The 72,089-nt window shown below is 28.2% G+C and overlaps 3 protein-coding genes across 6 annotated transcripts in view; 1 reads left to right on the forward strand and 2 right to left on the reverse strand.

Annotated features, from left to right (window-relative positions):
* Positions 1-439: 439 nt before the first annotated feature.
* Positions 440-33,819, reverse strand: LOC135963236 (protein anoxia up-regulated-like). Of its 4 annotated transcripts, XM_065515006.1 has the most exons (8): positions 33,529-33,813; positions 24,806-24,832; positions 13,801-14,301; positions 13,537-13,649; positions 13,347-13,471; positions 5,260-5,461; positions 1,896-2,099; positions 440-1,825 (listed from the first exon to the last, which is right to left on the reverse strand). In XM_065515006.1, exons 1-8 carry the CDS (start codon positions 33,601-33,603, stop codon positions 1,270-1,272), a joined length of 1,803 nt encoding a protein of 600 aa, XP_065371078.1. In that variant the 5' UTR covers positions 33,604-33,813; the 3' UTR covers positions 440-1,269. The 4 variants fall into 4 exon arrangements, with proteins under 4 accessions (XP_065371078.1, XP_065371079.1, XP_065371081.1 ...); XM_065515007.1 differs by lacking the exons at positions 440-1,825; positions 1,896-2,099; positions 5,260-5,461 and adding exons at positions 8,502-9,370; positions 12,907-13,083 and having other exon boundaries at positions 33,529-33,811; XM_065515009.1 differs by lacking the exons at positions 440-1,825; positions 1,896-2,099; positions 5,260-5,461; ... (2 more) ...; positions 13,801-14,301; positions 24,806-24,832 and adding an exon at positions 25,031-26,010 and having other exon boundaries at positions 33,529-33,790.
* Positions 33,820-45,132: 11,313 nt separating this feature from the next.
* On the reverse strand, positions 45,133-47,209 carry LOC135949519 (uncharacterized). Its single transcript, XM_065499108.1, has 5 exons — positions 47,054-47,209; positions 46,769-46,995; positions 46,572-46,688; positions 45,401-46,514; positions 45,133-45,329 (listed from the first exon to the last, which is right to left on the reverse strand). The coding sequence occupies exons 1-5, from the start codon at positions 47,098-47,100 to the stop codon at positions 45,206-45,208; spliced, it is 1,629 nt and encodes a 542-aa protein (XP_065355180.1). The 5' UTR covers positions 47,101-47,209; the 3' UTR covers positions 45,133-45,205.
* A 20,784-nt stretch (positions 47,210-67,993) lies between these two features.
* Positions 67,994-72,089, forward strand: part of Desi (Desiccate) — a 12,586-nt gene continuing 8,490 nt past the window's right edge. The window contains exon 1 of the mRNA XM_065499109.1: positions 67,994-68,140. Coding sequence (XP_065355181.1) covers positions 68,040-68,140 — 101 coding nt within the window. The 5' untranslated portion in view covers positions 67,994-68,039. The remainder of the gene's footprint in view (positions 68,141-72,089) is intronic.

Consider the following 72,089-nt stretch of genomic DNA (forward strand, 5'->3'; position numbering starts at 1 on the left):
TTAAAATATAATTTATTAAACATATCGCTACTCCATAGAACTTGAAGCTGGTATTAATAAGTACAAACATTTTTTTAGTTTATTTTTACAAGAATCAAATCAGAATATTCGGATACAGACTTATATTAGAAATGTAACATTATCGGAATTTTCATCAGACTTTTGTTCGATATCAATCAGACATGTCTAAAATTCCTTTAAAACTTCTCTAGGAATTTACCTCGGAACTCATACAGAATTCTGTCCGACAAGTCTTGAAACATTTTTGAATTTCCATAGACAAAGAGTTACGATTTCTTGTCAACCACTCATACAAATCGTAAGAAATCGGCAACTTGTACAGACTGTCGGTACGAATTCAGCAAAAATGCTCAGAGGTGACAAATTCCTTTTCTATGTGTATCAAAAAAGGTTGAAATAAGAAAAATACAGATACATATTTGTTTAATTGTTGATTTTATTGTGTCTAATTAAAATATGTTGTATGTATGTAGTAGATAGTTAATAAATAAATTCGTTAACTTAACAAAAATATAAAAACAAATTGTAATGTTTTTATGGTTAAAAGCATTCATTAAAGGTTGAGGAAAGAAAATGCGGTTGGATTAAAATTTTGAAAGCAAATATCAGCTCATATACATTATATACTCGTACATACATATGTAAATATGTATGTAGTATGTATATTGCTACAATAGACAAAATATAGGAGAGATTTGCTAGTTTGCCACAATTTGAATTATTTGCAAATAAAAATATTTTAAATCTTCTTCTCTGCACGGAAAAACTTAAATTTTTTATACCGATTAACTACTATAAATAGATTGTTACTAAATGTCTTTAAATTGTTTAAGTTTCCTGGTGGAGAGAGTATGTAAATATATGTAAGTTAGGAACAAATAAATAAACAAACAAACAAAAAAAATGTAATTAATAAATTTCGAATAAATGTATTTTGGTTTTTAAGATTAAACGAAAATTGTCAAATATGTATACATACATACATAGATGATTGTAAATGTAGTATTATATGTATGTATGTATTTTTGTAAAGAAATTTGTGTAAAATATTCAGCAAATAAGTTAAATTGAACTCAATCGAATGGGTTCAATGGTTAAAGCTCGTTTTTGTATGATAAAATATGTAGTATGTCGATTTGGTTAATACATTTCTATGTATGGATGTGTTATTATGTAGTACATAGTAAAGTTTTTATGAAATAACTAGAAGCTAGAAGAGATAAGGACGAAATTATCGGATTCATTAAATTATTCCTCATCCGTTTCATCTTCAGTGGTGGTGGCATCGACAACATCAGCATCACCACCGCTTATGTTCAGATCAATGGTAGGCTCTTGTTGTTGTTCGGGAGTGGCAGGTTCTTCAACAATGGGTTCGTCGGCAGTTGTGGCAGTGGTTTCAGCTTGTTCAGATTGTTGAATGGTTTGTAGTTCTTGAGAGGCGATTTCAGCTTCTTGTCGTGCAATTTCCGCTAATTCAGCTGCTTGCCGGGCTAATTCACCTTCGCTTTCTTCTGCGGCTTGTTTTTCGATTTCAGCCAATCTGTTAATTTCTTCCTCACGAATGCGCTGTTCTTCGGCGAGACGAGCAACTTCTTGAGCCTTAAGAGCAGCCTCTTCTGCTTGTTTAGCCTCCTCAGCTAGTTTGGCTTCTTCGGCTAACCTAGCTTCTTCAGCTAGTCTGGCCTCTTCGGCCAATTTAACCTCTTCGGCTAGCCTGGCCTCTTCAGCCAATTTAGCCTCTTCTTCTAGACGTTTTTTCTCTTCTTCAGCAGCCTTGCGTTGTTGTTCCTCTTCGACAGCCCTAAATAAGTAGAAAATAAATAACTAATATGAAAAGTTGACTTTAAAAATAATTATAAAGAGTTACATACTTTTGTTCAGCTTCTTTGGCTGCTTTGAGAGCTTCCTCAGCTTGTTTCTCGATCTCAGCCAAACGGTTCATTTCCTCTTCCTCTTCTTTGCGTTTGCGTTCTTCTTCTAAACGTGCAGCCTCTTCTGCCTTGCGGTTAGCCTCTTCTTTAGCTTTACGTTCAGCAGCTTCTTCGGCTTTACGTTTAACTTCCTCTTCTAATGCTCTGAAATGAATAAATTGAATATTTCATTATTTTTGTTAATAAACGCGAGAAAAAAACTTATTGTTTGATCACCTACGCCACTCATTTATGAATGTACCGTCATGACTTGAAACTTGCTTTTTTAAAAAAAACTTGCTTTTTAAAAATGATATACAGTGACTCAAACGCAAAATCGGACAAGAGATTATCTGATATAAATGTGATCTAAACATAAAAGGATGTACCTATATATCTAAAATTTGCATAATTAAAACTGTAAACTTTTGCATAAAAACCAAAATAACTCAATTTCTTGCGCCAAACACAAAATCGAACACAGTAAAATAGATATTCAAAAGTGGGCGATAAATATTTAGTTGCATATCCTTTGTTGACTCGAATGACCTGTACCAAGTTTTGGCATACTTCCGTCTCTATTGAGGTCTAGTAAGGACTCTTTTATCTGAACTGACATTTTAAATCTTATTTGATGCACTCTCCTAGCCAATTCCTCCCAAAGATGCTCAATTGCATTATAGTATGGGATCTGTGCAGGAGTTTCTATAAATTTGGGACAGTTATGGATCAACCAAAGATTTGCAACACCTGATGTGAGCATGGGATCGAAGAAAAAAATTAAAATTTATAAAAACAAACGCCATTAATTTGTATGATAAACATTTGTCAAGTAATATGGAAAAAGATATGTACCATTAACATTAAGTCCTCCGTCCTCACTTCATTCTAGTAAAGTAAATTTTTCAATCTTAAAATTCAGTTATTTCCATCTTAATTATTTTAGGTCAACTGACTTTCTGTCGTTGGAATCGAAGAAATCTTTGAATATAATCGAATCATTTGATTGGCAACGAATCAGTTTTTTCTGTCCAGAAATAATACTATAACTATAAGAAAAAATTTAAATTTCTACAATATTCATTTGCGACTCTATAAAGCCTCTCATATACATACACTCTGACGAATAACTATGTATAACTCTTTTTATAAAATTTTAAAAATAGTTATACTTAATTAATCTCTGACTTGTTGTCTAACAATACAACAAATATCAGTTAACTTGATTAACTCTCTTCGAAGTACTGCTGTAAAAATAGTTGAAGTACAATTTTTGCTGAAAGAACTATAGCACTTTTTCGTTTCGTTGATCCTGTGATCATCAAAATTTGCTTTACAATTTCTTTAAAATGTGTCATGCCACAATTGCATTTTTACTTTACACTAGCGGAGTTCAGTATTAAGTGCGAATGGTATTGCATCATTGCAAATGCAAAATTGTAAATGTTTTTGTGTGTATTTTGTTATTGCATTACGGTAAAATTTTGGATTTGCAATGATGCTAGACCATTCGCACTTAACAGTGAATACCGCTACTAACAAAATATACAGAAATACACCATTGCATAAATTTGCAATACAAATACACAAGATTTTAAATTGGGCTATTAAGTTTAAACTTTCCATTCGTACTCTTCTACAAACAATTTTGCTAGATCATAATACTTGTGGGAAAATGTAAACGGGACTTAACAATGAAAACTAAAATAAAAACTAATTACTCAGTGAAGACAGTAATGCGCACCTGGTATGGAACATACTTATTACATATTTGGGGTATTCACACGGTCTACTATTTGGTCATATTGTCATAATGTCCTAATATATTATGATAGTTCAATAAAATGTTTGTTGTGTTTCAAACAAAAAAGTTCTAAACTAATAAGACTATTTGAGCTATGTTTATTGTTTTGTCATAAAATAATACATTTTTTCTTGTTTAAAACACAACTATTATAATATATGACAATATGACTAATAGCAGACCGTGTGAATACCCCAATTATGTATTTAAAAGTTGTATACTTTTATGCTAGTAGTTTATAAGTTGTATTTATTTTAAAGGCTTTATTAAATAAACCGTATATGTACAAACATGTACATTAGGGACGTAACTAATTTTGATGAACTGTTTGGCCATATGGTGATTGTGGCCAATCTTGTATAAGTAATGAAAATAATTTTTTTAGGTCATTTGGAATCAAAAACATCACGCACCAACACCAATTTGTAAAAAATAACCAAATTGTGAGGGATACTTCCATTATTTAAAAAATTATATTTTGAAGTATGTTTACAGTTATTATAAAAATAAAATATATTTGGGGTATTCACACGGTCTGTTATTAGTCATATTGTCATAATGTCCTAATATGTTATAATAGTTGTTGTTGTGTTTGAAAAAAAAGTATTATTTTATGATAAAACAATAGACATAGTTCAAATAGTCTTATTAGTTTAGAACTTTTTTGTTTGAAGCACAACTAAAATTTGATTAAACTATCATAATATATTAGGACAGTATGACAATCCCAATAAGCACCAAAGCCCCAAAAATCCAAGTACTTGAACATTTTGTTGGAATTTGACTTGAAAGCAAATGTAATTATGTTTTAAACTTGAAAAATATTTGAAAAATTAAATATTTTTCAAACAAAAAACATATGGCTGGAATTTATGTTTCGTTTTTACTGGAGAATGCTATTGAAATAAAGTGTAATAGAACTGTAATTCAATTGCTTGACTGTAATTCATGGCTTGAATTACACTTGCTTTCAACTTGAATTTTAGTAAAAATGCTTATTGGGATACGACCAAATAGTATACCGTGTGAATACCTCAGTTGTATTTCAAAATAATTGAATAATATTTAATGAAAAACTTTATTGCGTTTGGTGCGTGAACTGCGAAAAACTAATACCTTGATTTTACATATTTTTTAATGCTCTATTCGACTATGCCAATTTGCATATGTGCAAAATAAGTCAATAGTTATATTCCTAATGTACATATTTTTAACATTATTACGAAATCGATTTTTGTGTTGTGTTTATATGTATGCAGTTCGATTTGAGGTATGTATTTATGTGTTTTTACAAAATAAAAATATAAAAAACTGTTGTGTTGTTTTTAATTTTTATTATTTATTTATTTGTTTCCAATATTTCGACCAACTTTGTTGGTCTTTTTCATGGAAAATTATGTTTAAAGCAGTGTTGTCCGTTGTTAATGCTTTTTAACAACCAAATAAGTTTTTTTCCGACAGTGTTGTGTGTTGTGTATAACAGACTTAATGGTAGAAAAAAATATTATCTCATCATCTTACTTCTGTTCGCGACGTTTAGCTTCGTCGGCACGTTGAGCCTTCTTCTTTTCCAATTCGACGACATCCAACTCTTCTTCGTTGACAGTCATGAGACGTTCCTGGCGCAAGCGTTGCTTTTCCTTGGTTTCATCATCAATGGGATCTTCTAATGGTCTGGGAGCAGAGAATTTCCTACTTGGGCGATGGGGATCCAATTCGGGGTCTTGAAATAAAAAAAATAAAAAAATCAAATCAAAATTAACATCTAACCATTCTATTCACAACACAATATCACTTTCTCAAATTTAATTAATAGCTAAATAATACAAAACAATCTAAAGTTGAAAAAAATACAATTAAAAAAGAAAACATGAACTATGAATCTGTACTTACTCTTCTCATAACTGAACTGTTATGAAAATGGTTTGAGGTCCACTGATCATGGCTTTTTGCAGATAAATACAAATCTTAACGACCGTCTTAAGCGTTGGATTTGCAAATGATTTAAAAGAATTGTTTATTAATATAAAAAAAGAACGTATCTACATTTTCATATATACAAATTGTCTAAAAATAAGGAATAATAAATAAGCAATTTAATAAATAAATACATAAGTCATTTAGTATCTTATAAGTAAAAGCTTAAAATATACATGTAGGTAGGTATTAATCATTAGAATAAAATACAAAATATTTCATAAATTAGTTTGGCTTATATTGTTTAGTTTGAAATACATACATATGTTACTTTTTACTACTTGTGTTCCGAAAAGATTTTTATATTTCAAAATACATACATAGTTGGAATTTAGGACCGAATAACGCTAATAGTTAAATCGAAACTTCGTGGTTACGTGTAGCTTGTATGTAGGATGTGAGAAACAATTCAATATTTAAAATATTCATGCAATCGCATTAACTGAAATTCAAATTTAATATAGACAAAAGCTTCTAATGTAAACATTTACAATTACTTGTTTTGTTATTTCTCATTGTGATTTAATTAATTTAAAATATACAAAATTTGCTCAGTTTTTGTTAAATAAAAACGCTAGAATTGTGTATTGCTAGAATATTAGTTAAATGTTCAGTAATAGTTTTGGTCCTGAGAATTGTCCATGTTTTTATAAAATTAACCAAATATGTATTTTGATTTCAAACACATTTTTTCCTTCATTTTAATTGAATTAATGGACTATTCTCCCAATGTTATTTTCATTAACTCTATATCTATATTTTTATATCTATATCTCCTCTATATGTTTGAAATTATTCGATATGAACATTGCTAATTTTTCACAAAAATTCCAGAGATGTCCAACTTTAGACGGTCGTAAAATATTAACATTATACGATACGGATCAAGTTTAAACGAATACATCATAAAATACGTAGAGTGATTTGAATTTTAACAAAATCCAAGAGGATTCAAAACTATATTTTTGGATCAATAAAGTTTGAAATTAATCGTATATAAAAATATGGTGCTAAACAAAATTAAACTTAATATTAGAAGAAGTTTAATTTATTTAGATACAAACATATGTTATTGTTACTAAATATTCGTTTATTGTTAATTTTGTAACATTATTAGTTTGAAATGTGTTGTGTTACAGTAATGGATGATAGATAGTGTTCCTTCATTAAATATTTATAGGATTTTGTTTGGTAAAAATTAGTAGTAGTAGTATTATGTATTTATAAATTTATTTATCATTTGACGTTACTTGAAATTATTGAAATTGAACATAGTTATTGTGATAGTATATAATTTTTAAGAATAACATGTTGGGAGTATGCTTTACGAATATTTGAACATGGAAAAGTTATGTCTTTTCGTAATCGTAAAAAAACATGCTTCAATTCGGGATTAATTACGGTTTCAATAACATTAATCAATTAAAACGTATCTGCCGTGCAAAACAAACATATACATAAAATAAATTATCAAATAATTTTCCAAAAATATGGGTAATGAAGATTTCAGAAAAATTAAACATTTTGGCAATGCTCAAAACTGAACAGCTGAAAGTCGGTTTATAGACGTCGTCGTAATATGACACTACGTTCGACTATTTTCTTTAGCCGACTGCACAGTTAAGCCAGTATTTTATATTATACATATTGTTTAATTAAAACATTTTTTATATATGTATTTGGTTGATAATTTTAAGTTTTTCGAATTCCGTGGAGTGCGGATCAGCTCAGTGTCACATATGATATAAAACAGTGTCGCTCTGAAGTTTAAAAAGGCGTTTACAAGAAGAACATTCATTTATATATCATCATTTTTTGAATACTAGTGAAAAAAATCCAGCTCTTTTTCTTGTAAACGCAGTTCCAAACATCAGATCCGCTGAAGCTCGGGTCAAGTGTCACAATAATTTCACCCGCACTCCTTGAAATTTTCCAAATTCACAAATGATTAAATTGGATTGTCATAATGATGTGATTTTTTGTCTCTAATTTATATTTATTTGTTTATATTATAATTACCAAAACAAATTTTGCAAAAAATATTGAAGATTTATTTTTCACTAAAGACTCGCATTGTAATATTTCAAATAATTTTTTTTGCTAAACATTGACGTCACATCCCGCACTACAACAACATTAATTTCGATTTAAAAGTATTTTATTGTTCTTGTTCCTCTTGAATCTTAATAGTTTGCAAAAACAAAAATACGTGAAAACATAATATATTAATTTATATTGTTTTTACGAAATATCAAGGCAGAATATGCCAAATTATTATGACCACACTTGTTTGTATCTCATCGAAATAAATGTCCGTTCTGTACCCCCTCATAACAGCCGTTTCATCATCACATGTGACAGAGATTAATATACAATTCATTGAAATCTTCCACATGTCCACAGCCGAGGGGTTTAATTAAATATCGTCAGTCATGTCCTCTTTGAAAATTGTATATATGCCAATGCCAGGGGGCATAGAAACGGGTGGTAAATATATGGGTCAAGGCCATTTAATCGTTATCTGTATCTGTATTCTATATAGTTATTGTTGTACTTTGATACTCGTGTCTACGATCAGTTTAAAATTCATTCATTCTCGCCCATTAACGACCAATGTCTATTTAAGACAATAAAAACTATTTTATGGTTGTTTGTATTCGGTTGGGTTTTTGTTTATACTGTCCATCATTATATGCCAGACATAAAACTAGAAAAATAATTTGAAAATCCCCACCCAACACCGCCAGAATACAAGAACTCAGTGATAATAAAAACACATTCGCACGTTTTCAATTTTCTTCAACATTTTATATTGTTTTTTGCATTTAATTTTTTTGTTTCTTTTATCATTCATTTATATTATGTGGTAGAACTAGTTTTTATAATAATAGTAATTATAATATGTATGTATGTAATAAAAATAAAAAATCATATAAAAATAAATTCTTTTCACAGATATTTTCTTTGGCATAAGTAGTATTTGTGTTTAGTTTCATATTCTTAGTTTTCTAAATACATATGTAGTAGATACGTAGATAAATTCATTATTAAGTAAATGTAATTTTTGTTAAATGAATTGTAATGAATCACTTCTATATAATATCAATATTGTAAATATTTATAAAAAAATCATACATTGGGGGAAAAAATATGACAATTTATATAAAAAACACAAAATCAACAAAAAAGAACAATAATTTCTTAAATATTTTGTTAATAGAAAAATTAATTTTAATTACAAAATAAACACGTCTGTTTTATAGACGTGATCGTGCGTATGGGAAAGTGTAAGTGCATGTGTAGAGGTGTGTTGCATGATCGAACGCCTGTTGCAATAGATTTTCGACTGTATTTTTCTTTATTCGTGTATGACCTGAATTGTATACTTCAGGTCAGAGAATATACATACATACAAACAAGTAAACAAACAATTATTAATTATTAACAAAATTTATTTCTGTTAAAATTTATACACAATTCAGTTCCGATTGTACATATACATATATTTTTGGGTATGATTAGCAATGAGTCTGTCTGTATTTGGATCTAATGCGTTAACATGTTATAGATTTTGTTCATTCGATTCGTTTTTTTCTAATTTAACATACACTTATTTCAAACTCATATATTTAGGCCTCAACCTCAGCAGCACATACTGCAAAGAATCATTGAATTATAGAAAGAAAAACACATAAATGTTAGCTAAATACAATTAAATGAAATCAACAAAACAAAAAAAATCATTAAAATGTTGTTCTATGCATGAAAGGATGAATTAACAAAAAATAAACAAAATGTTAGTCACAAATGTTAAAAATGTTGAATTTTATAGTTGATAGATTGAGTGAAATGAGTCGTTAAGGGGCCAACAAAAAACAAATCCTAAGTCCAACTTTTATTTCGATATACTCATAGATATTTGATTTTTGACATTTTCTTTGAAATTTCGAGTGTTTGAACAAAATTAAATAAATTAATTGCTGAAAAAAACTTCAATTAAAAATAGGTTTTGTTCATTTTTTTTATTGCATAGTAAGAGTCAGAAATTTTGTGAAATTCTACTTCCACAAAGTGGGTCAAAAGATCAATTGAAATATTACTTTTATTCCAGATGTCTACTAACACAAACATTTTAAACTCAAATATTTAGAAATGGAAAAAAAATTATACACTATTGTTTTATTAAGGGGACCGATTTTAAATTGGCGTATTATTGGCGAGAAAATTTGTTTTATTAAAATTTAAATTTAATTTCAGATTGATTCGTTGGGTTGCTTATTTTAGATTTCGTAATTTTATATTTATAGTACATTGTTAACCCTTGTATATCTGGGGTCAAAACTGACGAATAAAAATTATAGAACATATAAAATTTAGGAAATTTTTTTTTTGTTATGATCAAGAAAATTGGTATCATTTGCCAAAATATGGCCAACAAATTAGTTTTTCCCGAAAATCGCAAAATTTAAGTCGCAGGTACGGAAAAACTGTAGGAGGTATGGACATCTTTTTTTCATATTTTTATTCCCTGTTATATTCTCCAAAATCCCTATGTGATGATCAAAAAATTCTGAAATTTGTTTAACAAAATTTTTAAAAATTTGATACTGCCGTTAAAAAATTAAATTTGTTTGGTCATACCTGCAAGTAAATATGAATATATTTTAAGTAAAAATTAGCTTTTATTTTAATATTTCTCAAAATATGTCAATTTTTTTTATACATTTCTTGTTCCACTGGCCTGAGACACGTTAATGGCCTGGGGAATTTTTAATAACTTTAACATTTTGTAACTAATTTTTGTCTTTTATATCTCATTACAAGGACAATTTCGTACACATTTCGATTCTTTTATATTAAATGGCGAAAGTAATTATTTAATGGATACATTTTTACAAAAACTGAAAAAACTGCATTTTCTCCCATGCAAATGTTCTCACGAACTTTAACTGTCGCATAGTGGTTTAAAAACAAAAGAGGGAAATAAATCTGTAACTTCTAAACCCTTAATCCGATTTGAATGAAATTTCACATGCGCAAAGAGGAAGTGCTGCTGAGTTTAAGTTTTGAACTTGAACCTCATAACTCCACCAGGAGCTGGGCCAGGGGTCCCCAAAGTAGGACACCTCGGGTATGTTCAATTTTAAAAATGATCTCCTATTTCTTCGTTTGTGTTCCGATTTCAAAAAAATACACATATAGAATCTTCTTGCCGAGCACTACATAAAACCTCATCTATCAATTATCTCTTATAGCTTAGGAGATATTCGCATTTGAAAATTAAATTTTCAACATTTTTACCCACCCTACTCTAGTTTTTTGATGACCGCTGTTCCAAATAATTACCTAACATAGAAATTCATAAAAAAGTATGTTGCCTACATAACAACATTTTTATGAATGTAAATAACAGTGCTAGGTTAATTCTCAGCGAGTTGTTAAGTTGTCGTTTTTTTCATTTAAAATATTTGATGTAAAGATAGCTTTTCGTAGAAATCAAAAAACTAGAGTAGGGTGGGTAAAAATTTTGAAAATTTAATTTTCAAATGCGAATATCTCCTAAGCTATAACAGATAATTGATAGGTTTTATGTAGTGCTCGGCAAGAAGATTCTATATGTGTAATTTTTTTGAAATCGGAACACAAACGAAGAAATAGGATCATTTTTAAAATTGAACATACCCGAGGTGTCCTACTTTGGGGACCCCTGGCCCAGCTTTTATAGTTGTGACACTCAGTGTATTAGGCAATGTTGTATTTTTAATAGAATCATGCAATTTAATTAACATTATGGTCCAAAGAGCAGTTCTGAAATGTTCGAGTAGTTAAATTTTTAATTGAGTATCCAAAAAATGTTTATAAATACTTGATATCACTTAATCTATTCTTTATGCCTACACTTACATACATATATGATTGTTAGTCTTCAAATCTTCTTTATAATAGCTTTCTATAGTTGAAAAAATTATAGAACTCTACTTTATATGTACATATACTAACTAAAACCCGGTGTGCTTCACTACCCGTACAGTAATGATTGACCATTGATAGTCCGTCCTTTCTTGACCTAAATATTAATATTAATGGTAGAATAACCAAATGTATGGACTCTATCTCATATGAGAGGTGTCACGCCCTCTGTTGCAACTACTCCCATTTTTGCCTGAAATATTTATACAATCAGCGGAATTGATCATATAAAATTTGAGACCTATTGCTATTACAGTTTCCTAGATATTTGATTTTTAAAATTAACTTTGTATGGGCGGTACCACGCTCATTTGAAATTTCAAATAAAAAAGTAGCTTATAGTTCCTTCCAGACATACAGAAACATACTGTAAAAATGTTAAGCAAATCGGTTCAGACATGTAGTCGTCTATAGACTTTAAACGGTTATCCAGAAAATTTGTAATCAAAAAATCTCTATGTTAGAGTCAATGGAGACATATACTGTTATATACGAATAGATTCGTATTGACGTGCTCTTTCAGAATCTATTGTGATATTAAAAAACTCTTCAAATGACTTTTATTTTATGACGGAAAAAATAAAAGTCTTCAAATGAGTTTTTTTCTGACGGAAAAAATAAAAGTCTTCAAATGAGTTTTTTTATGACGGCTATTTAAAACTCTTTTTTAAAAGTTTCATGCGATCTTTTATTTTTAAGTTGAAAAATAACAGTTTTAGATGGACTTTTATTTTTAAAGTCACAAAACAATTATAAAATAACTTTTTTGATATTCCTTATAACCGTTACGGTCCCACATTCACTTTTATATATGGACGTACACATAAACCGAATTTTGGAAAAACACGTAAAACATGTAGCGGCTGATTAAATGGACCAAATTAGTCGAATGTTTTAAATTCTTAGATGTTACTCCATTCTTGACTAAAACTCTACAGTTGAAAAAATTAAATAAACTGCAACATAGAGAAGGACTGCCGGAATCAATAGTTATCTCATTTTTTTTTTAATTTCACCTACACGTATTTAGATAGAGTTTATGCCAAAGCGTCATCATAGAATTTATGTTTAAGGGCCACCCTAACATGAAACATTCCATATGATGATGATGATGATGGTGGTGATTAAAATAAATTATTTACAATTATGAATTGAATTAGAATGAAATGTGTTCGATTTTTGTTTTACATATTTGACTTTAGTGAAATATTCAACACTTACCTGTATCGACACTCTCCACTTTTTCTTCGATCTTTTTCTCTTTCTTGACTGTGGGGTGTCTCAAGTACCACGACAAAAGATTAATATCAGTGCGTACTTTGTCGGTATCATAGAGCGGTCTTCTAACATTGTAAGCCTTATCGCCACAAATCCTTACCGAAGCGAGATGACTTTTGCCTTTTATATTTTATATAGTTTTTTTTTATATATATATATTGTTATAATTTATTTGTTTGTTTGAATTAATAACAAGTATTTCATTATGTACATATTGAATGAGTGTTTGTGTATGCAAGTTTGTAATAGAGATTGTAAAGATAATTGTGTTGTTTTGTATCAAATTGGGAAAGAATGGAAGAGATTTCAATTCAGTCCATTATTAATAAATCTATCTAAACAATCGGTAAATAACTACTAAGAGAGAAATATCGTATACTTACCAACATATTTGTGAGCTGGCTCTGGATACATCGACATTCTGTGGACTTCTTTGGCAATGTGGCGCACGGGATTCGTGATGCGAGACACATAAGCATCGAAGGCCACTTCAGTAGTGGGTTCATAACTGCACAGAAATAACGAGAATATTAAAACGGTTCCTTTTCAGAACTTGAACATTTTCAATCTTACCCAGTCACTGGGAATGGAGTCATGCTGCGTGCACGACGAACTACAGGTGTATGCAAATCACGAATAAGAGATTGAGCTCTATGACGAATTCTGCCGGTTTCCTCGCGGAACGTCTATATGTTTACATGAATTATTCAAAAATATAACAATTAGTCAGTATATCAACATGTTTATAGCATTAAATTGCAAAAAGCGTCAACAGAGAGCCAGAGAGGTAGAGCAGAAATAGAAGATCAAATAAAACAAAATTTAAACACAACTCACAGTGAAGGGTTCAGAGCTGAGGTAGTTGGTTAGTGCACGGGCACCATAACCGGGCAGAGTTCTCTTCAAGTATGAGGGAGTTACATGTACTGGAGAAGTTGTTACTCTCACGGGAGTCAAGGAACGTGAGTAAACACGAGACACTGGAGACGAGTACAAATAGGATGGTGACGTATAGACGTATGACGATGGTGTATAAGACGAAATGTATCTCGGTGTATAAGACGAAACATATGGTGTATAAGACGAATAATAGGTGGTCGATGGGATATAGGATGATGTATATGTCGTTGGTGTGCTGTAAGTGTACGAAGATATACGTTCGGGAGACGTTACAACACGGGTAGTGGTCGTACGAGTAACACGAACTGGTGATGGCGAACGAATTACACGTGTTATCACACGGGCTGGGGAAGTAACGACTCGAACTGGCGATGAAATCACACGAGTTCCACGAGTATAGCAAGAGCTCGAGTATATCGGATAACTCGATTTGTACACCTACATATTGTATATTATTTTAAAAATGGACGTTAGTCAGGCAACATGTATCACATTAATTAATTTATTGTTGACAAAATTAAAACTATATGCTACGAATGTATGTATTTATGTATGTTTGTGTATGAATGTGTGTAATTTTAAGTGAGATATAAGAATATGTTTTAAATAAAAAAAAAATAAAATGGTTGCCTCAACCATATTACTAATGTATATTGTTGCAGCAATAAAATATATGGGGAGAAAAAACATCTGCTTGGCCAAAATGTAAAATTTTTATCCCTTCTAACTCAGAGATTTCTCGACAGATCTTGTTAAAATATGGTTCTATCCAATGTACAAAAATGGCAAAAACTGAAAAGCAAAAACTTCAGTGTGTGGACACGAATGCAGTTTCAAAAGAGAATTTAAAAATATTTTGCAGCAAATGTTTCACCGTGTGGAACGGGACTTATGTTGTCATAATCATCATAATCAATGATTATTATAACATAATATCATGTACATAAATAACACTATGCGACAAAACATACCTGAGAAGTGTTACTAGTTTTTGGTAGCTGTTGTCGAGTACAACAAGAATCTTTTTTTGAACTTTGCCAAACACCTCCAAAATCTTGAGTTATGGACAAGAAACCGTTTTTCCGTACCTTTGTACACTTATAAGCCATAAACTCGTACAAACTGATCTTAGATTTTTCAGCGTATGCTGGAGAAATACACACAGATTTCTCAAGGTTACTTAAAAAACATGTATACCATTCGAAAGGCCGCAGTTTCTTCTGTGTAAAGGTATGAAAATCCGGAACGGAATTCCCATTGAAAAATAGTTAAGGGCATAGCTAGTATTGCATTTGCAATAACACTTCCACCAAATAATGAATAACTCCATAAGAAAATTTCTGAAGGTCAGATTTTACACAAATATTGGTATAATGTAATATTAAAAGCCGCGATTTCGGTTTTAAACAATTAATGATACTATAGAAACAATCAAAAATAAAACGTTGATCATATCCTGATATGATTTTGTGGCAGTCGTAGCTTGACTGAATTTGAAGTTTAGTTGTCAGAAAATATGATCAATACTTCAACAATTATGTAATCTAATGCAAATATACTTACAAAACTAGTCCATTCAATGACATTTTTACATCAATTTGACTTTAGAGAAATGTAGGTCATTAAATTATTAATATTTTTCTTGTACCCCTTTACATGTTTTTCAGTTCTACAATTTTAATTTTTTATTGAAATTAGTTCTGAAAGAAAAAAAACCAAGGAACCATTTTCAGTTTTAAACCATGAAAAAGAGCGGTTTCGGTTAAATCTGTACGCGAAAGTCTACTATAAAGTATGCTATATATTCTGGATTCTTATCGATTTAATATTTGTCAATGTATTGGCATTGGAATTTCAATATTTTTTTAGCGTTCGCATCATTTATGACCTTACTACACATTGTGTTGAAAAATAAGACCATATGGGCAATTCTACGAGAATGACTACCACGACTGAAAACCCAAAAACCCTTGAAACTTTTTTTCAGGATGATTTGAATAGGAGATAACACTAAAATATTACTATGTGTAAGTATTTAGAGCTTATTACAACATTTTATTGGCAAAAATAATAGTTTAAACTGACTATATTTAATTTTTTTTATTTAATTGACATGTTCTAGGCTAAAATTGCGGTTAAAACTAAGCTCCCAATTAGCATATAGTATAAAATGAATTTGACTCTGATTATTTATTTGCTATTATAAAATTGTTTATTGAAACCGAATGTATATTTTCTATTAAATTTTTTAATTGTAGTATACATATATGTATTTACTGAATATATAGTGTTTTATTAGAAGAGAAAAATCTGTCACGTACGGTATGTCACGTACGATATTAAATTTTATTTATTATAAAATCAACCAAAGATTGTAAAGGAAAAATATTAGGTTTAGTGTAAGAAATTAAAAGAAAACATAACGCCTCTCACGATTCGAAAATATTCACATATTTCTTCATGGACTTCCGTTTTATGTCACGTACGATATACCCTTATTTCACTCGATATTTGGACAACAATGTTTCAAAGAACTTTTTATTATTTTAAAATATATGTAGTACCCTCTGAATGGAACATAAAGACCAAATTATTTTTCAGATACTCTTATTTTTGCAAAATCTATTCCAATCTATAGGCGTACAAATGTCACGTACGATGATATGGAATTGCCCATATGAATTTATTACCACCGAAGGAGTGAAATATAGTCATATTCAATTGTTGGTCAAATTGGAAAAAGCCATATCAGTGTAAAATAGCTTGTTATAATTATTTCACAAATAAAGTTTTCCTGTGTGGCGGCCTGCGGTCACTCTTAGTGAATTTCTCCTCCATAATGGCGGTTTCGCTAAATAAAACCTTTCTTGTAAATAAATGATTAAAAAATATTTTTTTTGGAGTGTACATATTATTTAATTTTTGATCGAACTTTTTTTTAAAATAAATCATTAAAGCAAACAAAAAAATTTATATAGCCATAATGACTGTATTGCACTTCTTCCATGGGAAATAAGATCATATGGTCTTATTTTCCAACTCGTTGAGCAATAGACCCATATGGCCTTATTCTATAGGTATTTTAAAGACCTTTCCAACTACGTTTATCGCGTCTTTTAATAGACAATAGGCCAATTCCTTTGAAGAATTTATATTTTTTTTCTTTTATTAAAATACTTTTAAACTTGCTTTAAATTATATTAAGAATTTTTTCCGTTCATTATATTTTATACCTATTATATTGATTTTGTCATTCCGTTTGTAAAAGTAGTTGTTTGTCCATCCGTCTAGCTGATCGGAAATGTTTGTTATTGAAAATGGTCAAAATTGTTCAAGTAATCCCAGACTAATGGACAAAATGTGAGACATCCTCCAAAAAAGTTAATACTTTTTTCTACAACTTGACAAAACATTTTTTTTAAAAATAAACACATTTCCAAACTTTATATACATAATTCTATTTTTATTATTAGAAAATATTTAGACCAATTTTTAGTACCATTTGTTTCGGCCAAATCATATTATTAACAGCAAACTAGTGTTTATAAACCGGTTAACCGGTTAACCGAAAAACCGGTTTTTCTTCCAAATCTCGGTTTTTTGCGAACCGGTTAATTTAAAATGTTGATTTTCGGTTAACCGGTTTATCCGGTTTTTATCACTCGGTTAACCGGTTTTTAAAATTTGGGACTAAAATTGATAAATCTCACGTTTTTGTGCATTTTTAATATTCATTGTATACACATTATTGGTCTGATTTGAAACCTAAACTGCTGATTTACAATACAAAACTCTTTAGATTAATATTTTTAAGAATTACAATGATTCTAAATAATAGAGGACGATGAGTTTACTTAAAAACTTTTTTGCACATAATGAAACTATTAAAAATTAAAATTAAATTCCGCATAATTCTATAAGTTTAGGCTAAATCTTACTAATGATTCATTAAAAACTTAGTGATGATCTTACCAAACGTTAAATTGAATTCGATGTACATACCTTCCTTCAATAAATTTGACTTCATTAGTGTATTTTGTTCTTAAAATTTTAATTTATTAATCACTTCGTTAGCTTTTCAGAAATATTACAGGAGAGACAAAAAACGTTCTAAAATTCATTATTTGAAATATTTATGAAATCTGATAATGGAGTTTTTTATAATAACAAATAATCACAGCTAAGTGGAAGTGCGTTTACATCTTATAGGTCCTCTTTTGGGACTTGTAACATTTTGTCTTTCATATCAGAAAGTAGAGGTGAAAATAAATTTCAAAGTTATCAAATATTAAATTAAAAAAGTGATTTACATTTTTTGGTTGAAATTTAATGAATAAACCAATAATTAAAACAAGTATTTTATATTTAGTAACATATTTATAATCATTTCCATTTGACTGAGATAATAATTTTGAAATTTTTACAAAATAAATGGACTTAGCACTTTTGTATATTTATAATTATTTAATATTAACCATTCCTGACTACTAAAAATTAAAAAATTTAAAGCTGTATATACTTTTTTGTACATTTTATGTTTTTTACACATATATGACGGTTAACCGGTTTAACCGGTTTTTTCGATGTCGGTTAACCGAAAAACCGGTTTTTTAAAAAAGGCCATTTTTCGGTTAACCGACAAACCGGTTTTTTAAAAAGTCGGTTTTTTATAAACACTACAGCAAACAGATGTTCGCTGAGGCGGTTCAACGTATTTCCACATATCTTTGTCCATATATGTTGTAATGACTTTTTTCAAACATTTTTGAGCAACTAACAATATTAATACTTAATTTTACACCCGTAGGTCCTTTTGTTTTGGCACTATATATAAATATATGCCAATAAAAATGTATATAAAAATATTCGTACCGAATTTTATAAAGATCGGCCCATAAATGGTCATAGCTCTTATAAGAACCACTTTAGAAAACACTATTGGATTTTATGAATATCGGTCGATATTAAGTCCACTTTCGAAAATCACTTAAATACGCATAAATCATTTATAAACATCGTTATCGTTATATACATATATACAAATTGGCGTATCGAATAATTGGATTTAGCACCGACATAAGGACCACTTCCAAAAAACTTATTAACCTACATAAATATCGTACTAAAATTTCACGCAGATCAAAAATCATACTACTGGATTTTGTGACGATTAGTTCATAATTGGACACAACACTCATATAAAGCTCATTTTCCGAGAATATCTATAACACCAGTTAAACTCTCGATGTATATATTGAGATGAAATTCGACCAATATATATACCGCATACATAGAAAACACGGTGAAGTATTGTATTACAATCGTTCCATAGCTTCCATCTAAGGCCCATAAAAAATTTAAAACAAAGAATTATACAAAGGTCCTATAAAAAGCCCATATGCGGAAAATACATTAAACGCTAGTATACCTTCCACCAAATATTATGGGGTATATAGATTGTGTCATTCCATTAGTAACACATCGAAATATTGTTATTCTGGGTCCTTATGCAATTCTAAAACAACCAAGCGTCTGTCTGTTGAAGACACGATATTACCTAAATGCACGTGGAGGATAAAATTTTCTCCAAATAAGATCTAAGTATCCAGATAAGGATCTAAACGATAAGACCTAGAAAACGAAATTTGTCACAAATCGCTTTTTATACCCTTCAGCTTCGTGAGAAGGGTATATATAAGTTTGTCATTCCGTTTGTAATTTCTACATTTTTCATTTCCGACCCTATAAAGTATATATATTCTGGATCCTTATAGATAGCGGAGTCGATTAAGCCATGTCCGTCTGTCTGTCTGTCTGTCTGTCTGTCTGTCTGTCTGTCTGTCCGTCTGTCTGTCTGTCTGTTGAAATCAGTTTTCTGAAGACCCCAGATATCTTCGGGATCCAAATCTTCAATAATTCTGTCAGACATGCTTTCGAGAATTTTGCTATTTAAAATCAGCAAAATCGGTCCACAAATGGCTGAGATATGAGTAAAAAACCAAGACAACCTCGATTTTTTACCTATTTTTTTACCTATATCTGGATTACTAAGACATTAATATAGACAATATGGATATCTAATAATAGATATTTCAAAGACATTTGCAACGACGAATATAAGACCATAGTAAGTTAGACCCACAATGGGTCAAAATCGGGAAAAAATTTTTAACCCGAATTTTTTTTAAAAAAAAAAAAAAATTAAAAAACAAAAAAAAAAATTTTAAAATTTAAAAAAAAAAAATTTAAAATTTAAAAAAAAAAAATTTTTTAAATTTAAAAAAAAAAAAATTTAAATTTAAAAAAAAAAAAATTAAAATAACAATCGAAAAATTTTTTTTTCCAAAAAATTAAAAAACTGGAAAAAAAACTAAATTTTGTTTACCTAAAAATATTTAAAATTTTGAAGTATAATTTGGTGAAGGGTATATAAGATTCGGCACAGCCGAATATAGCACTCTTACTTGTTTTACCTATATCTGGATTACTAAGACATTAATATAGACAATATGGATATCTAATAATAGATATTTCAAAGACATTTGCAACGACGAATATAAGACCATAGTAAGTTAGACCCACAATGGGTCAAAATCGGGAAAAAATTTTTAACCCGAATTTTTTTTAAAAAAAAAAAAAAATTAAAAAACAAAAAAAAAAATTTTAAAATTTAAAAAAAAAAAATTTAAAATTTAAAAAAAAAAAATTTTTTAAATTTAAAAAAAAAAAAATTTAAATTTAAAAAAAAAAAAATTAAAATAACAATCGAAAAATTTTTTTTTCCAAAAAATTAAAAAACTGGAAAAAAAACTAAATTTTGTTTACCTAAAAATATTTAAAATTTTGAAGTATAATTTGGTGAAGGGTATATAAGATTCGGCACAGCCGAATATAGCACTCTTACTTGTTCTAATTTAACTTATGTGTCCAAAAATTACCTAAATATGTTGAATCAGTAAAAAGTTTTGGATCAGAATTTATGAAAAACTTTGTTCGTTTATATATATTTTGTTCCCGATAGAATTTAAATACATGAATCTAGCAAGGTGAAATTTACCGCTGATATTTTTTTAGCAATATAAAATATAAAATCAACCAGGGACCAGAAATAATTGTTATTTAAAAAAAAAACAATTGGTTATAGATAAAATAACTGCAAACAAATATAATAACAATTATAAATAACTCAAAACAATTTTAGTCCTCCCATAACCCATTATAAAAGAGTATTATTTGTTTGGTCTTCCATAACCATTATAAAAGATTTTTATTTTTTCACTGAAAAATAACTTGGCAAATAACCTAGTACAGGTTGTGTATCACATAAGATTAAAAGATAAAATACACCATCATATTTTCGAGATATAGGCAAAAGTATATTTTTTTTTGGATCCGCGAATTTAAGCATTCATAACTCAGTCATTATATACATTTTTAAAAGACATTAAAAAGGTATGAACGAGATCTTTCCAATTATATATTTTTTCACCATTCTATTAATAACAAGTAAGAGTGCTATATTCGGCTGTGCCGAATCTTATATACCCTTCACCAAATTATACTTCAAAATTTTAAATATTTTTAGGTAAACAAAATTTAGTTTTTTTTCCAGTTTTTTAATTTTTTGGAAAAAAAAATTTTTCGATTGTTATTTTAATTTTTTTTTTTTTAAATTTAAATTTTTTTTTTTTTAAATTTAAAAAATTTTTTTTTTTTAAATTTTAAATTTTTTTTTTTTAAATTTTAAAATTTTTTTTTTTGTTTTTTAATTTTTTTTTTTTTTTAAAAAAAATTCGGGTTAAAAATTTTTTCCCGATTTTGACCCATTGTGGGTCTAACTTACTATGGTCTTATATTCGTCGTTGCAAATGTCTTTGAAATATCTATTATTAGATATCCATATTGTCTATATTAATGTCTTAGTAATCCAGATATAGGTAAAACAAGTAAGAGTGCTATATTCGGCTGTGCCGAATCTTATATACCCTTCACCAAATTATACTTCAAAATTTTAAATATTTTTAGGTAAACAAAATTTAGTTTTTTTTCCAGTTTTTTAATTTTTTGGAAAAAAAAATTTTTCGATTGTTATTTTAATTTTTTTTTTTTTAAATTTAAATTTTTTTTTTTTAAATTTAAAAAATTTTTTTTTTTTAAATTTTAAATTTTTTTTTTTTAAATTTTAAAATTTTTTTTTTTGTTTTTTAATTTTTTTTTTTTTTTAAAAAAAATTCGGGTTAAAAATTTTTTCCCGATTTTGACCCATTGTGGGTCTAACTTACTATGGTCTTATATTCGTCGTTGCAAATGTCTTTGAAATATCTATTATTAGATATCCATATTGTCTATATTAATGTCTTAGTAATCCAGATATAGGTAAAAAAATAGGTAAAAAATCGAGGTTGTCTTGGTTTTTTACTCATATCTCAGCCATTTGTGGACCGATTTTGCTGATTTTAAATAGCAAAATTCTCGAAAGCATGTCTGACAGAATTATTGAAGATTTGGATCCCGAAGATATCTGGGGTCTTCAGAAAACTGATTTCAACAGACAGACAGACAGACAGACAGACAGACAGACAGACAGACAGACAGACGGACAGACAGACAGACGGACATGGCTTAATCGACTCCGCTATCTATAAGGATCCAGAATATATATACTTTATAGGGTCGGAAATGAAAAATGTAGAAATTACAAACGGAATGACAAACTTATATATACCCTTCTCACGAAGCTGAAGGGTATAAAAATATGTAGAGGTTTTTCGAATAATGTCACAATTTTAAATTTGTTTAAACTTTTTCGACTATTAGAGTAAGTTCGCGTAATATGGTATATAGGCGGGTAATGTGATATAGCTACTTTTCTCTCTCTAAAACTAAGAACATAGGAGTAACGGTACCAAGCTTAAGAGTTTTATGATCTCAGAAAATGCACATTGGGTGAGTGTACTTCATTTTTGCAGGTCATGGAAATAGTCAGTTGTAAAAAATCAGCGAGATCTTGTGGTAGACTTTTTTTGTGATCTGTTAAAAATTATTTTTTTTCTAAAATCACGTGTTTTAAACTTCATTAATTTAATTTTAAAGTCAAATGGGAATATTTTGCTATTGAATAACACATGCAACAATATTACATATTTAGTGTATTTGTTTAATTTTATAATAATAAAACCCAACACTTGTAGTAGAACACCAGCTGAGAACTGTTCCAATCGAATTAAGATTCTAAAAATTATAGTCAAATATAGGTATACCACATTACCCGAACTTACTCTACGAGTGTTTTTTTCAGATCTTCTTTTTAAACAACAATAATTTTAAAGCCAGTGTCCTTTTGAGTAAAACATACTTTCATTTGTATAAATCGGTTAAAAATTGACCTATAGTTAATTCTAACTTTATGTTAAGTTTTTTATTGTTAATGGGAGTAAATGTTTTTAAAAGTGTAATTACATTTTCCGTCGATATTAATTGATTTGTTGTTGATTTTTTTTAACAAAAGGAGTTTTTATAAAGTTTACTGTAGCTGCTGCAACAGAAAATAATTTGGTTTAAGTATAAAAAAAAACAAAAAAAAAAAACTTAAAAGAAACCATGATACAATAATTGCAGAAGGTAGAATCACTAAGGAGAGTTTTCAATATTTACCCCTATAACGTCAAACTTTGATTTTTTTTTTTCATATTTTTTTTCTTTTGTTTGACGTTACATGAATTGTATAATTGAGAATTTATTTTCTACTGAGTGTACCTTATATTGTTGTGTCATGATTGAAACTATCTTGGATGGATCTTAAAAGTTTTGTGTCCGTCTGGAAGGTCACATGGCTTACATATATCGTGCTGGTTATAAGACTCGATGTTTATTTTTATTGTATTTTGTGTGTAAATATCAATCCGTGTTGAATGGAAACCGCTCTAAGTGAGATGATTTCTTCGTTGGAGTAACATTTCTTTCCTGACAGATGCTTAACGTTGTTCCGGATTGTTTAATTTTTACACATTCGTGCACACAATTTAAATGCCTCTATTTGCCTACCAATGGTTAAGAGCCGGGAAATTAAAAAAGTTGCTTTTTTAATGACCCGCCCTCGTAACTAACAACACATTGATGGTGCAGTACGTTTTTATTAGAGAAGATCGTTAATATGACAAATGGATTTCAACAATAACAGTTCTAATTAGAGTATCCAAAAATCTGGCAAATTCAAAAACCCTGTTTCCGGTTTAACCGAAAAACTGTATTTTCGGTTTTTGTCATTCTAAATCTCACTAAAATTTAGTTTTATATACATTTTTGTTATAGAAAGAAAAACAATTTCATGTATAAATAATGCATGTTTCATTAAATAGGAAATTTCAATATAACATTTTAAATAAACTTTTGGCATAATAACCTTTAATTTGGATTCAAAGTTACATAAAAAATTTAATAGTTTAAATTTTATGTAGGCTAGTATACAGAGAGCCTCAAAAGTGAGTAAACACCAGTGATTTTTTTGATTTATTAAGATCATGCAAATCATTATAGTCCGACATAAATCATTTTTTTTCAGAACCGAATCTATTATTCAGCTCAATCTCCAACAAACCGAAACTTTTAAATTTTAATCGATGGATAGATTTTAGGATTTTAATTTTCTTAAAAAAAATTCAAATAATTTTGGTGTTTACTCACTTTTAAGGTTCTCTGTAGTTAATCATCACATATATTATCAACATTAGATGATATATTTCGATAAAATCGGTTAACCGCCTTAAAAAAGTTATCAATAATGAAAAACCTGGTTGACCGGTGTTCGGTTTTGGATACTCTAGTTTAAATATTTAAATGTGCAAAACAAACAAAATGGATGAGTGATGATGTCAAAAAATGGATATGAATGATTAAATGGAATAAAATTAATAAAATATTCGTAAATATTGTGGGTACTTACGCGAGCAACCTTGGTTACAGTTGGGTACTGAAAGCCAAAAATAGAAAAAAAAATAATAATAATAAATAACTAAATCACAAGTATAAACTGAATATTAAACACTACTGCATTTGTCTGGAGATCGGAATAGAAAAACGTTGATTGGAAGGATGGAAACAATTCAAAATATATCGCATTACCTAAATTCATTTTCGCCAAGTCCATATCATTAAATAAAATGTACACTTTTACTGTTTTTTTATGGTTAATTAAAAGAATTCAACTTTATTGACTGATTTTGTTGTACATTAACGTATCACATGTTATTTGTTTCTACAACTGTTTCAATATTTTTGGAAAGGAAAATATTTCTGGAATTCTCAGTGAACTGAACCTTTAACAAAATTAATTAAATCAAAGTACGACTAACATTCTTAGTTGTATTTGTTTTTAATTAAATAGTTAAATGTCTAATGCATTCAACTGAAAATGCCACAAAATATTTTACAAAGATTATTACATTTTTAATTTTAATTGTGTAATTCAAATCGATTCTTAAAATCGCCACCATTTATTTAGCGTACAGAATGAATAGATATATATTTTTTGTATACAAAAATTATTTGTTAAAAATGTACGAATATGTAATATATTGAGTATTAGTATCAAAAAAATACGTGTTCATTACTAAAACTAAGATTGTTACATTTAAAAAGTTCAATAATATTTTTTGTTTAGAAATACTTATACAATTTGTATTTATTAGAAATTTATAAGAATATAAGTATGTATATGTTAGTAAGTAAAAATGGATGATTAGTAAGTACTAATAATGCTGTGGCCCATTTTTTATGGCCTGACAGACAACTTCATTCATATCATATCCAAGTTTAGTTTGGGTTACATCGTACTTAGACACGGTAGGAGAAGTGACGGTAACGGGAACCACCGGGCAAATTTCCAGTGGTGGTGGAGGAGTAGCTGTAGCCACCGGGACCACCACCTGTGGTGCTAGTACGTTCGGTGCTGTAGTTGTAACCACCGGGACCACTGCGAGATGTTGATTCATAAGACGACTCGTATGAAGAGCGTTCGGGTCTAGTGTAGGGATTGCTGGAATCGTAATTGTTCTTTTCTACGCTGGATTTGTACGAGTAAGAGTAGTCATTGGAGCCACGGGTACGATGAGTGCCAGGAGCAGAGCTGCACAAGTCCAAGCGAGGAGTCTGCGAATTTTCAGTAAAATACATTTACAAAAATTTTACCTTTAATTTTACTTAATCTTATAAACAAATTCAACGTTTTATTAAATAGCTAAACTAATCTAAGGTTATTTATCCAAGTATCACAACTATCTAAATTAAAATAAAAACAAAATGCGCCACTTGCTATTTCTTCGCCTTGGCGCTCAACTCAAACTCTAACTAAGAAGGAGACTAAATAAACACTCGTATGCATTTTAATGAAAGGAAATTGAAACATGTTTGAATTTACATTAAAAACGTTTCATCTTTTTCATTCGATTTCACTCAAGCCAAGATTTAGAAAGATAAATTTAATGTGGTGGAACAGCAAAGCAAAAATTATCATTAACTAAAAAAAAAAATAAATAAAAACAACAAAATATAGCCATACATTGTACATATATTAAAAGTTATAAAAATAATAATAATAATGATGTACAAATACAGATTATCGAATAAATTTTAAGTGCATATCTATATATTCATACATACATAAATAAGTTGAGAAATAAGGATTTCAAACATACAAACAAACAAACAAATTTCTAATTAGAAATGGGAGAGTGTGTGTGGGTGTAGGTGAGTACATATTTTTGAAACAAACCCAAAAAAATTTATAGTTATCGTAACATATGTGAATTGTGAAAATAATTGTATCGTATCGTAATTGATATTTTTTATTATTAATAGACGTATCTGGTGACCATGGCACCTGATTTTGGATTCCGGAAAGTTTCACGTCTAACCGGCAATGATTCCGAAGCGGCACGATGCATGCGTGGCAAGACTGCATCTAAACTGTCGCGTGATGTGCGACCAGCTGTATTGCCGCCAGCCTCGACAGTGTCAATGTGTTGGCGCACCATTGACAAAATACGTTCGCGATTTCTATCACGGGCTGGCACGTATGGCTTGATCGGTTCGTTGAGCACATGATAGCTCGGCTTAATGGCGGCTCTATTAATTGGATCTAAAATAGAACTCTTGCGCTCTTCACGTTCAGGACGACGTCGGCCAAAAGCTGTTATTGGTTCCGTAATCAAAGATGGTCGTGCCACAAACGGACACTTTTCCCAGTCTATTGGTGTTTTTGTTGGTCTCTGTAAAGTGCCCACAGGGGAAATTTAGAAACAAAAAAAAAACAACTATATCTTAATAATAGGTTTTGAGTTTTTATCTTTTCAATATTTGTTCTTGTTTTAAAAGGTGAAGAAGCATTTTCCCATCAAGCTACATTTATAAATATGTACATACATTCGCATATCTGAAGGACAAACGGTATGGGCAAGGACAGCATTCATATATTTACAGCAAAAACTGTGCCGGTGCTTACAGAGTTTTCCAAAATTAGAATAAGTATTTATTAAAAACCAAATATGTAATTATAAAATAAATGTGTTATTTATTGATTATGATCAATTAAGTATGTAAATATTTATTTAAAATAAATGAATGAATCTGTACAATGTAAGTAGATATTAAATTTCCTAACTTTGCGCGCAGTGTGGTGGTAAGTATTGGAAATTAATAATATTCAAATTGTGGATAGTGGTGAGAGAGTAAATGAAAACATGCAAATTTAGTAGTTACGATATTATAGTTATTTTATATGAATTTAATGCATGTAATATTAACATATTTGTATTTATTCATTTTTCATTTATAAAAAAGTACTACCATAATATTGAAAATGAAATAACTCCAAACTAAAAATTCCTACAACCATTAAAAATCTAACAATTACTATTTCGAGTGATATAATTGGCTGTGCTGAATACCCTTCTCTTTAGTATACTTCAGAACAAACTGAAAACTGAATCAAAAACACATGATTCCCTATGTTTTTTATTTTTATTGTCTAGCTTCTTCTTATAACTCAATATTGCAAAATATTAAAAATATTGATTTAATAACAAAATGCTGAAAATTTTATTATTTGAGTGGAAACCATACAAACACAGTCCCAAATTTACAAAAAAAAAAATACGTTTTTAAACTATAGGTATATAATTTTTTAAGGTGTGAATTTTTAAAAAAATATTTATATATACAATATACATATGTATGTATATATAAATAAAATCATGAATTTTGTGTTTATTTTAAAAGTTGTCTGTATAGAGATTTTGAAATTAAAAGAAAGACCTTGTCAAAAAAAAGTAAAAACAAAATCTATGATATTTTAATGGCAAATCCTACTCATTTGCTTGATTTTGCGATTCTCCATAAAATATTTATAGAGATTTCAAAAAGATGCGCGCGCATCTTACATTACAAAACAATAGATGCAAATTTTTACCCGGAAAAATCTTGTCATTTTTCAAATTACAAACAAATATTCAAAATTAATATTAAAGTAAATATCTATATATGTATGTATTATTATATGTATAAGTGTGTATTTATACATTTTTTTATATTGTGTACAATATTAAAGATATTATGGAAGCGTTATTTACATATTACATTTAAAATATTTCGAAAATAACTTCAAAGCTAATTTAAAAATATTTATGTACAAACTAAATACTTAAATATTATTTAATTAGTTGTTCAAGGAAAAACGAAAAACTTGAATCATGTAAAATTCATTAATGTGTCATCATCTAATACACAAAGCATGATAAGAAAGCAGTGAAACAGAGAGACTGACAGACAGAATGGGAGAGACCAATTATTTACATTTGTTCATCTGTATTTATTTTAAATTATATTGTGTATATATTTATGTATGTATGTATGTATAATCACATGTACTTATGAAAATATATACAACAATACTTGGCAAGAATGGTGAAAATTTTAATATTTTAATTTTTCATTTATTTTCCCGGCAGATGTACAATGAAATGGAAACAAATGTATAATATTTGTACACATTCATACATAGATACAACCCAGCAGTTTTACAAGTAGTCAATGTATCCCTTAAAGACAGTAATTGTCACTAAAATCTGATCAATGACTGACTCAAATTTGCATATGTATACATATATTTTGGGTCATTTGACATGTACATATGTTCGTAATCTCGTGTACTCTGGGCGAAGTCTCTGATTAAACTTCGCCCACTCTATGTATATTCCGCTCTATGTATATTTCTCTATGCATAAATGTAAATGATTTTAATGTTTATATTTTTATTATTTCATTTATTTATTTGCAAACAAAAAAAGATATTACGTAAGAAAAATATCTATGAAATATATGAAAAATAACTCAATATTAATTTTCAAAAATGTATAAGAAAAATTAACACAAGTAAGTATGTATGTCTGTATCAAAATGCATGTGCAATTATTAATTAACCTTGAAATGTGCTCTAAATACGCGCAACCTTTATTTAAATGAAACCAAAATTTTATTTATGTACACAATTTTCTTATTAGCTAATTTACAAAAATAAAAAAACAAAGTAGATATAAACAAAATAAAATACATACATTACAGATACTCAGCAGTAACATTTATATTAATTAGTTTACTACATTATTTTTTAAGTATACGAAATTTAGGCCCTAATTTTGTAAATCACGTCACCAAAGTGATATTTATATGGAAAACAAAAACAAAATTTCAAAAATTTTAAAAATTTGTTTTGGTTTTATATACAAAATTTTCAAATTATGAAAGGCAAACCAATGCTTGAATTTTTGGTGCGTTTGTTCTGTTAAGAATTTGTATATAAAACAAAAACAAATTTTTAAAATTTTTGAAATTTTGTTTTTGCTTTCCATATAAATATCACTTTGTGATGTGATTTACAAAATTAGGGCCTTAATTATTTAAATTATTGTAAAAATCAGATATAAAAACATTAAACTATTTATTGTTTTTGTCTTCATTCAACTATTATCTATTTATTTATCTATATAAATATGTAATTTAAAAACAAAATTTTGAAAACTATTTCAATTAAGGGACTAATTTCATAAACACTCTTAACTAGCTTAAATAACATTTTCAAAGAAAATTTTTACTACAAATATTTAAAAAAAAAACAAACTGAAATAAGCTTCGTAGAAATTACACTTCGATAGAAACAACCTTTTAACATCACAATTGAAATTAAGAATTAACATTTGACAACAGATGCTAAGACGCACCTTAAAATGTCAAAACAACCACTCAGAAATATGTATAAAAATGTGACACATAAAGTCCTTGTGATTAACACATGCACAAGAATATAAAAACTTTATAACATATTTTGTTGCGAAACAATTTTTTCTCAAAATCTTTAAGTAAATTTGTATAGGTTGTAGGCTTGGTTGAGTACTGCATCACCCCAAATTATTCTATTTCACCAACGTGGATATTTCTATGTAATTTATAATATTATTTTACAATTTTAAAATTTGTTTCTAAATATGTCAACTTTAGCAATATAGTTTGTAATAATTATCATTTGATTTGATTTTTTGAAAGCCTGACTTATTATCCACAAATCAAAATTAAAATTGAATGTCAAATGTTTTTAATATCGAGGGGCTATATTCAAAAACCTCTATCTTTGATTTTCACGAAAATGGTTTTTTGATGGTAAAATGTTCAGTAAAACAGCCCTCGTCTATGGTGTGAATTTCATAACAAACTTATTTTTTTTTTGCTGTTTTATTTGAATTTTTGTTATTTCTCTATCTTATACAATTAATTTTTTCTGAATGCAAAACCCTCTATCTTTTCAAATAATTAATTTTCAAATATTTTTTTCTTGCAATTCATGTTTTCGTACTAATTTTTGCATGCTGAACATGAATTTTACATTTTTGAACAGTTTTTTGGCTCTCCTGAAAAGTTGTGTTTTTTAAATAGAGGGTTTTGAATATAGTCCCTCGATATATACTTTTTTTACCAAAACTTTAAAAAACATTTTTACAATTTCAATATACATATACGTCCAATTTCAAAGTTTTGAAAAGTAGGCGTAGCTAACATTAAAAAAACAAATTAGGAGTTTGTTTTTAATTTTGTAATAAAATTGATACTTGTTTGAGATTTACATGTTTTTGTATTAAAGGAATATTAATTAAATAAAACCAATCAATCTTCAAAAAATTACTCAAAAAATTCATCACAACTTCAGCAATTAACAATCGATTTAAGTTAATGATAGCTGCTTATATTAAGGTATTGGGGACAAAATTTAAGAAAATATTAAATAAATATCCCTATAATTTACGAAAGTTTGCAAATGACGGCGTTAGGATCCGTAAATTTACAATTCGGAAAAAATAAATTCTTGATATATATATTTTTGGAAATAAGATGATGAAGTACTCAATGATGATATTTTAAGCTAAAATTAAAGCTCAGGATCAGGTCTAAAATTTTTCTCTAAAGACTAATTTAATTTGGTTGAATCAATTCCCAAAATTTGCTTTGGGTCTCTCAAATAATTGGCACTTAGCAAATTCCACTAATTAAATTCTATATAGTTAAATGACTCTAAATTGTTGTAAGATTTACCCAGTATTTATTACTATAACATTTTTATTTCGATCTATACGGTGTATTTTTATTATTTCCGATTCTAAAGAATTATAGTAGAATTATCTTTTATTCAGATTCTATGATACGAATATAAACATCAAATCAGCTGATTAAGATACAATGGAAATTTGTCAGTAATACAATTATTATATTTCAGTTTCTTATCTTTATATTTATTAAAAATGTTTTAATGTTTCGTATAGAGAAATAAACAATAAACATAATTACATTTGGTCAATCAACAATGTCTCTTATCAGTCATATTGTTATAATGTCCTAATATATCTCGACTCGGCAGCTCAGCTTAACCGACTCTTAGTCATTCGGCGCAGGTCTCTGCTGGTTTTGGTTACGACAACACAATAAAAATAGCATACAGAGTAGTATTATTTTAGGATATTATGACAATATGACATGACCCTGTGAATTGGCCAATTATGTGTACATAGTAAATTTAATTTATAGTTTTGTTCCCGCACTAGTCAGATGTATAGGTTTTAGTCAGAAAAACAACAAAGAATGCAACTCTGATTAGTAAAGTATCACAGATTTTACGAAGTACATATAAATCTTATCTTAGCTCAATACATAATTATTCAAAAATATCGATAAATATTTCAATTAATTTTAATTGCAATAAACATATACCATCAAACACAAAGTTTGTTTGAAAAATTATAATTATAATAAATAAAAATTAATTTATCTCATACATAAAAATATTTCTCAAATTAAGAATAAACTCCCATTTGCTATTAAAACTGAATGTTTGCTGGGCTTAAAATTACCTAATTTTTAAATCAATAGATATAGATTATTAAACATTTTCATATACATATATTTTTCTTTCAAAGCACTTATTGTAACATTTAAAAAAAAGGAAAAGTTTTACAAAAAATAGACACTTAACATGACTTATTACGTATAAATGGACTTCTGATAATGCGATAAATATATTTAGATATTTGATTATATTTAAAAAAAAGATAAAATAAAATATCATCAAATTTAAAATACGAACAAAAATCAAAAATAGTTTGATGATAAATAAAATAATGCAGTTTCAAACGTGTTTCAATTCCGACCAGGTTCTTACTTTTCATTATCACTAAAACAAATTTCAATTCTAGAAAAGCTTACAATTTTTCAAAAATAGAAAACTAAAAAATTATGAAAATAAAATTGTGTTTACAGCAAGTGGGACACAAAAGCAATTAAAATAGAATAGAAACAAAATATAAAATATAAAATAAACTCATAAAAGAAAGGCATTGAAAAATTAAAAATATTTTCTTTCTTCTGCTAACACAATTTGAAATGCCAACATTTAGGAAAGATATATATGTATATACATTTAAAACTATATATGTATATATATATATTTATGTGTATATTTTTGTTTGATGAAAATTGTGTTTAAAATATTCACATACATAATAATTCACATATTCACGAGTTCATCCAATAATATGTCTGTCTGTCTGTCTTTTTTTTTTTTTTTGTTTGGCATAAACACCTTTAAGCAAATTTTAAACTTAACAGATTTATATATTTTGCACACGGTTCATTTTTTCAATTATTCATGATTATTCACCAATAATAAAAATAAGATTTTGGTTTCATTTTTCTAATTTTGGGTTTCTTTAAGTTGAAAGGTAGCATTTTTTTTCATTAAATCCATTTGAGAAATAATTTACATTTTTTCAATTCTTTTATGGCATTTGTAATCGATTGGAATTGAATTTCATATGTTTATGTATGATGTATATTTAATTTTAAACACAATTTTCTATTTTCAATATATTTCTTTTTTTTAGTTTATTGTGTTTGGACTTGATTAGGATTAAAACCACACTACACTCTATTCAAATTTTTAAAACTGATTCGTTAAATTTTAATTTTTCTTTTTTTTTGGGTAAGGAATTCACAAATCCTAGCTAAGTATTCTTGCAAAAAGGAAGAATTTACGATGTAAACGCATCAAGTAATAGTAGTAAAAACGCTTACCGAAACTGCGTACGAGGTAACAACTGGCCTGGAAGAGTAGGTTCTGCGGGTAGTAAATCCACTTTCGTAAACCATTTTCGTTCGATTTAGTTTAAAATTATTTCAAATTGAATAAGATTTTGTTTAATTTAGATAATTTATTTTCTTTTAATAATTTAACACTAGGTCCACTTGAGGATTTTTTTATTTTTATTTTGTATAACTCGTTTCGTGTGTGCACTTAGCGCCCGTTCGAGATCTTCTGAATTGTTCGTTGCTGGTGGAAGCTGTTTTTGATTTTCGAAAAAATATTTGAAAATAATGTACATTTATTTTGTTGCTCTCTCAGTGCCAAATTATTTTTGGAATAACTTATACATCTAAACATACATACATTCGTATTACATACAACCAACGTAAGTATTGAAAATTCAAAAAGAATTTTCAATACTTAACCAATTGTTGTTAGTGTTAGTGTCATGACGTCATACCTGAAATCTCTTTTTTGTTTGAAATGAAATTTGTGAAATTTCATTACAAATTGAGAAGAATTTGTTAATATTTTCCTTTATTTTTATTTTTGAGAACCTGCAGATTTTGAAATGTATATGTTCTGAAAATATTACAAACATTCTCATACATCTATCTACAGACATACATATATATGTATGTATGTACGTACATTTGCATATGTCTAAATTGTTCCGCTCTCCTTAGAATTTTGTGAAAATTTCTCTGAAATGGAATAGATTAATTTCTTGTTTATAAAAACAAGAAAATATTTCTTACTGTACATCATTCCAATTTTTCGTACTTTTTGCGTAGGATTTATTTATTTTTTTTGTTTGTTTTTATTGTGATTTTAAGTGTTTTTGAGTTTTAACATTTAACTGAAGGTAAAAATAATGAAAAACAAAAAAATACTAAAATTAGTTTTATTTTGTTCTAATTTAATATGAATGTCAGATAGTTTGTGTTGTTTTTTTAATTTAATTTCTTCTAACGTAAATCACTTTCAATGATCTTGAAATTTGTATAACATCTTAAAATGTGTGTGTGTGAAAATATAATTATGTAGGTTATTGACGTCTTAATGTACAACAATAATTGCATTATTAATTATTGTTTTCATTACTAATACATATTTTACTAGCAAACATAATTATTTACTCATGCACACAGAAAAAGAGTTCGATTGAAAATCAGTTCCAGTTCCAATTATAAATATTTAATAATATGAATCAATATTTTATTGATATTATTAAAAAACTGTGTATTCATACCATTTTCTATGTTAAAATCAGATAAAAGAAAATTTCAATCGAATTAATGTATTAACAACTGCAAAATCTGTTAACAAACCCAATTTTAGCATTTACTTAAATGTGTGCTACCAATTCGTCTACGATAACCAAATTTAATTCTGCAACTTATACCTCAATGCCAAATATTACTGATTGTAACCGAAAAATTCAATTATAATTAAAAAAAAATTATAATTCGGAGTTCTCAACCGACAGACGCATTATATGAAAAAAACGTACAAATTTGTCAAAGGGGGGGGGGGGGGGCAAGCTTTGTTCTGAGGAGTAAATAAAGGATTTTTATATAAGTATTTGATATTGTTGAAAACCTTAGGACTAAGGATTGATATTTTAGTAAAATTAAATAATTTTATAATTAAAAACTAAAAAAATATAATATGATGATTTTATACGAATAATAATATAAAATTTGAATTAATGTACAATCTTAACAGTTAAAGATATCATTACAAAATTTGGAACCAATATAGACTTAAATGTCCTTAAATCAACAGCATTAGAATTTTTGACATTATTTATTTTCAAATACCGAAATTCCTAAAACGGAGAAAATGTGTTCCAAAAACTGAGTTTTTTTTAGAAAAGTGCCCCTACTGTGACGTTATTTACCGTGTGATAGTAAAACCACTTAGTAAATATTTAAGAAACATATAGGGTTATACAAATATGGAACTATTTTGTGGATTGGTGCTTTGACATTTTAGAATTTTTTACTCAAACCGAAATTTTTTTTTTTAAATTGTCGAAGTTTGGATAGGTCTGGGTGATATGTCCGCTTAAGTGAGCCAAATTTTTCTTTACTCGCTTTTGCATTGAGTTGTCTTTCCGAATCATATAAAAATATATGGGCTTTTTTGGGACAAAACGTAAAAAATACGGCCCTTTTTACAAGTTCCAACTTAGGATGCATATAACTTTTTATAGGGAAGAGATAACTGGTAGCAAGTTCTTTTTATTTTATTTAGAATAAATAAAAATAAATTTCGACCATCTGTAGGCCCGCCACATCTAAAAAAGCATAAAAAGATCGAGTAAAATTAAAAAAACTAATTCAATAAACCTGAATATCTCTTCAACCAACCTACACTTGTTAGCATATTTTTTGTAGAGATTCTCAAGGACTATTTATATTCAAAATTTCAGATATTTAAATATAAAACCAAGCATTGACAGTTGTTAGAACCAAAAAGCGAAAAAAAATTATCAGCTGTTTGACTGACTCCACCTTGTATAAATTCACCTTGATATATACCTAAAGAAGGTCGCACAGTGCTGCAAAAGGTCCCTTTGTGGGGCCAAAAGTCGAAAAATTTAGAAAATTACCCAAAAATTGGTATACGGTGATTTTTGGGGTCGCTGATTACGAATTCGATATCAGAATTAGCAAATTCAAAATGGACGACCTATTATGGCGTCATGTCATACGAAAAAACTTATAAAAAATTAATAAAGTTGGTCTTATATGGGAGCTTTGACAAATTATGTATCGATCATTTCGTTACATGACTTCCGTATATAAATAAAACTTATTAGGACCGAAATTTATGTAGATACCTATATAGAATAAACAGGACCGATAAAGTCCAATTTCGGGAGGTCATTTGTGTGGGGGAATGATTAAATAATGGACCGATTTCAGCCAGTTTCAATAGGCTTCGTTATTGCGCTGAAACAAATGTATGTACCAAATTTGGTCGAAATATCTTAAAAATTTAAAATTCGTTGGCGTACAAGGTTTACATGGTCAGCCATCTAGACATACGGACAGCGTTTAATCGACACAGAAAGTGACCTGAGCGGTGTTTCCATCAGTTGAAATTATGAAGGGCATTTGAGGCAAGGGGCCTTACTATGAACATTTTTCAACTCCTAGGGCATTCCTTTAACCAACATAATGACAAAAAACTCCCAACTAAAATTAGCAAATAATTTCCAGCTTCAATAAAAATAAAATTAGAACAAAGATGTTTTTTGTAAAAAATTGCAAAGAAAATATAGCGACTTCTTATTTTAATTATAGAATTGAATTTAGACACCGAATTGTTATTTATATCAGTTGTACGTACTATATTTTCAGCAATTGATTAATGTGTTTATCATATATTCAGTAATTGCAACCGAATTATATGATAGACGTGGAACTGACAAAATTCGATTGGCGACAAATTCGGTTGTGACTACAAATCTGTTTTCTCTGTGTAATATTTATGTACATGTACAGTCCCGCATTTATCCCGAGGATTGAACTGGCTCCTATTAATCCAGACCTCCCATACGTTTTGCGCATAACACAATCCCCACAAGGCATTTTCCATAACAATTAATAAAGCACAAGGTCAGACGTTGGAAAAGGTGGAAATCTATCTGCCTAAATCAGTTTTTAGCCATGTCCAAATGTATGTTGCATTTTCTAGACTCTATCTAGAGCAAGATCTCTATATGATGTTAGTGAGAAAGTGATTCGTGAAGATGGCAAGCAGGATATGCTTCGTAAGGGCAGTTCCACAGTATTCTCAAAGAATATTGGCTATGAAAATTATTCATATTTGGTTTTAATCGCAGTTTCTAAAGGAAATTTCCAAATAAGCATTTTTACTAGAATTCTAGTTGAAAGCAGGTGTAATTGAAGCCTCGAGTTATTGTCAAGCAATTGAATTACAGTTGTATTACACTTTATTTCAATAGCATTCTCTAGTAAAAAGGAAACGTAAATTCAAGCCATATGTTTTTTGATTGAAAAAAATTAAATTTTTCAAAATGTGCAAGTGGTTGAATTTTTGAGGCTTTGGTGCTTATTGGGTTAAGTCAATTTTAGTTATTGCTTTTTGTTATGTAAGATTCTGTCAATTAGACTTATTTATTTGTAAATTAAATTGTGTATTTCATTCTATAAAGAAATTAATTAATTAAAGAAATAAAATTGTTCTTCTTAAAAACCATTAAAAAAATCTTTACAATCTTTTATTTATTAAGATTGTATTGCAGCCAAGGCATAACTACTTATTATTTGACTGAAACACTACTTACCTTTGTTCGAGATTTTTAAAAAATTCATGGGTCAAGCTTACAAATATACTTATGTACATTCAGCACCGGCATAAGTAGTTACAATCAAAACAAGAATATGTAGCTAAAAAAAAACAGAAAAAATATTGCCTTGTGTGGGAATCGAACGTGTAGTTAAAATTTTTTAACTAATAATATTTTGAAAATAGTTAAAATATTTTTTTTTGCAGCCTAATGAAATATTTTTTTTATATTAAAATTTTTAGTTAAAAAAATATTCCTGCACTATTTTTTTAAAACAAAGAAATGTTGTACTCTATTCATAGTTTAAGTTAATATATTTTAGGAAAAAACGTAAAAGCGGTATATAAATACACAAATACAATAAAAAGAGAAATAAGCAATACATAACACAGAAAATAATTAGCGACTATTGGCTTTAAGTAAAACAAGCTTTTCGAATCACTTAATTTATTTCCCCGAGGAGAATCCACCATTCCACTAAACGAAAATAAACGCTCTACTGAAGCAAAGGCGTGTTAAATTTAAAAAAACATTTGCCTTATTATTGGATATTTGTTGAGACTGTATTTTCCATTTTTAATATATCTTTTAACAAATTAAATCTTGTAATGTCCTATAATTTCTTCAAGTCATTATTTTTATTTAGTTTTTTAAGTCAAAATTATTTTTCATTATACATATTTATATATATATATATTTAATATTCTAGTTTAAACTGGAATAACTTAATGATCACTACTTTTGAATATATTAGTGCAAAGAAAATTATTGAAGCTTTTTTTAGTTATTGTTAAATTTTTTAACTATTTGATTTTAGTGCTTATTTCTACACTACCACTCAATTGATTTATAGTTAAAAAAATATCACAATCACTAAAAAATATTAGTGATAAAAATATAAGCTTTACTACCACTAAAGCTGAAGAAAATTAGTTAAAAATATATTTTTTAAAATAATATTTAGTGCTAGTGAAATGTTGATTGCACTCAACATTTAGTGCACTACCCCCAACTCTGGTATTTATAAATACATACCCGATACATATGAAAATAAAAAGTTTTTGAATAGTTTTAAACAAATTTTGAATACCGACCGTAAATCAAAAAAATCATTCGTATTTTTTGAAAATCTAATACAAATTTTGTTTAGATAATGAAATTGTATTATGATACTTGAATTTTTGACAAATATTAATACTCAGTATTGCCGTCTATAAATACCTTTAATAATAATCGAATTTACGATACTTATACGATACCTTACAAAAAGACTATTGAAGCCTTTAAATTTACATGTATATAAATTAATTTTGATATCTGTGATAGTCTTCATTTCGGATTAGGCTGTCCATGGCATAATTGCGGATTAAATAAAGCAATATATTAAATATGTATGCATATGCCACATATACACCAATGGGAAATTCAATGTCAAAAAACAATAAACTTTATTCACAAAAGCCTTGAAATAAGAAAAATGACCAACAGCCTTAAATATTATTTATTTAATGTGACATACATACATATACTTATGTATATGCAAACATGTTTATTTAAATAATAAACAAAATTTTAAAATGCCTGTACATTGCATTTATATTCTAAAATATACTAAATTATAAACGTCTGGATCCCAATGAAAATAAAAATCAACACTAATTTGAATTGGACAATATCAAAAATACAGTATGTCAAAAATTACTTTTCACAATGAAAAAAAAAATATTTTCGACTTTGATAGCAAAAAAATACCACTTATTATTTCGTTACAAATGATTTGATTTATTATGAAAATATACAGTATATATAAGGAAAAAGTTAAAGTCCAATGTAAAAGAAACGAAAAGTAATGCTAGGTATACACGTTACGACAAATGATCGTACTAACGAAAATGTTTGATTCATATGTCAGTTATTTTGTGATATTTTTTTTTTCAAATGAAATAGTACGATTTGTAGTAACGTCTATCACAAAACCGTACTTCAACTACGATTAGTATCGTGTATAGATACCGAGCATAAGACATAAAGTATTTCATTTTGGTAGGGTCAATAAAAAATTTTCACAACCAATTTTTTTTAAATTTTTATGATTAGTGGTACTTTACAGTTACTTATGATCTGTATTCTTCTTCTCTATGATTTTGTTAGTTAATTCGCGATCGATTTTTGAATAGGTGAGACTTTAAGCTTTAATATGTATTTTTAATCATAGAAATCGAATTATTAAAAAAAAAGTTTCGAACGGTTAAAAATACATTTTTGATTTTTTTGAGATTTTGTATAAAAGTAATAGTACTCTCTAACTCACATATTTTTAGACCGATTTCAAAATTTTAAACAATTATGGATAGAAATCGAATTAATCTTTCATAAATGTGAGCATATTTCATGAAATTATGTAAGTTTTTGTAAAAAGTTTCGCATTTTTTTTTATTTTTTTCAACAAAATTTGTTTTAATTTTTTTATATGAAAACCTATTTTTTTCGCTCCGTGTTTTAAAGACAATTTTATAGAGACAAAAATGAGGCATTACTTGTTAAACCGGTTTATATTGCAAAAGTTATTAAACTTTTTCGAAAAAAATTACATTGTAAATTAAAAATTGTACAAACAATTTTTTTTATTTAGTTTTTTGTTTTTTTATTCATATGCGGTGAGGGAAAAAATACAATAAAAGGTGTTAATGAAAAGTTAAATACCTTTTACAATTTTCATCCAAATAAAAAAATTAAAAAAGTGTTTTGTTAAGAACTAAATTTACTTTATATACAGTTATAAATTTTTATAAACTTTAATAGCAAAATAAGCAATGAAAAGCACATAAAATCAAAAAAAGTTGATAATTTTTGTTTTTTAAATTTCTGAGTTTCTCAACATTTGTGCATGCCATTAGACACCAAAAGGCAGCTAATTTTGATATATCTTTTAGATAATAAGTTAAACTTTAATTCCCTATTAAAACTAGATCGGCGGCAAATGGCGCCAATAGTTAAAATCCTAGTCAAAGTTGTGTAGGTAAGCCCAAAAACATTATATATTTTAAATGAATAAATTTCAAATCTGCTAAAAATATATACAAAACTCATTACAAAGATAGAATCTGGACAAGATACCCTTTCCAAGAAGGTATAACAATCCTAAAAAAATAATTATAAATATTAAAAATACGCCCATGAAAATGGTATAATTTTAACTCCCCAAATCTTTAAAGTCGAAAGTAGTGTGTTCTGTCGCCATTTTCGAATACTTCTGTTGACATAATAACTATAATTATGCAAATAATTATTGCTTGACATCTTAGCTTTACGATAGAACTTGTTTTTTGGTTAATTTCAATCATTTGCAAAAATCAATTATGAGATGCACTCACCTTATATAATCCACTGTGCACCGTGGAGATTGGCATTAAAATAACTATGATAAAAATTTTTATTTCGTATAAATTTTTTTGATATCGAATATTTTTGACTAAATATTTTTTATGCATTACTTTTCGTTTCTTTTACATTGGACTTGATCTTTTATCTTATAAATACTGTATATATGTATTCATAATAATGCTAAAAAGTATACATACATATGTAATGAAATGAAAACAATTTGGCCAATTCACAAAGGTTCCTATCATGTCATATTGTCATAATGTCCTAATATTTCACAATGGTTTAAAAATATTGTTATTGCTTTTCAAACAAAAAATGTCCTAAAATAATACTACTATGTATGTTTATTGTGTTATCGAAACCATTCAATAGAGACCTGCGCCGAACGCCTAAGAGTCGGTTAAACCGAGTGAAATATTAGGACAATATGACAGGATAGGAGACCTTGTGAATTGATCAACATAAGTGATATTTTCTTGCTATAATATTCAGCAATGTGAAAATTAATTTTTGACATACTGTATATACTATTTGGAAAAGAAAAACAAATAGTTGTGCTCAAAATAATAGAATTAGATTACTCTAGTCAAAATACAATTTGTTCAGTTATCTCATATTACTTGGGCAAGTTCCACTATCAGTCAGTCACAACCTAAGTTGGCCCATCCCGCAGATTAATTGCGGACTCGACAATTATAATTTGAGAAGAGTTCTCACTGATGTAATTATTCGGATTTTTTTAGAAATTTTCTTCAACCTTAATATATTTTAATGTGTTGAATTAGTGCAAGTATTTTCTCTGGACTAATTTTCACAAAGAATGTTATGCAGAACCTTGTGATTTCGGGAGTAAGCCTTATCGGAGACCAATTTTCCTTATATTTGACAATATTATTTTGGGATATATGTATAAATCACAAATGATAATTAATTTAATGTAAGCACAAATTACTCTTGTAATTAAGTTTGCGATGATTGGCCTATATTAGATCATAGCCCCCATATAGTACATCTCTTCAAAAAATCACAATAACGCTCATAAGCTATATATGTACATACATAACTATTATAAAAACAGAAATATCTCTATAAATTTTTTGCAAGGATGTTTCAATAATTGATCTTAGCATCCATTTTTAATTAAATTGGATTTCTTATCTGCAATCTCTGAATATAATAGGTGACAACTAGATAGGTAACTGAGAGCCAAAAACCTAAGCCTGTTGTTAAACACCTAATTCATGAGAATTCATGTCCAGTGTGAAAAGAGACTAATTTTTTCCATTGACATTTCTCTTTCCTTCCGTTCTATGCCTTGAATAATATATATGTATACTAATATACATAATATTCAAATCTATAAATACAATCTTATCATTTATTATGCGGTTTCAATTTTTATATTTATTTAGGCAAAACTGTATATTTTGTCTATATAAATAAATTGTTTACCAATGTCAATGAGAAATTTACGAAAAGACGTACTATGTTTGTTTGTATTTATGTTTGAATGAATTTTCTTATTCATATAAAGATCTCAAAATATATGGGCAATTCCACGAGAATCGCTACCACAACTGAAAAAACAAAACCCCTTGAAACTTTTTTTCAAGATGATTTGAATAGAAGAAAATAATAAAAGGTTACTATGTGAAAGTATTTAGATCATATTACAACATTTTAAAGACAAAAATAATAGTTTAAACTGATTATATTTAATTTTTTAATGTTTTAGGCTAAAATTGCTGCGAAAACTATACTCCCATTAGCTTGTAGTATGAAATGAATTTGACTCTGATTGTTTTTTTGCTATTGTCAAATTGTTTATTGAAACCGAATGTATATTTTCTATTAATTTTTTTAGTTTTTGTATACACACATACATATATTTACAGAATATATCGCACTCGTTCAACAATACTGTATTAACTCAAAATTTTTAAAAATTCACTTTTTGCAAGAAATCAACTAACAACATCAATATCTATCTACTTTAAAAATTTCCGTTCCGTTTTATGTCACACTTATTTCGCACAATATTTGGACAACAATATATAGAAAGAACTTTTTATTATTTTAAAATAGAGTACCCTCTGAATGGAACATAAAGACCAAATTATTTTTCAGATACTCTTATTTTTGCAAAATCTATTCCACTCTATAGGCGTACAAATGTCACGTAGGATGATATAGAATTGCCCATATGTATTAAATATATTAAATAAATATTTTAAAAATGTATATACATTAATGTTCATGGAACTCAGTAATCGTTATTATTTTTCTATAATTAAGTATTTTGACTAAGACATCATTAGCAATTGACCTCACAAAACGATGAGAAAAATATGTTGTGACGACTATAAATGTATAGCATGCAATATAATTGTACGTACAATACACTCATTCTATTAAAAGTTTTCTTATAGAATACGAAAATTTTGTGAGAAACTTAAAATAGTTACACAAATAGAGGATTTTTTTTGGATAAGTATCAGAACATCTAAATTTATTATATTCCCAGCCAAAACGTAATGACTTGAAATGACTCAATTATTTACTTTTTAATTACTTCCAAATACCGCTTGCATTACTTAGAAGAATAGTGTCTTATTCCGTTTGTAATTTCCACAACATCATTTTCCGACCCCATGAAGTATATATATTCTGGATAGTTATAGATAGCGGAGTCGATTAAGACATGTCCGTCTGTCCGTCTGTTTGTTAAAATTAATTTTCTGAAGACCCCAGATATCTCGGGATCCAAATCTTCAATAATTCTGTCTGACATTCTTTCGAGAAGTTTCCCATTAAAAATCAGCAAAATCGGTCAACAAATGGCTGAGATATGAGGAAAAAACCAGGAAACCTCGATTTTTTTTTACCTATTTTTGACCTATATCTGGATTAGTAAGACAATATGACAATATGGATATCTAATGATATCTAATTATATAAAAAAAATTTAAAAAACAAAAAAAAAAAAATTTTAATTTTTTTCTAAATTTGAAAAATTAAAAAAACAATTCGAAAAATTTTTTTTCCAAAAAATTAAAAAAGAACTGGAAAAAAAATAAATTTTGTTTACATAAAAAATATTTAAAATTTTTATTTTGAAGTAAAATTTGGTGAAGGGTATATAAGATTCGGCACAGTCGAATATAGCTCTCTTACTTGTTTTCTAGTAATTTGCATGAGCACATTTTGTTTTACTTACTACGGCTTCTGTGAGATATAAATGGGTTATTTAAGTGATTGCTTGTAACTGCACCATTTACAATTGTATTTCAGAATATTCCACTTGTATTTCAAACTTTCTAATTTATACTTAAAAAGTTTCTAATTGTATTTCACAATCTTCCAATTGTTTTTCAGAAATTTCTATTTGTATTTCAGAAATGTCCATTTGCATTGATATTAGAATTTTCTGAAATACTATTGGAAATTTCTGAAATACAAATGGAAGTTTCTATAATACAAATGGAAGTTTCTAAAATATAATTAGAAATTTTTGAAATTCAATTAGAAAATTCTGAAATATAATTTGAAATTTCTGAAATTAAATTGGAGATGGTGTAGTTTCAATGGTATAAACTTATATAATCCAATGATATCACCGTGTTTAAATAATGAGCTATTGTGTAAGTAGTGAGTGCCAGAATTTAGCATTTAAACTCATTACTTGGTATGTAATTTTTCCAAATCGTTTTAAAATCCTTTAATGAATAATGATACATTTATTTTCAGTTTAAGAAAATATTGGATCTTTTTCTGGCATTTACATTAGAGTTCAGATTATTGTTAATGACTTCCAATCACTAATTAACTTAATTTTTCAGGCCGAAATCAAAGCTACTAATCTTCAAAAAAATATATTTCCGGAATAATTTATTTAATTTATTTTATTTATACATATTACCTTCAAATCTTAACAATATTGAAGTTGTAAATTTTATTTAACATTCACAAGTCTCAGAAAAGCATGGAATAACTGTTTTTGGACCACAACTTGACATACATGTTTGTGGAATGCATATAATAGGATTGAATTGGCTGGATTGTTCAGAAAATTGGCATTGACTATTGAAAAAAAGTAGAAATGAAACTTAATCATGTAATAATATACAATTTCAATTAATTATTGACATTACCACAATTCACGTTGTTCCATGAGTGCACGTAAATAATCACAGGCTCTTACTTCATCAGCTCTTGAGCGTTTAGTTTGTCTGTATTGAAGAGATTCTGGCTTTGGAAGCATTAGTTTTTGCAGCTTTCTTGTGTCACTAAAAGTCGATCCATTATTAAAGCCAACATTGTCTCCTCGTCGAACTTTTTTACGTAAATTATTGATAACATGATAATTTCTGTCTTTTGACTTTCCAACATCATCGAAGCCTTGGGACTTGCGATATCTGTTATTTTTTGATTTACTTGAATTTCGTTCGCTTCCGCTATTTGCGGTGATGACAAAATTATCAATATCGTCTCCATAAATTTTGGATTTTTTTCCTTTAATGTATTTCTTTTTATTGGTGACTTCGTCATCACTACTAATAACTGCATCATCTTTATCTACGCTATATTTATTTTTCGCCTTTCTGTTTTTTGTTTTAGTCATTTCACCGATAATAATCATATCATCGTCTTTATAACTTGTTTCACCTTTTTTTAGTGGTTTACTTTTCTTTTCATCTTTTTTTCCACCACGGCTACTCAATTTTCCTTTTCCATTGTAATTTACCTCAGATTCGTTGTTATCTCTTGAGCCTCGTTTACTATCGTTCCAAGATTCTCCCTTCTTGGTGTAAGTATTTTCAACACTGTCTTTCCTACTTTTACTTCTTCGATTTTCGATCGCTTTACCATTAATATCTCGTTCACCATTTCTGTTGCTGTTTGTATCAATTCCTTGACCGAACTTTTGCTTCCCTTTTAATTTTTTTTCATTATAATTTTGTTCATTGTAGACATTATCTTTCCCTTCACCACGTTTAGTACTTTCCAATTTTTTGTTTCTTTTGTCATAAACATTATCGTCATTGACATCTACCCCAGCATTTTTACCCTTACCTCTCTTTGTCTGGTCACGATTATATACATCGACATCAGAATCGAATTTCTCGCCATCTCTACCCGGCTTCCTACCACTTATTTTGCCTACTCTACCATCCTGGCTAATAATATTACTGTGTTTATTTTGTAATCGGTAACGATCTTCGCTGGATACTTTTTCGTACTTTTGATCTGTACTGTTTTCATCGCCTACACGTATTAGAAATGAGAACGGATTTTTACATCAACATTAAATTCGTTTCTTACCAGTTAATTTTCCTCCTCTACCATCCTGGCCAATATAATTATTGTGTTTATTTTGTAATTGGTAACGATGTTCACTGGAAGCTTTTTCATATCTATGATCTTTTCTATTTTCGTCCCCTAAACCAATTGCAAATGAGAACAGTTATTTACATCAAAATGAAACATACATTTATTATACGATAATAGAATTTACTAACCACGAGAACCAGATCGATGTATTCTCACGTTGATACTATTACCACCGTCAAAGATTGTGTACTTTTCACGACACTGAGACCGATTGTAATCCTTAAAGATTTTGTGACAAATTTTTCTTAAAGTTGTATAAGTGCGATCGTTTATGTATTCACACTGATCGCGGCAACATGTATTATTGCATTTTCTTTGGCAGCAGTGGTCGATATAATCCGAGCAACTAGATGTACTGTAAAAGCAAAATTAAGTTGTTGTTAAATAAAAATCAATGCGTATTTTCTCCTTACCCAGATGCGTTTAAAATGCTTGTGCAACGATTTTTACGGTTTACCATTTTTCCGAAAAATACATTTTAAACAATGTTAATACTTGATAATTTTTATTTAATTTCGTAAAATATACTTTTTTAGTTAACTCGACATTTATGACATATTTTTTTCCAAAATTAAAATTGTCAACATTATTTCGTAATTATTTTCGAAATATTTATTACCCAACAAAACGTTAACTCACCATGAGTGATAAGGGCATACATATAAAGTGGTATGTATAATTTTTATCGAACAAATTTTAGATTCATGGTTTTTTTTAAAGATCCTAGTAATGTTATGAACAAGAATTAACAATAGGTTATTACATATACATACATATTTTGTTTGGAATTTTTATTTACATATTGTACACATTAATACAAGTTTTAGTGTGGTCATGAATTTAGAACACAAGCAAAATAAAAGTTAATTCATTAAAGTAAAGCTCAGCTTCATGAAACAATCTAAGTATTTGTTGGGAAATCCTTTATTTTGGATCATAGCAGCGCATCTCCTGGTTAAACTTTCAACTATGGCCTACAATTCTTATTTAATTCTTCAATATCACCTGCACAAAAGTCATCAAAACCTTCTCCTCCAAATGTGTCAACTCCAAGGATTGACAACCCTACAAGAAATGACTGATGGAAACTAACACACTAGCAATTTATTTACCAACACATGCATAACACGGCACAATTTGGAAAGAGGAAACAATAATTAGAAAGAGAACACATGTCATACGTACACGAATGTTTACATCAGTATTGTCATATTACCCTTAATAAAATGATGGGAAATACTGATGTATAAACCCATCAGCACTACCCATCAATTGATGCATCAAATGACTGTTCTTGTAGAGAAGATAGTATAACATTTTCTCCTACATCTGTCCACAAATTTTTCCAAAAACAGCCTTTGAGCGTTGATTGCCTTTGTGCAGTATAAGTCAATGTAACATTCTTTACACAATCTAATATTGTAAATTGTTTGCATCTGTGACAAATATATTATCAATAAATAGTGTTACGTTTTAACCTTTTCAAAACGTTTGGTTTATTTCCTTTAAATTAATTTTTGCTAAAAAATATTTTAAAAAAAATCGTGTAAATTGAGGTAATTTCCACATCCCTCGATTTATACGAAAGTCAAAATAGTTTTGATAGTTGTACTGCAAAATTTAAGTGCAATCGGATAAATGCAACCATTTATTGTAATTAAGATATTTCGTTACCATGAGATTTTGTAACTACCAAGAAAAAACTTTTACTTACCTAGTAAACCAGCAAGTAATATTGGAGCAGAGAGAGAGAGATAACTACTTATTATTTACCTAAAGTAGTTACTTTTGTTCGCGATTTGAAAAAAATCATGGGTCCTGCTTACAAATGTACTTACATTCAGCATGTAGTTACATTCACACCAAGAATCTGTTGCTTAAAAATTGCATTTTGAATCGAACCGACACGTTGCACAGTGGGGGAATTGAAAAAAAAGAGGAAATAAATCTGTAACTTCTAAACGAATACTACGAACAAAAATTTGGCATCAATACTAACAGATGTCAAAGCTTGTTTTTATATTTAAATATCTACATATCGAGGGAATATATTAAAATTCGGTATTCATTTAGTGCAACGTTTTAGCATTATTGCGAACTTTTCATTTCAAAATATTCAATGTGTATGTATGAAAATAAGATAGAAGATTTTGAATTTTAATGAAATTAAATTATTTTGATTTCATTTATGCAATGTCAGTTTTGGGTTGCTGCATCTTTAATGTAAAATTTTCCATGACTCTGGCGCATAAATCATAATGAATATGCCACTTATTCGCATAGACCTGCGACCTAAGAAAACCCCACTAGAAAATGTCTAACTGAGTAAAATTGCACAATCTCGGTTGTTAGTTGAAATCATAGATAATAGACAAAGACCTAATCAGTTGTCAGAAACCTAAGTGGTGACAATGTATTAGTAGAAAAAACTATGTGAAAACAAAAACAACACTCGTATGTGTGATTATTTTGAGTAATATTTTTGTTTGAGTTTTTTTTCTAGTTTCCGCTCTATGTTCTCTATGTTTGAAATACGGACAGATTTTATGTTAGATTTGAAAATATTGTAATGTTTTTAATGAATAAGAGTAAAAATAAATTGTAGTATTATTTTAATGCAATTTAAAAAATTCTTCTGAAAAATTATGAAGACCGTAAAATGGGAGAAGCGCGCGGAACGTTACCCGAACAGAACACGCATTTTGATAAAATAATGGTGATTTGCAAAACAAACCGCATAAATTACAGCCAATTCGAGCTTCAAGAATATGACCACTATCAACAGTCGAAGTCCCTAATTCTAAGACCGTTTATGAACAAATGATATTTGTTTAAATGATAAACACATGTGTTCGTGATTTTTTCGATAGTTAAAAATAATTTTTGAAAAATTGTTTCTTCATTTGTTGTAAACAGGGAAACGATTAAACCCTCAAACACATACATATATACAATGTAAAAAAGTAAGAGTGTTATATTCGGCTGTGCCGAATCTTGTACACCCACCATCAATATTTGTAGAAAGATTTAGGTTCATATAAAACTTGTTTATGTCCAATTTCATCACGATCTTAATTATTATAAGACAATTATGAATGTTTAAGTCATTTTATGAGGGGGACATTGTATGGGAACTAGGGACAAAAGTTGACAGAATTTCGCCATACTTTACACTGTAAAGTTTACTGAATAATTTAATAGTAGGGTAGAAGGGGGACCATATATATATTCTTAATTTTTTTCTTGTTTCGGATACTTAGATATGTTGGCTTTAGATTTGATCATTTCAATCTTGCCTATCTCATCTAACATGGGGTAAATGCGCCACAGGGATGGGATAGATTTTCCATTTGTAAAATAAGACAAAAAAACCAAAAAATATAAATATATTTTACTGTTTTATACCTTAGTTCACAAAACAAAGTATAATAAATTAGATATTTATTGCTTATTTCACATAACTTAGCAAAAAAAATTTAAACAAATTGTGACTGATTTTTCTATATTTTATCAACATTTTGCTCTACTTCACAGCGATTCCTTGTATCTGGCGTATGTGCCCCAGGGGGAGTTTTGAGGTTTAATATAAAGTTTTTCCATACTTCATATTAAATGACCTAAAAAACTATTGTCACTTATTGTTCACTACTATTGACATTCTATCACAATCCAATATCTTTTTTGTATCACAAAAACAAAAAATTCGCACGCTGAAATATTTTCACAGCTTGTTGAAAAATCATTAATCGCGTCTGGCTCACATCATATGTAAAATTAAACTTTCAGGGATGATAAATAATCGATAAACGAATAAATAATCGATAAATAATGTAACAAAATCGAATGCATGTATTTTGTTATTGTATGTGTGAAAAGAGAGTAATTTTTCCATATATATTACTCTCTCTCCTTCCGTTCTATGTGTTTATTCTATGGTTTGGGCCCTATAGTGTTTTCAACAGACATACGGACGAACATAGCTAGATCGTCTTAGAATCTTATGAGGAGCCAGAATATGTATACTTATGTGGATCTGCGACATATATTTTGATGTGTTACAAACGGAATGACAAAATAAATATACCCTCATCTTTTCTGATGGTGGGTATAAAAAAACATTAATGGTTGGTTGATTTCTTGCTTGCATGATACAAAAGTGTTTACTTACTTACGCCTGCGTAATGTTGACAATAATCATACAAAACACATGTATATTAGGGTACATACAATCACTACTTGATAAAAAACGAAAGCAGAATATTCGTATAATTATATGAATGTTTCTTTTTGTAAAAACTATTTTACACTCCATATTTTTATACCCTACACCAGCATAGTGGGGAGGGTATAATGCGTTTGTGCATATGTTTGTAACGCCCAAAAATATTAGTCTAACGCCCACCCTAAAGTATACCAATCGACTTAGAATCACTTTCTGAGTCGATTAAACGATGTCCGTCCGTCCGTCCGTCTGGCTGGCTGTCCATGTAAACCTTGTGCGCAGAGTACAGGTCGCAATTTTGAAGATATTTCGATCAAATTTGGTACATATAATTTTTTCGACCCAAGGACCAAGCTTATTGAAACTGGCTGAAATCGGTACATTATTTCACCTTATCGGTTATAAATGTTTAATTTATATGTGTATATCCACAAATTTCAGTCCAAATAAGTTTTATATATACAAAATTCATGTCACCAAATTATTTTACGATCGGTCCATAATTAGTCATAGCTCTCATATAGACCCTCTTCCGAAAATCACTTTAACCTGCATAAATCGCTTAAAAATGTTGGTACACACACAAAATTCAACATAGTTAACTTTCATATAGACATAAATCACACGACCTAATTCCATGGTGATCGGTTTATAATTGGTCGAAAGTGGGCCTTATCCACTTCCGAAAATCACTCAAAAATATAAATTATTGAAATTTTAAAAGAAAAATGTTTTTGCTCTTTTACTTAGTGTACGGTATTATATGGTCTTGTTTAAAATTACTTTTGTCGCATTACACAGGGCAACAAAATAGAAAAAAATTTAGAGGCTTTTTAACCCACAACACAATTTTGATGTATTGTGTTAGTCCGATATTATTAAAATAAACTTTAAGCCACGTGTTAAATGAATTCGCTCATTTTCAGAAAATTGTATGTGCTTAAAAGCGTGTACTTTGAGTGTAAATTGTATGTGTTTTGTTATTGTAACAGCACATACATAGAATTTTCTGAAAATAAGCGAATTCACTTAATTGTGAATAAATCAGTGTTTAAAAACTAGACTACAAGTAGCAGTAGCAACGAAAAAACACAAGTAGTCTAGTTAAAAAATTAATAAAAACTCGGAGTCAATAATTACTACTACTACAGCTACCTTAAAAAAGAAAAAGTTTTGATGTAGCAGTCATTAGTTTTTTATTAATTCTGCTACTTTTAAAATTTAGTAGTAATAGAAGTAGCAGTTGAGGTAGTAGAAGAAGTAGCAGTTGAAGTAGCAATAAAATAAGTCAAAAATAAAAATCTTCAGCCAAAAAATTATATTATGTGTTGTTGTTGTGAATGTATATTTGTGTATGTTGGTCGTGTTGTAAACAAAAGTTCGGCTTTTTTGTTATACACACAGAAAACACGATCTTTCTGTTAGCAACACGAACATCTGAGACGAATAAAATCGAATAATTCTTTCAAACTCTCTCAAAACAAAAACAACACACAGTGTTTAATTCTGTCAATTTTGGTGTTATGACTGAAGATTTTCTTTTTTGAATACTTTTATTGCTACCTTAACTGCTGCATCAACTGCTACTTTACTGCTACCTTAAAAATTAAAACTCGATATAGGGCAGTAGCAATGATTTGTATTTTTATGCTACTACTCCATTTACAATTCATGTTTTATTACTACTGCTCTGTTAAGAGTTTTATATATTGAAGGTAGCAGTAGTTTTAAAAAAACAAGAAAACGAAAAAACACAAATTCTACTGCTACCGCTACATACACTTTTTTGAAGCAGTAGTTGTAGCAACAGTTTAAAATTTGTTAGTTATCGTAGCTTTTTAAACACTGGAATAAATTCGAAAATATTTCATTGATTTTTATGGTCGATATCTCATTTTGTTCCTATTACATGTGGCTTTGCGTTCACTTAATTGGGAATAAATTCGAAAAGAATCAAACTATTTTTATGATTTGTTGCTATTATATGTGGGTTTGCGACAAAGTAATAAACCTGAACAAGTTCTGCGTTCCTAGCATCGAAAATCGACAAAGTCCAAAATATGAGCCACCCAAATAAATATATACATAAAATGTTAAATTTTAAACAATTACACGCTTAAGTAAATATGCACTTACTTACTTAGACACAAATAAAATTGCGTTTGCTTTTGTTGCTTTTATTATTTAATTTGTGTCATGTTTTGCGAAATTAGATTCAAGCCAGTGCTACCAGCCGATATTTAAAAAATCCTTACATTCTTAAAAGAAATTATCCTTTTCTAATTCGCCATTAAAAAATTCCATGCTTACACTCGTTGTTTTTAAGCATGAGTAATTCTTTTTGTAAATACTATAAATAAATTTAAATATTTGTATAAATATTTAAATAATTTATAAAACAATTTTACAAACATAATAAAGGATTTATTTATGCAAAAGATAAATTCCTATGAACGTATCTAATGTATTTTCTTTAAAAATATTGTGGTACGTTGAAAATTTTTAATTACTGTTATTGCAAATTTTGTATTATTTAAGCAAAAATCTTATACATTTTAAAAATTCTATAAAATTAATAATCTTTAATATATCTGTATTAGGCTACCTAATTTCCCGTGAGGAAATTTAAAAAATCTTTCCATTCCTGGGAATTCCCGGCAATTTTATTAATACTAAATTAAACCAAAAAACAATCGAGTTGATCTGCGTTTGCTCAGCTTCCTAGCGCTAATGGGGGCCAGTGCGTTGCCCCTCAAAGTTGGTCAACTCGGGTCTCAATTTTTTTAAAAAATGACAAAAATCTGTTATGATCCGCTGAAATTGTAAATATAAATAGTCCTTGAGAAGATCTTATAGCTATTAGTTGAAGAGATATTCAGGTTTATTGTTTTATTTTTTTTAATTTTGCTGGATCTTTTTATGGTTTTTTAGATATGGCGGGCTTACGGAGGGTCGAAATATCCGCTATATTGGCGATAAAATTCTAAATAAAATAAAAACAACAAACAGCTATCTCTTCAATATAAAAAGTTATACGCATCCAAATTTGGAACTTGTAAAAAAGGCCGTATATTTTTTCTTTTGTAGAAGAAAGCTTTCTTCGGGACTATATAGAATTTTTATATGATCCGGAAAATAACTTAATGCAAAGGCGTGTAAAGGAAAATTTGGCTCACTTAAGCGTACATAACAGCCCCAGACCTATCCAAACATGGACAATTTTAAAAAAAATTCGGTTTGAGTAAAAAATTCTATAAAGACAAAGCACCGATCCACGAAAAAGCTCAATATTCAGTTTTTAGAAAACATTTTCCCCTTTTTAGGAATTTCGGTATTTGAAAATAAAAAATGTGAAAATTATAATTCCATTGATTTAAGGACATTAGAGTCTATATTGGTTCCAAATTTTGTTTTTATATCTTTAACTGTTAAAATTTTACATTAATTCAAATTTTATATTTTTATTCCTGGAAAACCACCATATTATAATTTTTTTATTTTTTTAAGGTAAATGACGTCCCAAATGCTTCAATATTTTCACCAAAAAATCCCTACAAAATGGGAAAATTCCCCACATCTGACATCACTGATTCAATCTTAGTTTCGTAATAAAAAAAGTGTTTTCTTTCGTTGGATTGTTTTTCGTAATTTTTAAACAATTTTCACTTTTACACTTTTACGAAAGTATGTACATATCGATACCTTAATAAAGAAAGGCCCTAACTAACATTTTCCTTACTTTCTGTAGTTGCGATTTTTTTTAACACAGATTTTTATGAAGATCTTCAAACAAGTTAATGTTGTGACATTTCAGTTTATTTTTTTAATGGTGTATTACGGGATGCAAAAAACTAACTTTTGGGAAAAAAACGAGTTTGGGCGTTTCTATATTAAGGTAACGATATGTATGTATGTGATTGTATTATAACCACGCGACAAAATATAAAAAACAACATAATTTTATTAAAATGTCTGTATATTAGAACAATTATGTTATTTGCTGACGAAATATTATACAACATACTAGATACTTGACAAATCACATATAAATGAAGATAATTTTTTTTCTGACAACAATTTTAAGTACATACATATCATGACAAAAATTTAACATGTATGAACGCAGTGTAATGGATAAAACTGAAGTAATAATTAAAAATGATTTTTTTCTGTTTTGTTTACCACATAAACCTCAGGAATTTGTAGAACAAAATAGTTTAACATTAAAATTGAAATTTAAAAATTATGAAAATCATATTAGAGCTTTTATGAATCCTAGGAAGATGAAAAGAATCGTGCATTATAAAATGTTTCTCTTTGTGACCTGAAAGGATTATTTCGTGGATTTTTACATTTTCCGGGAATCGGGAATAATAAAACCGCATACCTGGCAATAAAAATTGCTTAAAAATGCCAATGCAGGTACCGTGAAATAGCTCCCAAATGAAATAACTCCCATCAAAAATGAAATAATTCTTAATAACTTAATAACTTCTTAATAACTACCAAAGGGTAAAATGAAATTATTCCCAATAATCGGCGGTTTCATAATTTTAAAAATATTAGTCCCAAAAAGTAACTCCCAATGAAATAAATCCCAATCCGAAGCAATTTATTTATGTATGTAATCTAACACCCAATGAAATAAAGAACTACAAAAGTGGAATTATTATGCGCTTACCAAACATTTTTTGGATTGCGGGCCTATGGCGTATCGCAGAGTTACACCCCAGAGAAGAAAACCTTTGCGCCCGGCTGAAGGGCGGCAATGCAAAAAACTTTTCTAAGCGAAGCCAGTTTTTGATATACCCCAGAGGAGAAAACCTTAGCGCTCGGCCGAAAGCCTGCAATGCAAAAAACTGAGTGAAGCCAGTTTTTCATATTTATGGGTTCTGCTTTTGCAAAGTAGAATCCAACAAAAATGAAATAACTCCCACTACAGTGAAATAACTCCTAATTCCCAAAATAAAATGAAATAAAACCCAACAAAAATTTGATGGGGAGTTGTTTCATTGGGAGTTACTGCATTATGAAATAACTCCCAACAAAAAATTATGAAATAACTCCCTATGCGTTAGGAGTTGTTTCATAATGAAATAAGTCCCAAGTTGTATGAAAAATTTGTTGGGTGTTATTTCATTTTTTCGTGGGGAGTTATTTCACGGTACCGCCAATGCATATAGCCGGGTTTCAGAAAATCTTTTGCTTCACGACCTCGCTGACCCATTTGCAATTGAGAAAATACAAATTGAAATCAAGAAATTAAAATTAATTTTGAGAAATAACAAACTGAAATATAAAGGATGTTATTGAGGAAGACAATTTGAGGATATTGAGGATGACATTTATAATGATTTTAAAATGTATATAAATGAGTGATGTTATTAACCGCGTACGTACACGCAGAGAAAAAATATAGTTGGGCTTGGTTACTGTAACCATTTCAATATTGTTACAAGTTTTTTAACTATATTATAGTCACAGTAACCATTTACATGATTGTGGTAACCATAATATGGTTAACCTACGATTCACATGATTGTCTCAACCATATATATGGTTACAGTAAACATATATATGTTTGTGACAACCATTTATATGATGAAGGACTTATCATATTATGGTGCTCTCGGCTTAAGGCTTATCATAATCTGAGAACAACATATTATGATAAAATTATTCATCATAAATATGGTTGCCACAAACATATATATGTTTACTGTAACCATATATATGATTGAGACAATCATGTGAATCGTAAGTTAACCATATTATGGTTACCACAATCATGTAAATGGTTACTGTGACTATAATATAGTTAAAACACTTGTAACACTATATAAATGGTTACAGTAACCATGCCCAATTATATTTTTTCTCTGCGTGTAGGTGTTGCAAAATATTTAATAAATCTAATGAAAAACACACAATATTGCAAACTTACATTTTGTTGCAAGAAAAACAAACAGTTCGTCTTAAACGTTATGTACTTGAATTCAGGATCCAACTAGCTCAAATTTGTTAAATCATAGTTACAAAATGGAAACTAAAGAGTTTGCTGGTCAATTGTTCGGGAGGGAATCTGATCAGAATATTTCTGATGAAAATTTAATAATGGAATTTGTTTTCGAATGTTTTTTAACCTTAACGTTAACTTTAACTTTAACATTACTTTTAGTTTTCCTTTAACAATAAAATATTAAAAAACCGACATCTTCATTCTTTACTTTTTTAAATAAAATCTCTTATTCGAATTTTTCGTTTTATTCGAACTTTTATAAAAAATAAGATTTTTCTTATACAAATTATTATAATTTATTTATCTATTTTACTCAATAGTTCAAAAGTAATTTATTAAAAGTTAAAATCTTTAATTTGTGAAAATGTCTGCATTGCTTAGAAGTAGTAGTATAATGACTTATATTGCAGTAATTAGCATGAGCCCATTTTGTTTGTACTGGTAACAGTTTTTCTGTGAGACTAGGGTATTCAAATTATTCGATTTTTATCTTGTTCGAATAATTCGAATAAGAGATTTTAACTTGGTCGAATAATTCGATCACACGTTTAAAATTAATCGAATAATTTAATTTTTTTTTTAAAAGTAAAGACTGAAGTTTTGATTTCGTTTTTTTAATATTTTATTGTTAAAGAAAAACAAAAACTAACGTTAAAGTTAACAATTCAAGTATTGATAATTTTAAAAAACATTCGAAAACAAAGTCCATCATCAAATATTCATCAGAAATATTCTGATCAGATTCCCTCCCGAACAATCTACAAAACAATTGACTAGCAAACTCTTTAGTTTCCGTTTTGGACCTATGCTTTAAAAAAATTGAGTTAGTTGGACATGATCCTGATATTTTTTTATATCGTTCATTAATTCGGATTTTAAAATGAATACCTAATTCTTTAGTAAATGAATTATTCACTTTTTCTAAATTATTTATAACAAATTGTATTCTACCCTCAAGCTCTATCAATTGTTTAATCAAGTGGTCTTAGGGAGTTACGAAAATATGTTTGATATCATTGTCAACGTAATCATTATACATGTCATCCTCAATATCACTTTCGACGACCATTTCAAAATCACATTCGCCATCACTTTCAATACCACTATATAATATTTCGCCAGCATATTTCATGTTCAGACGTTAATATTTCAGTTTCGAAATCAATTCTAAAATCATTTAGCCTTTTTTTTACTAAATAATAAATATTTTATTCCGTACCTTTTATTTTCATTCGATGAAGTCCTAAATTAAACATTTTGAAAGACTTGTTTTTAGAATTGTAACTTCTTGTAGTAATATTTATATATTTATAGAAGGAGCTATCGGACCACTCCACTACCACTACAGTGATCGAAAGACTCCCTTATCTTTAGTTATTTGTCTAATTTCAGAAACAATACAATTTTTGTATGTTTATTACTTATTTAAATTTGGAATTATGAAAAATTTTAAGCAATTTAATAAATTTAAATGTAAATTTATTCGATTTTTCTTCATAAAATTGTTCGAATTATTCGTTATTCGAAAATGATAATTTTTATATTGTTCGAATAATTATTCGTAAGAAATTATTCGAGTAATCGAACGATCATTACTCGAATGAATACCCTACTAACTACCCATGAATTATTTTTTTTATTATTTTTAGAAACAAGCATAAACTGGGAGGCGTTTTGATTGTCTGCAGAAACACCCATGGATTGGTAGTCCAGCGCACTATTGTCTGTTTAGTCATTTATGTCAATATTTCCAACTAGAATTTTGTTAAAGTAATGACTTATTTATAAATGATTGTGGTTAGTATTTGCCTCAAATGATATCACCGTGATTTAATAATGCTTTAAAATTATATTGTGTAAGTTGTGAAGTGCCAGATTAACTCCCTACATTCTCATTTTCAGAATAAGTTTTTTTTTTTATTTTAAATGACAATTTTTAAATTAACAAAGCTGGCAAATACATACAACTGTTTTCTTTAACTTAATAATTAAGTTTCCGTAATAAAAAAGTTGTTTCTTGTCTTGCAAAAAGTTTTTTTCTGTAATGCTCTGAAATAATAAACGAAATATTACATTGACTCAAAAATTCTTTTGTTTTATCTATCTCCTATGAAAATGTCACATTTATATTTGAAATTCGGACTACACTTTTAAATATAAATGTGACAGTACATAGTTTGCAACGATCAAACATCAGCCACACATACATGTGATGATAATTAAGGATATTAAAATCAAAGATGGGCACTTTGCAGTACCAGTACTTTTTCAGTATGAAAATGTGGCTTATGACTCAAAAAAAATTTTCCACTTTTATTTTGGTTTCGATAGTTTTTGAGACGCTCTTTCACGTGGTGAAAACTAGAAAGTCTTAACTTGCTTTTGGGCATGACTGTTCATAATGCAAAAGAAAAACTATTTAGAAACTGAAATGCATTGTTTATCTTTAACAGCTGTTTCACTCAATTTCTTTTTTGAGTCATAAGCCACCTTTTCATAGGCCGGGTCACATATATTTATTTTTACTGATTATTGGAAAAAAATCAGTATTCAATAAATGTTTACCGACTACTGAAAAAAAATTTCAGTATTCAGTAAATTTTACTAAATTGATTTTCAGTAATCAGTTAATTTTACTGATTACTGATTTTTTTTTTTCATTAATTAGTAAAATTTATTGAATACTGATTTTTTTTCCAGTAATCAGTAAAAATTGAATTGAATGAAATATAATTTTCATTACCAGTAAGCATTTACTGATTTCTGAAATGCTTACTGCAGTAAAAAAGTAATGCAGTATGCCCAATGGGCATTGCCATGTATGATTTAAATTAGATGATATACTAAATATCATTATAATTTTATTGTGAATGCTACTAGCTCTTAAACCAGCTATAGTCTGACGAGTTTACAAATCTATTTATTGTAAAATACTTATGATCGCAATAATATTAAAGTGCACGTACTATGTGTATTGAATATTAGGATGTCCCCGTTCGTGTGAAGCCAAAAAGTAGTTGATATTTACAACTAAAATTGTTCATTAACTATAGTTGTTAAAAATATTTACTGTTCTATTTTTATTGCGGAAACTATAAAACAACTCAAACAAAAAAATTACTCAAAATAATCACACGAGTGTTGTTTTTGTTTTCACATATATTTTTCTACTAATACATTCTCACCATTAGGTTTATGACAACTGAGTTAGGTCTTTGACAGGAGAGTTTCCACTCTATGTCTATTATCCATGTTTAAAACCTTGTTAAAACTATGTAGTAAGTATTAAATAACTAAGGTTGGCTAGCGATTCAAACGGTAACGGTTTTTATATACATATTTATAAAAATATATTTTTTATTCGAATGAAGAATATTTTTAAATTTTGAATAAATCAATAATTGTCAATCAAAGGTTTAAAAAAGGTTATATACATAAATACAAATTTGAGTTTAGTACTTTTTTGGTACCTTTTCTATCTGTTGTTCTACGAAACGAAATTTGTGTTGTAGTTTTATGCTATCTCAAAAATATGTATTTGAGAAGAAATTTCTTCATAATTATTTAAAGGGTAAAAACGCGGTAATAAGTGGAATTTTTTATTGATTAACGGTCCAAAAATGCGAAAATATCATATTGTTGGTATTTTTTGGTACCTTTTGTATATTGTAATTTGTTCTAAATTGGAAAAAATAATGTTGTAGCTTCGTAGAATCACTCAAATAAGTATTTGAAAAAACCTTTTTCCATAAGGTAATTGGACAATTAAAATTAAAGGTGTAACAAGTAATTCGAATTGTTATTTTCAATTTTTTTTTTTAAATTTTTTAAATATATTAATATATCTTATATATTAATGACTTAGTAATCCAGATATACATAGTTCTAAAATAGGTAAAAAATCGAGGTTGTCATGGTTTTTTCTTCATATCTCAGCCATTTGTGGATCGATTTTGCTGATTTTAAATAGGAAACTTCTCGAAAGCATGTCTGACAGAATTATTGAAGATTTGGGTCCCGAAGATATCAGAAAATTGATTTCAACAGATAGACGGACATGGTTTAATCGACTCCGCTATCTATAAGGATCCAGAATATATATACTTTATAGGGTCGGACAATTATATTGTGGAAATTACAAACGGAATGATAAACTTATATATATATAACCTTCTCACGAAGGTGAAGGATATAAAAAAGGGTAAAGATTTTGTGTTTAAAGATACAAAATCTGTAGCTCTAAGACTACGAAATTTGTGTTGTATCTACATGCAATCACAACAATTAGCATTAAAGGGTAATAACGGATAAAATAATAAATCACATTCAGGCTGACTTCCAAAATGTATCCATGCAAAGTTTGTTTGCAGTTCTCCTACGGTAATTTAATTATGTACATATTTAAACTTCCTAAACAAAGCAACTATATACTTTGTTTACATTTACGATATGAAATGAACATAATGCAAATTATAATTTTTTTCACTGAAAAATATATAAAAGTATTTATTTGGTGTTTATATTAAGTTTTTTTATCCAAAAAAAAATAATATTACTTCCATTTGTGAGTTGGCCATTTTCTATATTTTCTTTTTTATTTATGTGCGTAAATAAAAAATTGTCAAAGAAAGCATCAACTATAAAACCGATGCGTGATTGCTTTTTTACTGCGTTCAAAATACTCATTTTCGGCATTTTGAAATAGTATACACAGTAAGCATTTTGTATGCCGGCATTATGAAACAGTATACTTTGTTCAAATACAAAGCAACTAACATTTTGGAAGTCAGCCTCAGTTTTAACGTTTTAAATGTGGATTTATATAATGGAAAATAAGTTCAAAACAACATAAATATGATAAATACAAATTTAAAGGTCCAAAAAGATAAAAGTTTATTATTGGTAAATTGTATTGTACATTAGATTAGATTCCCTCTTTGGACGGTCAGTGATATTTGAGATTATTTTAATACGTATTAAAATGTAAAATATGGATAAATCTGAATTGGTAGTATTATGAAATGGGGGTAGATTAGCAAATGATGAAGAATGGTGTTACAAAGGAGATCCTGTAAAAATTGTGTCTGCATTCAGTTACTTAGAACGGACGAATCAAGCCAATACCGGACACTCTGTTCCAAAGTGAAGCGTATCCCAGAAATGCCATTCTGCATCGATCGAAACAGATAGTCGTCGGACGGGGTACGGTGTGTCTTATAAAGGGGTTAATGCAAATCTTCCCAACCAGTTCATTCTAAATAGGTAATCTAATGAATCAGTTGCATTCGGTACAGATTCCCTGTAATGGTCTGATCAGATTTCAGCAGCTCATGCCAAATACAGAGAATTACCTTAGCGTTTCCGGTTATTGCAATGGATCCATTTTTCATCGCAAGTAATGATTCGCTGCCAAATTTATTTTCTTTTATAGAGTTCAAGCAGCATTTCAGTCATACAAAATCGTCTTTCAAGGTCTATCATCTTCAATTCGTATGGTACCCAATTTCCCTGCTTTTGGATAAATCGTGCTGCTTGCAAATAGGCAAAAACAAGAACTACCTTTATCTATGACCTATTTTTGATATATATCTGTATTACAAAGTTATTAATATAGACATTATGGATATCTATTGCAAACACCTTTCTTTTCTGTTTGAAAGGTAAACATACATATATTTGAAACAAATAAAAAAACAAATTTTAAAATTAATTTCAATGATTTGTATGGGGACAAGGGACTAATGTTGCTCGATTTTTGCTATACTTTACAGTATAATTTCAGAGTACTTACAACTAATTTGTGCAAAATTTTATCAGGATTGACGCATAATTCAGATTATTATGACTGATCATACAGTATTTCGGACATTTGTGAAATCATGGACCGATATTGCCCAAACAGACGCACGAACAGAGCTAGATCATCTTAGAATCTTATGAGCACCCAAAATATATATGGGGCATTTCATGTCAAGTGATCCAACTTTTGAAATCGATGTGTTCCGATCGGGATGAAACCAAGGTTAGTTCCAACTCGCATCCCACTAAGTGACCAAAAATATCTTAAAGGAATGGACCTAAGCTTTCTTTTGAGCAAAAAAATATTTAAAAAGGGACTATTTTGAATAAAAGTTATATTTTTAAAAAGAAAATCAAAAATTTTATGTCTTGAGTTACAAAATATTTATATTGATAGATATCCCACTAAGCGACAAAAAGGGTCTTCAAGAAAAATATCTCAGCTTTTGTTTGAGCTACAAAAAAGGGACCATTTTACAAAATATTTATTTTGATAGATATCCCACTCGCTAAGCGACCCATCAAGGAAAATATCTAAGCTTTATTTTAAGAAAAAAAAAAAAAAAAAAAAAGGAAAAGAAAAAGAAAGAGCTATCTAAACTATTTGGGACACTCAGAGATTTCTCGACCGATCTTGTTGAGTTAATATCCAATAGAACTAACCTTGGTGCAAATTTCATCCCGATCGGAAGACATCGATTTCAAAAGTTGGTTCACTTAATATGAAATGACCCATATACTTTTGTGGATTTGCGTCAAATATTTTGATGTGTTACAAACCGAATGACAAAATCTATATCCCCCCACCTTTTTTGATGGTGGATATAAAAAACACTAAACGAAGTGATCGAGAAAAGCTATAATTATTTCCATACTCTATGGACTCCAATTTGAGAACCCGTGCATATTTTTGGTGTAGAATAGTGTTATTAAAAATTTGTATACATATAAATATAAGTATTCTACGATTATATAAAAATTTGTCTAAGAATGATAAGAATGGGGCCACCCTAATTCATTTGTGTATGTGTGATTGTATGAATATGTGTATGTATTAACAATAGGAATCTAACAGGTAACGCATTCGTATTTAAAAATGTCTTCAATGTACTTCCAAAATGTATCGTTTTGGTAGAATGATTTTTCATCTAATAAATATAAAAATTACTATTAATAACAAACTTAACAATTACAATCCAGTAGTAAAACCGTAAGTAAGGAGTGTGCTCGAAAAAAATGGTGCGTACATTTAGGTTTATAACATTGTTTACACACAAGCGAAATTTTAACCGTTTTAGTTCTTACACTTGTCGCTACTGCTAGAAACGTCATGCTAACTAAACCTTATTCTATTTTTTCCAAAAATGTAGCATGGGAAAAAAGTAAAAAAAAAATATTTTGAAAATTTTAAATGAAATGTTTAATCAAAATGCAAAGTCAGAAGGAAATTTTTAATTTGTTATTTGTTATTGAGAATCCCAGAATTCCCAACAAACTTTGAAATAATCCCAAATATGGTATTATTTTAGATATTTGACTCTGTTGACGGTACCCAGGTCCGGGCTATATTTTTCATAATGTTGAAATTTACATAATAAATAGGTCTACTTCAGATGCCTCTGGACCTCGCAATAATACAAATTTTGAAATTATTTGTCTACTATAATACATCCCAAAAATATAAACACATTATTCATAATTTAAATACACATAACTTTTAACTCGGTATTGATTTTGAAATAATTCTCTTTTGCGAATATTTATAAATTTGTGGTTGATTAAAAAATATATTTGAAAAAAAATCGAGAAAGATTTGGATGCGCTATTAGCCAAAATCTAGACTAAGGTAGGTAGAAAAACTGAAATCTTAATGCAAATATCTCGTAAACTGTAAGAGATAAAATATACCCAGCAAAAACTTACATTGAAAAGTAATTAGTTAAAAATCTAATATACCTACTATTCACTACTTACACAATAGCTTTTTAACTCATTATTTTAACACGGTGATCTCATTGGAGGCAAGTACTTACCACCCTCGCTTACAAATAGGCAGTTAAATAAGTTGTTTTGTTGTAGAGTTATTTATAGAATTATAGACATGCAATAAAATAAATGGGCAAATTGAGAAAAAGTAACTGATTATTTTTTTTTTTTATTTTGTTTTTTTAGACTTTAGCTCACAAGTACTTATGTATCAGATTATATTCCACCCATTACTAAACTACTTATATGTAATACAGGTGGATGTAGTAGTCATTGAAAAGTATGCTGTTCAGTAATTGCAAGTCATTACCAAGTTTTTGCTGGGTAGCTACTATTGTGATCGATTCTTCGACATTGTTTAGAAACCGGTTTTCGGTTTCTTCGAAAAATTGCAATTTAATATAAACCGGTTTCGGTTTTTTAATAATAACCGGTTAAACTGTTTTTATGGAAAAATATTGAAACGCATAGATATAAGAAACAAAAAAAAATATTTATTAAAATGATAGTTATTAAAACAAAAAACAGTTCATGGTAAAACATAACACTACAAAAATGAGATCATATAATAAAAAATAAGCCTTTTGATTATTTCTTTTAACCTTCACAAGGTCTTCGGATCAAATCTGAGCCATGCTGACATTAAAATTGATTTTTTTCTAAAATTGAGTGGTTGATATTTTATGAATTTTATTTAATTGCAAGTGTAAACAACTGCGTTAGGTTTTTAGAAACACATATTGGTCCAAAAAAAACACTACAACTACAACTCATAAATACATACTTTTAAAAAGTGTGTATTTAAAAGCTTTTCAAAAAAACCAAAAAAACCGCTTATAACCGGTTATTAAAAACCGGCCCGATCACCCTAGTAGCTACAGCAATGTCAAATATAACAAGTAAGAGAGCTATATTCGTCTGTGCCGAATCTTATATACCCATCACCAAATTATACTTCAAAATAAAAATTTTAAATATTTTTAGATAAAAAAAAATGTTTCGAATTGTTTTTTTACAATTTTTTAAAATTAAAATTTTTTTTTTTTTAATATTTTTTTTTTTGGACCGATTTTCTCGATTATAAATATCAACCGAGCCGGAATATATTGATATTGATTAATGAATCGTGTATGTAAGTTATTTGGGGGCTTCGGAAAGTTGATTTCAACAGACATACAGACGGACGTGGCTTAATCGACTCAGTTATCTATAAGGATCAAGAATATATATAAAATTATATTGTGGAAATTACAAACGGAATGACAAACTTATATATACCCTTCTCACAACTCTAGAGATTCCTTGCATATTTTTAGTGCAACATAGTGTTATTAACTTGAACATATGTAGCTCTTAATAATATAATAAATTTTTATTGATTTTCCTTTTAATTACGATAAACGTAAACAAACACCATTTTGTTCGTACGTCCCTGTTTTGAATATTAGTACTATGTTGGTTTTAACGAAGTTTTCAGAAAAGCAAAAAAACTATAATTTAGCTATATTAAAATATAAAAAATAAAAAAAATAATTTCCGTGGACTCATTTGCGAATGTACTTTGTGTGTATATCAAAAAAGATACAAAATTTTAACGCGTTTTCGAGTTATTCAAAAAAACTCCACATAGCTCTTTTTGGAAAACAGTCTTTATATTTAAATATTTTTACATAGGCTAGAATATTAAGGTTTTGGTATAAAAATTGTGGTATATTTAGCTTGGTATAACAATGTTTTTGACAGCGATATTTATAAAAAATATTGACTAATTTTTAAGATCAGATTTTATTATAATTATTTACAACAAAGATAATGATTAATTAAACGATTAGTTTATGATAACAATAACAAATTAATTAAAAATAATTATGATAAAATTTCATCATAAATATGGTTGTCACAAACATATACTTGTTTACTGTAACCATATACATATATGGTTGATACAATCATGTGGATCATAAATTAACAATATTATGGTTACCACAATCATGTAAATAGTTACTGTGACTATAATATTGTTAAAAAACTTGCAACACTATTTATTCTATGGTTACAGTAAACATGCACAACTATATTTTTTCTCTGCGTGTGGATGAAGATATATTTGCTAAGGCGCTGCATAAAACTTTGTTTTTATTTTGGTAACTGCACCAATCAGATATGAGCATTATCTTTTTATATTTTAAACAATAATCTTTTAAAAATTGTATAATACAACTTATTTGCCGTTACGTCTTCATCTCCTTCATGCCACACATACAAAAAAACATATTTGGTATTTTTAACATAGAAAGTAAAGTAGTGAACTGCAAGCTTTGTTTTGTAATATTGTTCCAAAACGAAAAGTTTTGGAGATAATAAAATACTTTGCATATCCTTCGTTACAACCAGCACTTCTGGGGACATTTTGCTAATGGCTACTTCCTTTTCATTAATATGGTTTTCATCATTATCTACAATTGCTTCAAAATCACCAGTTTTTTCGTTTCAAATCAGCATTTCCTCGGCCAAAAGTTATATTTTAAAATTTGATAAATTAGAGATGGACGGACAATATTAAATCTCTTAAGAAAATAATATTGGATCTATAATTACACTCGGAGACTCGCGTTCAATTACTCTTTTTGACGTTATAATTACCAGTATAAACTAAATGTTTTTATAGTGATTAGAAGAAGAAAACCTATATGACTAGAAACACATAGGACTTTTTGCTGAAGCTTTTAGTACATGAAAATCACATAGGTGCTTTTGTTAAATCCTGAACAAATTAAGATATCGAAAAATGCTTTTGTCCATATATGTATGACCAGTAAAGGAACAAATTGCAACAATAAAAAAATCGAAAAAATCCACATAGTACTAATATTCAAAACAAGGACGATATGTAGCACTTAATAATATAATAAATTTTTACTGATTTTCATTTTAATTACGATAAACGTAAACAAACACCATTTTTTTCGTACGCACTCCTTACATTTTCATACACGTATGTGAATAAATATTTACAAATTATATTGTTAAGTTTAAATGTAATAATGTACAACGATTACTTACACACTTGTGTACCTAAATATGGGTAGACAACGAAACACTTAAATTTGTACTTCTTGGTTCAGAGTGTCTGCAAATTGTTTGTTTGTAATAAGTGTCATTGTATTTTAAAATTGCTTAAAATGTCTACATTTTTGTTGAATAGAAATTACTTCAATTTGTATAAAAAGGTTTAACTGATCTCACATTGTCGTCAGTTAACAGCAGTTACAACAAGTGTTGAAATAAGAAATAAAGAAAAAAAATCAAATAAAGTTTTTTAAATAAAGATTTATATTATCTAAAAGGACTCTGTAAATAAGTATTAAACAATATGTTTCGCTTAGATTTTATATCGGTATGTGTCTGTGTATGTGCAACAAATTTTCTATTCGGAAGTGCGAGCGCTGTTCCAAAGTATGACACAAGTGGAAAGTGAGTTGTGGCATTAATTGCAATTTGAAATATATATATTATACGTAACTCCTTACAAAAATATGTAGCTACATATAAAAAAACAAAAGTCATTTATCGGCCTCGAACTTCAAAACAAAATAGAATTTTGGTCATTGTTTTGATTTGAAAATAAATAATTCTCGTTATTTAATATCTAATAGGTCAAATAAGTTCAATAAGATAAAACTTAAATACAATATTTTGAGAACCTAAAGTGCTTTTTGTATCGCCTATGATTAATTTCCGATATTCATATTAATAACGATGGATTAAAATAAAATCAGCAATATATAAACAAATTATATCACAAGGTAACAGTAAATCTGCGTAACAGATTGTACTAAAAAAATATTTATTGCTAAATTTAAAAATTAGATTAAATTTTTACAAATTTACTGTTACCTCTACATTAACGTTATCGAAATAACTGCTATTACTGTTACCTCTAAAATATTGTTAGCGAAATAATCGAAAGTACCAATACCGTAAAAGTAAAATACCGTTATTCCATAAATAATTTTCAATTATAAAAACACATATTTTAGATTGCCGTAAAAATCTACCTTTTGTAAATATATGTATATTTGTATATTTTATTAATAATTTGGTCAGACTGAAATTATCATCATCATCAAAATACCGTTACCAAAGTCGATCAAAATAACTCTATCGCTAAACTACTGTTTCTAAATAATCCAAATTACCGTCAGCTTATAACCATTTCGAATCGGTAGTCAGTCAATCATGATTTTTACGTCATAAACTCAATTTTAATTTAAATTGTCATTTACGAAGAGATACAAAAGTGTTATAAATTTGCAAATAATATTGGTAATTGGCGACAAGAGGATCATAACGTTTTTATTTGTCATTCCATACGTACCATTAAGAAATATTCGAATAAGACTCAACAAAATATACATATGTATATGCTTTTAAGCATAGAGAAATATACTCTCCTGTTAAGGACCTAATTAGAGTATCCAAAACCGAAACCGAAAACCGGTCAGTTTTTTTAACTTTTCGGTTTTTTGACAAACCGGTTTTTTGTTAGACAGTTAACCGGATTATGAAAAACGTTGATACCATTTTTAAAAATATTTATTTATTTTATGGACAATTGTAGAATTTGACAATATTTCGTAAAATATATACAGGCCTGTCACACATTTTGTTCGGAATGGTTTAAATTCCGTAGTTTTTATTCCGATCGATTTTGTTTTAGGTTCTTCAGATTCCGTGTAAATTATTAATTCCAAAAATATATCATAATTCTGTATTTCTGATTTTAATTTCACAGCGTTTTTCATATTAAAACAAATGTGAAGGTTTTGGTACAGAAATTTATTAAAATTTTTAGAAAAACAAAGAAATATCAATTCCACTTTTTGCATAAAGACAGAGCTTTAAGAATTCAAAAATGCTAAATTTCCTAAGATTTAGTACACAATTCTTAACACATTTCCTATTAGCGTCCACTAATAAAAATAAATTTAAGGAGACCTTTTTCATATTAAACAAAAATTTTAATAAAACCGACACTGATTAAACAGTGTTTTAAAAAGACAATAATGAAAAATCAAAATTTTCAAAAACACACTTTTTCGGTTAAACCGGAAACCGGTTTTTTGGACACTCTAGACCTAACTCAGGTGTCAAAAACCAATTTTGTTTGAATGTATAAGTGAAACAACTATCTGAAAACAAAAACAACAATCGTGATTATTTTGAGTAATTTTTTGTTTTTTCCTAGTTTCCGCTCTATGTGTATTTCTCTATATATGTAGTCATAGAGAATACATCCAGAACGGACACTCTCCTGTCAAAGACCTAACGCAGTTGTCAAAAACCTATGTGCTGAGAATGTATTTGTTAAAAAACTATCCCAGAGAGCATTTGGAAGATTGTTTTTTTCAAAAATCACCAAACTAAGTCTTTCTCGAGTAATTTTGGTGATCAAAAACTGATTATTAAGTTATACGCTTAAAAAATGATTCCCATTAATGATTAAAAAGTGAATTATTTGAAAAACAATAACAAAATGTGTTCTAAATATGATTGTTTAAAAATATTTTATATATACATATATTACTCAAAAGTTATTAAAAACCGATTGGAAACTACTCAGAAGACGGCTCATAAAATACTCATAAAGAAGAGTTGCGGGTAAGGTACCATCTTCTCCCGACAAAAATATCAACTACTACATATATTACATATGTGTACAAACTTTTACTATCAAAAATAACCAAGTTATAACCAAAATTGTAACAAAAGTGTCATCAAGTACATGGTTTTCTTAAACAAAATAACGTATACGCTTTGAGTAATTAATTAATAATTAGTTTTTACCTTATTTTGGGTAGTATCCTATTTTTATACCCTTCACCTTCGTGAGAAGGGTATATATAAGTTTGTCATTCCGTTGAGATCAATTTTGTAAACATATAGCCTATTTGCTGCAACAACGTCATAACTCAAAATCCGTATTTTATGAACTGAGTAATACAAAATATGCGCTGTTCTATAATCTTTCATATACCCAGCAAAAACTTACATTGAAAAGTAATGAGTTAAAAAGCTAATATACCTACTATTCACTACTTACACAATATCTTTTTGACTCATTATTTTAACACGGTGATAGGCAGTTAAATAAGTTGTTTTGTTGTAGAGTTATTTATAGAATTTTGGATTTGCAAACAAAAAATAAAAAAAAAATAAGTCGCAGCCAAGAGTCGAACCAACAACTATCCGTTTGCTAGTCTGCTGTTCTACTCACTACACCACTGCTTAGTTATTTTATTGGGCATCAAATAATGGTTTTCACTCGGTAGTACTATATTATTTTCTGTTTTTCTAAAAATAAACGTGCAATAAAATAAATGGGCAAATTGGGAGAAAATAACTGATTATTTGTTTTGTTTGTTTATTTTGTTTGTTTATTTTGTTTTTTTAATTTGTTTTTTTAGACTGTTTTTACTAAACTACCTATATGTAATGCAGGTGGTATGTAGTAGTCATTGAAAAGTAAGCTGTTCAGTAATTGCAAGTCATTACCAAATTTTTGCTGGGTAGTTTTATCAGTTTTCAAAAAAGTCAATTATTTTTTTGTGTGAGAGTGTTTTTTTTTTTGTTGTAAACATACAAATTTAAATTTATATTTTCTCGTAGATTTGATAAGTAAAAATTTGGGTTAAATACTGATTAGAAAGATATTAACCTCTACTATTTATATTTCTGAAGTCGCATGATTTGTTGAAAATTTATTTAAGATAAAATATTCAAAGACGTTTTTCTCGAAACTACTTTTTTGAATAATGACGTTGTTGCAGCGAATGAGCGATGTTTGAGTATTAGGGTTTTAGTGAGATCTTCTGAAATAATCTTTTATAAAAAGAATATAATTTAAACGATTTTTTTTCTTTAGATTTAATAAAACTTTTCTTAGAAAAAAACTCTCTCGCTGATGTATGTATATGTTGGAGAAAACAAAAGCATGATAAAAAATATTCCCTTTTGGATTGTTTTAGATTTTGATTAATTTAATAGTTTCGTTTAGTTATGATAAAAGACTCATTTCAAAAAAAGTTTCGTCTATAGTATAGACTCTATACATGTATGTAAATAGAAAATGTCAAATACATGTTAATTAAATATGTCAGTTGTTATACATATAGCTCTCTTACTTGTTTTTAATAAATTTGTTGCAATTGAAAATTTTTTGCTGTCTTTATGAAAATTTAATGAAGTACCTTTTTATAGTTTAAAAAACAACATAAAAAATTTAAAAATGTATATACATATAAACTGCTTTTATTTAAAATAAAAAAAAAATATTTTTATTTACATAAGTTTTTATTTTTTCATAAAAATTTATATTGATGATACGTTTTTCTGTTTCAGAAAACAACAATTAAAAAAAACG

Source organism: Calliphora vicina, chromosome 1 (genome assembly GCF_958450345.1).
Source record: "Calliphora vicina chromosome 1, idCalVici1.1, whole genome shotgun sequence".
Classification (NCBI taxonomy): domain Eukaryota; kingdom Metazoa; phylum Arthropoda; class Insecta; order Diptera; family Calliphoridae; genus Calliphora; species Calliphora vicina.

Coding starts and splice junctions, on each gene's coding strand:
- LOC135963236 (XM_065515006.1), bottom strand. CDS start 33,603: ATGGTTTACGAAAGTGGATTTACTACCCGCAGAACCTACTCTTCCAGG. Junction 24,833..33,528: donor TTACCTCGTACGCAGTTTCG/GTAAGCGTTTTT, acceptor TTTGGCTTTCAG/TACCCAACTGTAACCAAGGT. Junction 13,650..13,800: donor TCAGCTCTGAACCCTTCACT/GTGAGTTGTGTT, acceptor GTAAACATATAG/ACGTTCCGCGAGGAAACCGG.
- LOC135949519 (XM_065499108.1), bottom strand. CDS start 47,100: ATGGTAAACCGTAAAAATCGTTGCACAAGCATTTTAAACGCATCTGG. Junction 46,689..46,768: donor ACATCGATCTGGTTCTCGTG/GTTAGTAAATTC, acceptor CAATTGGTTTAG/GGGACGAAAATAGAAAAGAT. Junction 46,515..46,571: donor TAGAGGAGGAAAATTAACTG/GTAAGAAACGAA, acceptor TAATACGTGTAG/GCGATGAAAACAGTACAGAT.